At 50.5% G+C, this 66694-nt stretch overlaps 6 protein-coding genes across 21 annotated transcripts in view; 3 read left to right on the top strand and 3 right to left on the bottom strand.

Moving 5' to 3' along the window:
* HYOU1 (hypoxia up-regulated 1) overlaps nt 1-9942 on the bottom strand; it is a 12536-nt gene extending 2594 nt beyond the window's left edge. For 4 of the 9 annotated variants that reach the window (XM_032285249.1, XM_032285255.1, XM_032285254.1 and 1 more), the window contains exons 1-22: nt 9722-9902; nt 8783-8880; nt 8466-8559; nt 8209-8287; nt 7904-8058; nt 7703-7779; nt 7211-7392; nt 6886-7001; nt 5407-5599; nt 5066-5200; nt 4850-4932; nt 4579-4711; nt 4203-4390; nt 3775-3913; nt 2591-2651; nt 2383-2462; nt 1814-1999; nt 1508-1683; nt 1292-1379; nt 1068-1190; nt 765-898; nt 559-643 (exon numbers count right to left, since the gene is read on the bottom strand). In XM_032285249.1, the coding sequence (XP_032141140.1) occupies nt 559-643; nt 765-898; nt 1068-1190; nt 1292-1379; nt 1508-1683; nt 1814-1999; nt 2383-2462; nt 2591-2651; nt 3775-3913; nt 4203-4390; nt 4579-4711; nt 4850-4932; nt 5066-5200; nt 5407-5599; nt 6886-7001; nt 7211-7392; nt 7703-7779; nt 7904-8058; nt 8209-8287; nt 8466-8559; nt 8783-8873 (2598 nt within the window). In that variant the 5' untranslated portion in view covers nt 8874-8880; nt 9722-9902. Of the gene's footprint in view, nt 1-558; nt 644-764; nt 899-1067; nt 1191-1291; nt 1380-1507; nt 1684-1813; nt 2000-2382; nt 2463-2590; nt 2652-3774; nt 3914-4202; nt 4391-4578; nt 4712-4849; nt 4933-5065; nt 5201-5406; nt 5600-6885; nt 7002-7210; nt 7393-7702; nt 7780-7903; nt 8059-8208; nt 8288-8465; nt 8560-8782; nt 8881-9437 lie in introns of all 9 variants that reach the window. The other 5 variants (XM_032285250.1, XM_032285251.1, XM_032285257.1 and 2 more) reach the window with 5 other exon arrangements.
* Nucleotides 9943-17708: 7766 nt separating this feature from the next.
* Nucleotides 17709-30682, top strand: VPS11 (VPS11 core subunit of CORVET and HOPS complexes). The gene is made up of 16 exons (XM_032285247.1): nt 17709-18022; nt 19208-19356; nt 19454-19589; nt 19912-20075; nt 21564-21811; nt 22853-23054; nt 23455-23606; nt 25607-25793; nt 26557-26703; nt 26934-27122; nt 27227-27388; nt 27619-27758; nt 27849-28051; nt 28184-28355; nt 29812-30034; nt 30174-30682. Exons 1-16 carry the CDS (start codon nt 17836-17838, stop codon nt 30336-30338), a joined length of 2826 nt encoding a protein of 941 aa, XP_032141138.1. The 5' UTR covers nt 17709-17835; the 3' UTR covers nt 30339-30682.
* A 2837-nt stretch (nt 30683-33519) lies between these two features.
* HMBS (hydroxymethylbilane synthase) lies at nt 33520-42217 on the top strand. Of its 5 annotated transcripts, none has more exons than XM_032285245.1 (14): nt 33520-33723; nt 36740-36793; nt 37100-37172; nt 37544-37593; nt 37681-37736; nt 38144-38221; nt 38452-38529; nt 38653-38728; nt 39796-39909; nt 40819-40857; nt 41097-41220; nt 41454-41507; nt 41630-41716; nt 41805-42217. In XM_032285245.1, exons 1-13 carry the CDS (start codon nt 33691-33693, stop codon nt 41671-41673), a joined length of 873 nt encoding a protein of 290 aa, XP_032141136.1. In that variant the 5' UTR covers nt 33520-33690; the 3' UTR covers nt 41674-41716; nt 41805-42217. The 5 variants fall into 5 exon arrangements, with proteins under 5 accessions (XP_032141136.1, XP_032141132.1, XP_032141133.1 ...); XM_032285241.1 differs by having other exon boundaries at nt 33522-33723; nt 41097-41216; XM_032285242.1 differs by having other exon boundaries at nt 33522-33790; nt 41097-41216.
* A 330-nt stretch (nt 42218-42547) lies between these two features.
* LOC116556174 (histone H2AX) lies at nt 42548-44565 on the bottom strand. Its single transcript, XM_032285246.1, has one exon. The coding sequence runs from the start codon at nt 44038-44040 to the stop codon at nt 43609-43611; it is 432 nt and encodes a 143-aa protein (XP_032141137.1). The 5' UTR covers nt 44041-44565; the 3' UTR covers nt 42548-43608.
* A 988-nt stretch (nt 44566-45553) lies between these two features.
* Nucleotides 45554-51165, bottom strand: DPAGT1 (dolichyl-phosphate N-acetylglucosaminephosphotransferase 1). Of its 3 annotated transcripts, XM_032285238.1 has the most exons (9): nt 50222-51156; nt 49736-49856; nt 49349-49562; nt 48982-49128; nt 47470-47554; nt 46923-47111; nt 46526-46613; nt 46204-46359; nt 45554-46125 (listed from the first exon to the last, which is right to left on the bottom strand). In XM_032285238.1, the coding sequence occupies exons 1-9, from the start codon at nt 50380-50382 to the stop codon at nt 46060-46062; spliced, it is 1227 nt and encodes a 408-aa protein (XP_032141129.1). In that variant the 5' UTR covers nt 50383-51156; the 3' UTR covers nt 45554-46059. The 3 variants fall into 3 exon arrangements, with proteins under 3 accessions (XP_032141129.1, XP_032141128.1, XP_032141131.1); XM_032285237.1 differs by having other exon boundaries at nt 45554-46359; nt 50222-51165; XM_032285240.1 differs by lacking the exon at nt 49736-49856 and having other exon boundaries at nt 45554-46359; nt 50222-51164.
* A 4360-nt stretch (nt 51166-55525) lies between these two features.
* C2CD2L (C2CD2 like) lies at nt 55526-65896 on the top strand. Of its 2 annotated transcripts, none has more exons than XM_032285236.1 (14): nt 55526-57148; nt 59127-59222; nt 59582-59701; nt 59876-59977; nt 60079-60195; nt 60290-60401; nt 60548-60656; nt 61353-61417; nt 61506-61633; nt 61724-61898; nt 62645-62746; nt 62890-63023; nt 63111-63396; nt 64809-65896. In XM_032285236.1, exons 1-14 carry the CDS (start codon nt 56795-56797, stop codon nt 65018-65020), a joined length of 2112 nt encoding a protein of 703 aa, XP_032141127.1. In that variant the 5' UTR covers nt 55526-56794; the 3' UTR covers nt 65021-65896. The 2 variants fall into 2 exon arrangements, with proteins under 2 accessions (XP_032141127.1, XP_032141126.1); XM_032285235.1 differs by having other exon boundaries at nt 56530-57148; nt 59876-59986.
* The last annotated feature ends 798 nt before the right edge of the window (nt 65897-66694 follow it).

The following is a 66694-nucleotide window of genomic DNA, read 5'->3' as shown; positions in this document are numbered from 1 at the left end:
ACCTCAAGAGTAGCTGGGACTATAGGTGCATGTAACCATGCCCAGCTAATTTTTTGTATTTTTATAGAGATGGGCTTTCACTATGTTGGCCAGGATGGTCTTGATCTCTTGACTTTGTGATCCTCCCACCTCTGCCTCCCAAAGCGCTGGGATTACAGGTGTGAGCCACCGCACCTGGCCAAATACTCTTTTCTTGACTCTCCACTTCCGAGCTCTGGCTCAAGAACCCCCACATATCCAAAACAGTTTCTGCTTCATATGACAAGTCAGTTTCACAGAGCCAAACCCTGGGACCATGTTCTGAATCTAGCTCAAATCCCAGCTCCTCAAAGCAGCTTTCTCTATTCTCATGGTTTTTTGCTCCTCCAGTCTGATGACTCTGTGGCCATGGCCCTTGTTTGGGACTAATCAAATGTGGGCTCAAATACGGACATCTTTTGCCTTCAGATTAGGTGGTAAGCCAGGTGGTAGGGGCTGCTGTGGCTTCATCTCTCCGCCTCTCCCACAGTACCTGGGATGGCAGCTAAGTATCTGGTTAAGTATTTACAAAGTGATTACCCAGGTCTCATTGATGACTTTCTCTAATGTTGTCATCTCCACCTCAGTGAAGATCTGGTCCATCTCTGGAATGAGCCGGGCCCCCCTGGAAGCCAAAGAAGAGACCATTAGCCCCACAGGAAGAGGGGTTTTGGGTGTGGGAAACTGGTAGGAATGAGAACAAGTGGCCCTGGCAGGACTGCATAAAGGATTCAGGGGCTGCTTACTTGAGGAACATGCTGGAATGGTTGAGGAGGTTATCGAGGGCAGACAGCCGTTCAGGCCACTTCTTGCGCTCCTCCACCCGAAAAAACAGCCCTTGGCACAGCTTCCTCAGCTCAGCCAACTTCTCCTTCAACATCTGATGGATGTGGGATTGGGCAGAGGGGTGGAAGGGATGACAGCAGAGCCTGGAGTCAGCCCCATGTCCTTCTTTATGGGCTCAAGCCCCAGCTCTTCTCTCTCTCTCTGACCCTGGCAGAGGAAGGAGAGCTCCCATTCCACCTGCCATGTCCTGAGAGGCCCCTCACCGCTGTGGTGGCTCCAAAACCCTCATCCTCCAGCCAGGTGGATGTGGCACTGAGTTTCCCAGAGATCTCCTCACGCTGCTCCTCTGTGGACACTTCTTTGTACTCGGGCTGGTACATCTTGTCCTGAGGGGGGGACATGCAAACACATGCACCCACAAGCCCAGGGGCAAGGCCCACAGAGCCAGGTGTAAGCCTGAGGGAGCTGCTGCCTCCTGCCTACTGACCTGGGTCTCAAAGATGAATGCTTCCAAGCTGTTGGCAGCTTTCTCTCGTTCCTGCTTCTCTAAGTCTCGGAGTGTCAAGTCCTGAAGTCTATGGGAAAAAGGAGGGGAAGGGATGAGGGAGAGGGTGGGTGAGAACCTGGGACTCTGGGTCAAATAGCCTTCCCTCAACCTGCCCACCCCGCACACATGTATACACATATCAGCATCCTCACTTACTTCTGCACTGACCGAGCCAGCTTATCCTCTGGCAAGTCAGGCAGGTCCAGAACAACCAGCTCCACCCCGATCTCCTCTACCATTCGCTGCTTCCTGGCGGGCTTCTGCTTCTTCTCCCCTTCTGGGGCTGGAGGGATGCCCTCAGGCCCTGCTGCCTCTGCCTTCTCACTTGGCTTCTGGGTGGGAAGAGTCAGGGATGTCAGGAAAAGCCTTGGCCCTCCTACATTCTCCACGGGGCAGAAACAAGGCAGGCACCCATTCCCTTAGCCTCTGGGTCCACACTGGCTTCTCTCTGCCACAGCTCACCTGGGCCTCAGACTTGTCTCCATTTTCCTTTTCTGTGGCCTTTTCTCCCTCAGGGGCTGCATCTCCCTTAGGTTCAGGGGGTGGGGGCTGAGAGGCATCCTTCACTGGGGCCTCAGCTTCCTCCTTGAGCTCCACCTGTTCCCCGGGCTCATCCTTGCTCCCCTCTGCAGGGCTTTCCTCTTCCTCCTAGAAACACCACAGGCGCCCCAGGGAACAATCAGGAGCAAGGCCTCCAAGAAAGCCTGGCTCAGCACTGCCGACCTCCTGGGCTCTGCCTGGCAGGCATTCACCACTAAAGATACAGCATGGGGGTGGACAGGTGACCACTATATGGAAACGGTCAATGACCTGCTTGGACTGTGACAATCTAGCTGGACAAAGGAAGAGCATCTGGAATGAGCGGAATGGGCCTTGGGAGCACTGGTCAAGAAATAGCTCAGAGCTCAGAGGGTCCTGAGGAGTGAGTGGTTAATAGGGGCAGGGGCAGCCCATCCTCAGCCCCTTCCCCTGCTGCTACTACTTGTACCCCCCATTGTCCTCCATGCTCCCTGGCTCCATCCTGAGCTCACCTGGACAGTATCAGTACCATTCTCTTTGGCATCTGGTGTGGTACCGCCTCCAAACAGGCTAGAAATGGTGTTGCCAAGTTCTAGGGGGAGGAAAACCCAGACTCAAAAGGGGCCCACAGCAGTAACTCCCAAGGGCCATGCCCTGTCCACCTCCCAAACCATCATGCAAGTACATTCTCTCCCATACACACATGCATGCTCATCTTACTGGTGAGAGTAGATTCCTCTTCTGGGCTGTCCTCCACCAGCGTCTCAAATACGGACTCCACCTGAAAACGGTTTGAAAATGAAGACACACACAGGCTAACCCACCCTTTCCCTGCAAACATCCTGCCAAAGTGGGTGTCTGCTTATGCACACTCCATGCTGTTGTAGGCCTAGTCTGTCACTTGCCTTTTCTAAGGACTTGGAGGTGGTCACCCAGCTCCTTTGATTAGGAGCCCTCCATGAACAGGGACCTAGTTCATTTTTCCCCAAAAGCACCCCACTTAACAGTATGGGCCATTACATCCATATTACCCCCAGATTTGTTTTACAAAAATGGATTCCTGGCCAGCAGTGGCTCATGCCTATAATCCTAACTCTTTAGAAGGCCAAGGTGGGTGGATCACTTGAGGTCAGGGATTTGAGATCAGCCTGGCCAACATAGTGAAACTCCATCTCTATTCCAAATACAAAAACTAGTGGGGCGTGGTGGCAGGCACCTGTAATCCCACCTACTCAGGAGGCTGAGACAGGAGAATTGCTTGAAACCAGGAGGTGGAGATTGCAGTGAGTGAAGATGCCACTGTACTCCAGCCTGGACAACACAGTGAGATTCTGTCTCAAAAAAGAAATAATAATAAGTGGATTCCTGAGGCCAGGCACAGTGGTTCCCACCTGTAATCCCTGTACTTTGGGAGGCTGAGGCAGGAGGATCGCTTGATCCCAGGAGTTAGAGACCAGTCTGGGCAACATAGTGAGACACTGTCTCTATAAAAAGTACAAAAAAAATTAGCAGGATGTGCACATGCCTATCCCAGCTACTCAGGAGGCTGAGGTGGGAGGATCATTTAAGCCCAGGTGTTCAAGGCTGGAATGAGCTATGGCCATGCCACTATACTCCAGCCTAGATGACAGAGCCGAGACCATGTCTCCAAAAAAAAAAAAAAAAGAGTAGATTCTTCAAACCATTCAGTGGTTCCCTCTGAGAAATTTACAATTCCCACGAAGATTTATAGGCTATAAGAGGGTCTGCACCAGATCACTGATTAGCTCTGTTTATGGCCAACATTTTTCTGATTCCTAAATTTTTTATGGCTATCATGTCCTAACACCACGTGGAACCTGCTTTGGAAATGGTCGGCACAGCCTGAGCCCTGGCGTGCACACGGGGTCTTCTTCAGCTCTTACCCTGTCTAGACTGAGCACACCACTCTCATCCAGGTTGAAGTGAGCCTTGATGCCCTTGGACTCGTAGTCGGTATACTTCTTGAAGCTGTCACCCACCCCTTTTAGCTTCACTGTGGTCAGATTCTGGGAGCCGAATACCCTGGTTGGGGAGGAAAGAGGAGTTCTGGGGGACTCACCCCAGCCCACATCCCCCATCTAGACTACATGGCTTCCTGGCACGAGGTGTCAGAGGCACTCCCCAAGGGCACACTCAGAAGGATGGATACATTCTCCAGAGGAGCTGCTTACAACCTAACCCTAACTCCACAGCCTGCTTCCCTTGTTTCAGCCCTGCAGGCCCACATTCTCTCTCACCCCCTGTCCTCAGATTGTCTAGCAGCCACGCCTCCTGCTCCCTGAAAGTCCCATCTAGCACCCCCGCCTCTCACCGAAGATCTTCAGGCCCCAGGAAGCCCAGGTCACCGTAGTTGATGTGGAAGTTGAAATCATGGCTATAGCGGTTAAAGGTGATGACTTTGCGTTGAGGGTAGGGCCCCATCCGAGAGAAGAGTACCCGTTTATTGTGCTTCAGGCTGTGAACCCCAGGCTCCTCTTCCACCTCTCTCGTGAACTCCACCTACAAATCAGGCAGACAGAGGCACACTAGAGAACCCACGTAGGTTCTGGGCTAAGGCTAAGGATGGGGGTGGGGTGGGGATACCTCTTAGTAGACAGATGAAGGGATGAGCTACAGCAGACAGAAGGGGAGATCACACTTGGGAGAGGTAAAGGGAACTTGTCACCTGCTCCGTCAGGCTCACTCACCAGGATGGGGTAGACCACTGCATCTCGGACAACAAATGGCTTCACCTTGAAGGCTTTACTGAGCACAGCTGCCTGGTACACTGCCCCCATGGCGGCTGCTTCATCTGCATTGATGTTCTTCCCCAGCTCCTCCCTGTGAAAGTCCCAAGCCTCAGCATGGTCTAACCTGGAGCATGCAACTGGGACTTCCCTCCCCTCAGCCCTCCAGCTGCTCAACCCAAAACCCTGCCCCAGGCAGAACTCAGCCCAATACCCTAGCCCCCACACTCACTTGCCCACGGCCTTCAGCAATACCTCCTGAACTTTGGGGACCCGAGTGGCCCCACCCACCAGGATCACCTGCTCAATTTCATCCTGCAGTGGAGAAGAATGAGGTGGAACAGCACGCAGTTAATGCTCCTCCTCAGCACTGACTCATCCCTTGATGTCCCAAGGATTTCCTATGCCCTTCCCTATGGGGCATTCCCATCTTCCCCTACTCGCTCACCAGACTCATTTCAGCACTCTGGAGGGCCTGCTGTACAGGCCCAGGCACCCGCTCAAACAAGTCTGCACACAACTCCTCAAATTCCACACGAGTCACTTTTGCCTTGAAGTCCACATCATCCATCAAGCCTTCGATCTGGGGGAGGATAGGCACTGTCAGGGGGTTCTTGCCCAGGTCCTGCTCTCTTGGTGAGTAGGACAGAAACAAAAAGAACAGGTCTTTGGGAATATGGCAGAGGGAGGAACATGGGCCACGCCAGGCACAAGCAGCCCACTTCAGTGGCAGGATCCCCCACTCTCAACGTGGGACAAATACAGCCTCAACCAGCCACTTGTGGGTACCTGTGCCATGTGGTCAGCGTTGGCACTGAGGACAGTTTTGAGCCGATTAGCCTCACGCAGCAGCTTGGCCATGGCACGCGGGTTCTCCTGCACATCCTTTCCTCTCTGTCCCTTGCGCTGCTCATTGAAAAGCCCAGCCAGGTGTTCTCGAAGCCGGAGCTCCATCTCCAGGCCCCCCAGGGTACGGTCAAATCTGTTCAGAAAATGGAGCAAGGAAAAGAGTGAAGAACACAAGTCCCTATATCTGCATAGGGGCCTGACTCTCATCCCCACATGGCAGCTTTCCTTCATCTCAGGGGACCTTGTTCATCTCCAGTGCCCCATGCATGGACACACAGTCTGCCCTCAACACTCTATATCACAGCTGACACCTCGCAGTGACACTTCTTCCACTCATTCATTTAACAGTGTTTACTGAGCATCACTTATGTACTTCCCTCTGGGAATACAAAGTGGCAGAGGGGAGAGAAACACAGTTCCTGCTATGGAAAAGTTGAACAACCACATAAATATGAAATTATCACTACCCCACATGTTGTAAAGGTCAGGGGACAATGCTCACAGAACATGCATGGGGGACATTCAAGCTAATGAGGGAGGCTCAAGGACAGTCCCCTAAAAAGTGATGCTTGAACTGAAACCTGAAGGATGATTTCAGTGCAAGCATCACTTGAACTGAAGAGCTCAGAGTTCACTAGCTGGAGGGCAAAGAACGTTCTAGACAGAGGCAACAGTGTTCATAAAGACCCTGAAGTGGGAGAGTGCGTGGCAAGTTCCAGAGGAGGGCAAGCATCACTGGGGCTCAAAGAGCAAAAGGGTTCAGGGCTCAGACAGGCTGCAGAAGGCAGGGCTGAGACAGGAACAGGGAAAGTTCTGGAGCCCATGATAGGTTTTTAAAGAAACAGGTGACAATCAGGTTGAATTTTAAGAGGAACCCTCTGGCTGCAATATGAAGAAAGAACTGAAAGAAGACATCACCAGAAACAGGGGGATGTTTTTAATTGTGAAGATAAGAGGTGATGGTAACTTGGACTGGATGGTAATGGTCAAGACAGAAAAGGATGGCTTCGAGAAATAAGACAACAGGGTACATGTTCTCAGGGTCTCCTGAGGGCTATGTCACAGGCCATAAAAATAAAATTAAAAAAAAAAAGAAATAAGAAAACAAGAGGGTTAATTATTTAACTGGAAATGTCAAGAGAACAAAAACAAGATTGAATCTGACACCCTACATATTGCCTGCAGCTCCATGGAATTCCTCACAATGTCTAGAAAGTTCCATGTCTTCCAATTTTCCCAAACTGTCCTCCCCTGCTCCTCAGCTTCGCCTTACTCTTTGTGTGAGGTCCCCTACAATGACTCATGCCTCAATCAGGAGAGCATTCCTGCACTATGGAGGAAAGCAAAGCAATTGCTCCTCCAAGAAGAAATCCCTGACTTGAGGGTCTTCACAAGAAGCCCCCCCAAGCACCCACTTACCCTACTCCCCGGATCTGCAGCTGTGGCTGCATCCCAGCTTCCTTAGTCTTCACTGTCTGGTAGGTCACAATGGTACAGACGGTGCTGCCTGAGCCCATGTCATAGAACATGATATTCTGTAGAGATATCAAAGCAACGGTCACAGTAACCTTTCCAGACTCAGGGTGCCTGCTTACCTACCTGCTTCCAAGGGGCTAAGAGGAGGCTATAGGTGCATTTTGCCAAGGGCCAGCCCCACCATGCAAACAAGAAGCAAAAGGGGCCAAGGGGCCTCTATCCTTAGATTCAGGCACCCTGCAAGTCTGGTTAGGTCTCCCTGGCTCACCTGGGCAGTAGTGTTGATATCTTTCCGGCGGAAGACACCGTAGCTGAGGGCGGTGGCGGTGTTGTCATTGATGAGCTGCAGCACTTTGAGGCCAGCCATGCGAGCAGCATGCAGCACAGCTCGGCGCTCAGCCTGGTTGAAGAAGACTGGCACGGTGATCACTGCATCCTTGATGGGCTGCTCTACAGATGACAACAGAAAAGGCTCCTGCCAGCTCCACACCTTAGATGAGGGCTTCTAAACTTGTCACTAGTGACATTTTGGAGTAGGTAATTCTTTGTTGTGGGTGCTGTCCTGTGCATTGTAGGATGATTAGCAGCATCCCTGGCCTTTACCCACCAGATGTCAGTTGCACCCCTTAGAGGTGACAACCAAAAGCTATCTTCAAATGTTGCTAAATGTTTCCTGTTTGGCAAAACTGCCCCTGTTTGAGAATCACTGCCTTAGATCCTAGGGAGCCTGGCCACCACGGGCTACACCTGGACCACTCACCTGCAAAATCTTCAGCCAGAGAACGAGAGTAATTGAGAATCATGCCCAACACTTCCTCAGGTGAGAACTGCAGCTGCCTGAGGGGAGGGAAGGTAGTTTGAGCCATGGAAAACCAGGCATTAAGGTGGGACAATCAGGAACACACACCAATGAGGTGCCCAGCGGGGATGCTGAGACCACCTTCCTCAACAGAACACTCACGGGCTGATCTGGAAGTGTACAGTCTGCCTCTGTGGGTCGAAGGTCAGCTCATGCTCTGGGAAGCGGGCCTGATAAAGAGCTACATGGGGGTTATCTGCCTGTTTTCCCAGGAGGTGCTGGAAGTAACGCAGTGTAGCCTTTGGATTCTTGATGGCCTGACGGGTGAAGAAGGAGCAGAGTATGAGGCTCCCAAGTCCACCATCACCTACCTCTTACATCACAGAGACTAATCAAGAAACAGACTCTGGGGGCTGCCATCTCCTCTCCTCTGCCCACCACTCTGGGAAGGGGGACTGCTAGCTCACCATGCTTGCTGCACTGTCTCCAAAGAATCTTTCATTTTCTTTCAGGGTCACAATCACTGGGGTTTTCCTCCGGGATTCCCTGAGGAAAAGACATGTTGGGCCCAGGTAGCTGCAGCAGAAGGACTCAGAAGCCTTGACACTCACACACATATAACCACTCAGACGCCGACGTCTGCTGTGGGCACTAGGAAGAACACATTCACACTTGGAGCCCAGACTCCCTCGTTCCCCACCCTTAACACGGTGGCCACCCTCACTTGTTCAAGACAATTTCCATGGGCACTCCAGGTTTGACGATGGCCACCTTCATGGACTCACTGCCCAGGTCCACGGACATCACTGCCAGTGTATCTGAAGGAGTTAGAGGTTTGTCAATTAGCTCTCCCTTCCCCCACCTTCCTGAGGCCCCCTCTAATCAAAGCATAACCTTCTGTGGGAAAACTAAGATAGCAAAAGCCAAAAACCCTGGACCTAACAAGGCAAGAGACTTCTGACCGAGAGCCCCATGCCCGCTTCCCACCACGCATCGTTCAGTCATCATTTATCCTTTTGCTCCCTCTACTGGGGTACATACCACTCAGTGCCAACAGGTCTGCCAAGAGCACAGCCACCAAGGCCCAACAGACTCGCCTCCTCTGCCTCTGCCTCCTGACTATGGCTGCCATTGTGCCCCTGGGGGAGGGGAAGAAAGAAAACACTTGAAACTGGATGCCCGCAGAGAAGACAGAACCACATCCCAGAATGGAGAAGCTCTAAGATTCATACCTACCCCATTCTCACCCAGGGCAAAGACGCCTACTTCTCCCCATCTCCCTCCTGATGGGTACCAACCACTCTAATCATCCCAGCAGCGCCCACACAAAGGCCCAAGCGAAAGAGCATGGGTCCTCGGCTCTGCCACATCCTTAAACAGAGAAGCTAAAAGGACAAGAGGAAGGAGACTCGAGCCTTGCGTACACCACACAGGCAGCGAGTGGAGCACCGTGGCACTGTGGCTGTGGCCAGACACCTGGGGTGCGGCCAGGGATCCCCGCCCAGGGCTCAACCACCTCCCCACACCTGGAGCTCCCCCGCCGGTGCCAGGCTGGGCCTGGATGGGAACAGAGAGGTAATGACGTTGGGGAGGGCTGGGATGGAAGAAAGGCCAGTCTCCTCCTCGGCATCCCTGCGGGTTGTCCTGCCCCCACCCCTTCCCCAGCCCACTCCCTGGCCCCACTGTGCACACAGACTCTGTGCCACGGGCCGTAAGGTTCACTGCCCGGCGGGTATCCGGTACCCGGTGTTCACCTCAGCTTCACCTGACGAGGGCGGCGGCTCCTACTCCCGGAAACGAATCCCGGCCTGCCCCAGCGCGTGACGGCAGACCCGGGGCCGAGCTGCTGGGCCCTCGGTGCGAGGCCGAGCGCCCGGCGTCCGCGAGGCCCTCCCTCGCGCTCCCGACCCGCCCCCAGAGCTCGCACGCTGTGGTCCCTAGGAAGGGTGGCCGGCCCGCAGCTCCGAACACCCCCGCTACCTCTTGCCTCCGCTGCTGAGACCCCAGCTCTGGGACAGACGCGGCACGGACGTACCCACGAGGTCAGCAGTGCCCCCAGCCCGCGCCCTTCACAACTCCCCGCGGTTTGCAAACTGTTACATTAGCCACCAACCTCTCGGCGGCGTCTGGCGCACCAGCCGGCCCCGGACGCGGCGCGCGCTCATTGGAGCCTCCGCCGCCCGGCCCTGCGCCGCGCGCCCGGCCCCGCCCCCACCTCCCGGCGCGCGTGCCCATTGGACCACGTCCCAGGCCCCGCCCCCTCCCCCTCGCCAGCCTTGTCCTGGAGGTGGCAGAGAGGACCAGCCACCGGTTGGGAAGAAACTGCCGGCGTCGGCCGGGGATTGGACCACGTCACGGGGCCAAGTGTGTTCCACTCCTACCTCCCCAAAGCCGGCCCCTGGGCGACCGCGGGACCTTTTCCGGCGCTGGACCTATATGCCAGGGTTCGAGAGCGACCCGCGCCTGGAGCCGGTCGAGCGCATTGCAGTCCCGCACTAGGGGTTCTTCTTCCGGTCACCTGGAGAGCCCGGCCGAGGAATGGGAATCATTGGCGTCCAGTCCGCAGCCCCGCGGAGGAGGCGCTTGCCTGCCGGTTGGTATTGAGCCGCCCTAGGCTTTGGATAGACATCGAAGAAAGGCTGTGTTTCGGGCTGAGTCCGCCGCAACCCCCTCTTTTATTGAGGAAACTGAAACCAGAAAAAAAGATATTTGCTGACGGGTCAGAAATAGATGCATTCGTCGCAGAATTTAGCCCGTATTTCTTAGGTTAAGCCCCACTGATTTGTATAAGAAAGAATATTTCAAACTTAAGTAGTACACACACAAGACATATTTGTGACGCTATAGTCACAAATAAAAGCATGTGTACACTTCTATTTCTGTTCTATTAAATCTTGTGAACATCTTCTCTTTAGCTGTTTCTGTCGCAGAATGACAGAAGCACCTCGCTGTCTTCTTTTTTAACTTACAGTTCGGTAGAAATGTGCTCATAGAAATGTGGCTCACGCCTGTAATCCCAGCACTTTGGGAGGCCGAGGCAGGCGGATCACTTGAGGTCAGGAGTTCGAGACCAGCCTGACCAACAAGGTGAAACCCTCGTCTCACACCAAAACTACAAACATTAGCCAGTCGTGGTGGCGGGCGCCTGCAATCCCAGCTATTCAGGAGGCTGAGGCCGGAGAATTTCTTGGAACCCGGGAGGCGGAGGTTACAGTGAGACTAGGTCAGGCCACTCCACTCCAGCCTGGACTACAAGAGTGAGACTCTGTCTCAAAAAAGAAAAAAGAAAAGAAAAGAAAAACGTGTGCAGTCCTTGGAGAGTGCACTTTCCCTAAGTGTGGATGGAAATAAGTCATCTGTTTTCTCTCCTACTAAATTGATGCCTGGCCACCCTTCTCAGAAAGGCCCACTTGAAGGCCCTGGCGGTCAGGGCCAGGGCTGTCAATCCTCAGCTTGTTTAAGGAGCTCTTAGCTCTTCCTTTCTCTACATTTTTCATGATGCTTAGGTGGAGAGTGTCATGTGTCTATCCTTAGAAGGAAATATTATTGGCAGTCCCAGAGAGAGTCTATTCTTCTTTTTAAGAATAGTTATGCTGGGCGCGGTGGCTCAAGCCTGTAATCCCAGCACTTTGGGAGGCCGAGGCGGGTGGATCACGAGGTCAAGAGATCGAGACCATCCTGGTCAACATGGTGAAACCCCGTCTCTACTAAAAATACAAAAAAAAAAATTAGCTGGGCATGGTGGTGCGTGCCTGTAATCCCAGCTACTAAGGAGGCTGAGGCAGGAGAATTGCCTGAACCCAGGAGGCGGAGGTTGCGGTGAGCCGAGATCGCGCCATTACACTCCAGCCTGGGTAACATGAGTGAAACTCCGTCTCAAAAAAAAAAACAAAAAACAAAAAACAAAAACAAAAACAAAAAAAAAAAGAATAGTTATGAGGCCAGGCGCGGTGGCTAACGCCTGTAATCCAAGCACTTTGGGAGGCCGAGGCGGGCAGATCACATGAGGTCAGGAGTTCAAGACCAGCCTGGCCAACATGGGGAAACCCCGTCTCTATAAAAAAATTTAAAAAGGAAAAAAAAAAAAACCTTTAGGGGGCCAGGCATAGTGGCTCATGCTTGTAATTCTAGCATTTTGGGAGGCTAAGGCAGGCAGATTGCCTGAGCTTAGGGAGTTTAAGACCAGCTTGGGCAACATGGTAAAACCCCCCATCTCTACCAGAATACAAAAAAATTAGCCAGACGTGGTGGTGCGTGCCTGTAATCCCAGCTACTCAGGAGGCTGAGGCAGGAGAATTGCTTGAACCTGGGTGGTAGAGGCTGCAGTGAACTGAGATTGCACACTGCATTCCAGGCTGGGTGACAGAGTGAGACCCTGTCTCAAAAAAAAAAAAGAAAAAAGAAAAGAAAAGCTTCTGAATCTCCTAAGAAAGCTCCAACCATGAATACCTCTGGTGGGAGCACAGTTCTGCCACAGCTACAGTTCTCAACCTGGGTATTAGTCCTCCTGGGAAGTGAAGCAGGTGGAAGTGCTCTGATGAGTCAGCTGTTTTGTTCTGGGACCAGAGGGGAGAATAGTATTTCACAAGAACAAGCTGGAAAACATTGGGAAATTCTAATGTAAAACATCTGATTTAGATTGACCTAGGCAGGTGAACTCATTGGTTCTTGTCCAGAATAACTTGTGAACATTTGAGGACTATATCCCTTCCCCAACACTGCAGAAACCCAAGGGAAGAAAGTTGCCATCTTGCAGAACGTGTACCAAACTGACAAAAGTGTAAAATTGACACATTGGTGAGGGCATATGTGTGCATAACCATGCAAATTACATGATAGGCTGAGGGCAATGTTGATCAGAAAGAACATCCTACACCAGAATAATTTTTAGAAATTAGTTGTCACCTAGCAACCTCATTCTTATGTTTATATCTAACAAATACAGGCTGGGCACAGTGGCTCATGCCTGTAATCCCAGCACTTTGAGAGTCCAAGGTGGGCGGATCACCCAAGGTTGAGTTCAAGACCAGCCTGGCCAACATGTCGAAACCCTGTCTCTACTAAAAGTAAAAAAAACTAGCCTGGTGTGGTGGTGTGTGCCTGTAATTCTAGCTACTGGGGAGGCTGAAGCAGGAGAATTGCTTGAACCCGAACCCAAGAGGCAGAGGTGGTAGTGAGCTGAGATCCTGCCACTGCACTCTAGCCTGGGCGACAGAGTGAGACTCCGTCTCCAAAACAAAACAAATGCATACGTGTGTTCACCAAGAGGCTGTTGGTAACAGCTTTATTTATAACAGCCCCGGGCTGAAAACTATCCAAATGACCATCAACAATTGGATAGATAAATGAATCACAGATTAACATGGAATTCTATACAGCAATAAGAATGGGTGGACTATTGTATACATAGGACAACTTAGATGAATTCTACAAACAATACTGAGTAAAAGAAGCCCAAGTACACACTGCATGATTTAACTTACATCGAATTTAAAAGCTGGCAAAACTAAGCTACAGGGATAAAAGTCAGGATGCTGCTGTCCTTTAGATATAGGGTCATGCTCTGTTGCCCAAGTTGGAGAGTTTAGAAGAGGACATAAGGCAGGCTTCTGGAGATGCTAGCTATGTTTCCCCTGTTTTTTTTAGTTTTGTTTTGTTTTGTTTTTGAGACAGAGTCTGATTCTGTCACCTAGGCTTGAGTGCAGTGGCACAATCTCAGCTTATGACAGCCTCCGCCTCAGCCTCCCCAGTATCTGGGACTGTAGGTGTTCAACACCACGCCCAGCTAATTTTTATATTTTTAGTAGAGACAGGGTTTCACCATGTTGGCCAGGTTGGTCTCAAACTCCTGACTTCAGGTGATCTGCCTGCTTCAGCCTCCCAAAATACTGGGATTACATGCGTGAGTCACCGCACCTGGCCACTAGCTGTGTTCTCCTTGCTGGATACAATGGGAGTGTCCAGTTAGTTTGTGGAATTTCAGTGGGCTGTACCATACAACTTTTTTGCATGTTGTTACACTTCAATAAAATATTTAAAAATTACTTTGTCTTATACACTGAGCATTTCTCAATAACAACAAAAAAATTACTTTTTCTGTCATGCAAAAGACTATAGGGTTTGTTGTTGTTATTGTTTTGAGACAGGGTCTCACTCCATTGCCCAGGCTCGAATGCAGTGGTGTGATCACAGCTCACTGCAGCCCCCACCTCCTGGGCTTAAGCTTTTCTCCTTCCTCAGCATCCCAAGTAGCTGGTACTATAGGTGTACACTACTAGTTATTTCTTTAATTTTAGTAGAGATGAGGTCTGGCTATGTTGCCCAGGCTGGTCTTGAACTCCAGGCCTCAAGTAAAATTCTCCCACCTTGGCCCCCAAAAGTGCTGGATTACAGGCATGAGCCTCTGTGCCTGGCCTCAGGAGACTCTAGATTTTACTTTGCTGTAACCCTAGGCAGGAGAGGGCCCATTTTCAGCAGATGAATCAAAATGAGTTTTTTCCTACTTCTATAACAATATTTTTAGAATTACAAAAGAAATATGTGGCCAGGGCTGGGCACAGTGGCTCATGCCTGTAAAACTTGGGAGGCCCAGGTGGGTGGATCATTTGAGGTCAGGAGTTCAAGACCAGCCTGGCTAACATGGTGAAACTCCATCTCTACTAAAAATACAAAAAGTAGCCAGGTGGTAGTGGTGTGCATCTGTAATCTCAGCTACTCGGGAGACTGAGGCAAGAGAATCACTTGAACCTAGGGGGCAGAGGTTGCAGTGAGCCAAAATCGCACCACAGCACTCCAGCCCTGGCAACAGAGTATGATCCTGACTCCCCCATCCCCAAAAAGAAGGAAATATGTGGCCAGGCACTGCTGGGCACAGTGGCTCACGCCTGTAAACACAGCACTTTGAGAGGCTGAGGCGGGTGGATCACAAGGTGGATGGTTCGAGACCAGCCTGACCAATATGGTGAAACCCCCATCTCCACTTAAACACACACACACACACAAATGAGTTGGGCGTGGTGGCGTGTGCCTATAATCTTAGCTACTTGGGAGGCTGAGACAGGAGAACTGCTTGAACCTGGGAGACGAAGATTGTGGTGAGCTGAGATCATGCTACTGCTACTGTACTTCAGCCTGGGCGACAGAGTGAGTCTCCATCTCAAAAAAAAAAAAAAAAAAAAAAAAAGGCTAGGTGTCCATGGCTCACACCTGTAACCCCAGCACTTTGGGAAACCAAGGTGGGCAGATTGAGACCATCATGACCAACATGGTGAAACCCTATCTCTACTAAAAATACAAAAATTAGCTAGGTGTGGTGGCGCATGCCTCTAGTCCCAAGCTACTCAGGAGGCTGAGGCAGGAGAATCTCTTGAACCTGGGAGGTGGAGGTTGCAGTGAGCCGAGATTGGCGCCACTGCACTCCAGCCTGGCGACACAGTGAGACTCCGTCTCCAAAAAAAAAAAGAAAGAAATATGTGGCCAGGCACAGTGGGTCACACCTGTAATCCTAGCACTTTGGGAGGCTGAGACGTGTGGATTGCTTGAGCACAACAGTTTGAGACCAGCCTGGGTAACATAGTGAAACACTCTCTACTAAAAATACAACAACAATAAAAAAATTAACTGAGCATGGTGGTGTGAGCCTATACTCCCCGCTACTGGGGAGGCTGAGATGGGAGAATCACCTGAGCTTAGGAGGTGGAGACTGCAACAAGCAGTGATTGTGCCACTGCACTCTAGCCTAGGTGACAGAGAACCCTAACCCTGACCCTAACCCTAACTCCATTTCTCATCAGGGATAATGATACTTCTTCTGCAGATGGTTGCTATGAAGATTCCGTGAGAAGTGAAGGTACTTTATTAACTATAATTTACTACATGAAATTAGGGGCTTCTTACTATCTGTTCTTTTTATGCTTGTCCCTAGAGTGGTGGTTGAGGACCATGTCTCGTTCATTTACATTCTGGACATTTGGTACAATTCCTGGACTAGGAGTGCTCAATACATATTTGTCAAAAGGAGGACAGAAAAGAATGTAGTAAGTCTGAAGAGGTGCTGTGGGTCTCTCTGGCAGGCCAATCTCAGCCTTTGTATGCCTCATCAATAAGAGGATCCAGTGGGCACAGGTAGAGCCACATTCAGCCCTCAGAGCTAGCTCATGCTTGTAATCCCAGCACTTTAAGAGGCTGAGGCAGAAGGATCCCTTGAGGCCAGGAGTTCAAGAGCAGCGTGGGCAACAGGCTTCAAAAAAGAAGCAACGTAAAAACAGAGATGTGAACAGGAGATAGAGTGCATCTTTGTTGCTTGGGTGCTCCCCCTGCTGTCCAATGGCAGAGGCTCGACATCTTCCTCTGAGGGCTCGTCTCTACCAAAAATACAAAAATTAGCTGGGCATGGTGGCAGGCCCCTGTAGTCCCAGCTACTTGGGAGGCTGAGGCATGAGAATCACTTTAACCCAGGAGGTGATGGTTGCAGTGAGCCGAGATTGCACCACTGCACTCCAGCCTGGGGCATAGAGAGAGATTCTGTCTCAAAATGAATGAATAAATAAATAAATAAAATAAAAAGAAGAAGTTGGGGGAGTGCAAAAAATAAACTTCACAAATACCCCAGGGTCACTTTCTCATATGACCCTACTATGGTAAAATGATGCTATGTCACTTCTGTACGTAGCTCCTCATGACACACAAACAGTAAACCTACAGTTGTCCAGGAGGATAGCTCTTGCTTGCATTCAAAGTTGGTTTAACCAGAGTTGGGAGTGGAGAGTGGCCATGTAATATCTTGGACACCTGCCATTCATTGTTAAAAGACTCAGCTCTCAGCCAAGCGTGGTGGCTCATGCCTGTAACCCCAGCATTTTGGGAGGTCGAGGTGGGCAGATCATGAGGTCAAGAGATCGAGACCATCCTGGCTAACATGGTGAAACCTGTCTCTACTAAAAATACAAAAATTAGCTGGGCGTGATGGCACGCATCTGTAGTCCCAGCTACTTGAGAGGCTGAGGCAGGAGAATCACTTGAACCTGGGTGGCAGAGATTGCAGTGAGCAGAGATTGTGCCATTGCACTCCAGCCTGGCGACAGAGAGAGACTCCGTCTCAAAACAAAACAAAAACAAAACAACCCACCCAGCTCTCAAAGTTGCCACTTCCAGGTTTTTGCCCAGTTTATGTCCCATACCCTGCCACTATGGAAAGGGGGAGAAAGCCCAGCGTCTTGGGAGTTCCTGCCCCATCAGTACTTCACAGTTTCCTTTTTTTTTCAAGACAAGGTCTCCGGTGTCGCCCAGGCTGGAGTGCAGTGGCACAACCACAGCTCACTACAGCTTCCACCTCTGGGGCTCAACTGATCCTCCCATCTCAGCCTCCCAAGTAGCTGGGACCACAGGTGTGCACCACCATGTCTGGCTCATTTTTGTATTTTTTGTAGAGATGAGGTTGCATCATGTTGCCCGGGCTGGTCTCAAACACCTTGGGCTCAAGCGATCCCCCCACCTCAGCCTCCTAAAATGCTGGAATTACAGACAGGCATGAACCATCGCGCCCAGCTCGTTTCCTGAGGAAACGTTTTGAGCGTCTGTTAGGTGTCATGCGCGCTGACAGGGGGAAACAAAAACGAATATGAGACACTGTGTTTCACAATCTGTCTGGTGGCATACACAAACTTCTAATTTTATTTCTCTTCTCATACAACCGAAAAACTGGTTTAACATGCACTATTTCATTTATGCCCCAAAACATCAAACGTCAAAACATCATTCACTTAGGCACAGCTGGTTACAGTTCATAAGGCGCAGGACATCGCTCATCTTGATCCCCCAGTACACGCGCATTTTAGGAAGAAACTGATCCTCAAAGAGATGAAAGGTCTGTTCTCAAGCATTTTTGCCAGCGAAGTTACAGTTAGATCCAGCAAACTCGCACACTGCAGAGCTAGAACTACCACTCGCGGCCCCGCCCACTCTCCCAGCTGCGGGAAGCTGTCACCCGGACTCTAGAGCGCCCGGGCCCGCGAGCTGCCGGAAGCTGTCGACCACGTGATTTGCTGGTTCGGCTCACGTGACATAGCTCTCGGAGGTGGGGTCCCTTGGCCAAAATGGCAGCCTACCTGCAGTGGCGGCGCTTTGTCTTTTTCGACAAGGAGCTGGTGAAGGAGCCGCTGGGCAATGATGGGGCTGCTCCCGGGGCCGCACCTGCTTCTGGATCCGCTGCTTCCAAGTTCCTTTGCCTCCCTCCTGGCATCACTGTCTGCGACTCAGGCCGAGGGAGCCTGGTCTTTGGAGATATCCTTCATTTGGAGCTGTCTTTTCCCTCCCGGGATCCCGAAGAGATACAGTTAGGATGAAATCTGTTTGTCAGAGGGGTCCGTGCTGCGCGCCTCTTTCCTTTAGCTGGTCGTCCAGAGTTTTTTATGGTTTACGGGAAGAAGGAAGGAAGTCCGTTTCCTAACTTACCAACTGAGCAATCCTGGGCAAGTCGTTTAACCTCTCTGGGTTTTAGTTTCCTTATCTGTAGCAGGAGTGTACATGCCAATTTGACAAGGTTGAGATCAATTTTTAAAAAAATGCAAGTTGGCTTTAAAAGATTAATATGTAAGATGACATGATCTCCCCTGCCCGTTATCACTGGTGAGGAGGTAAATGAGGCTAACAGTTTGCTGCTTTCGTCTTCATGTTGCTGCTACTAAACTCTGGCCTCTTACACTTTTTTTTTTTCTGAGACAGAGTCTCGCTCTGTCACCCACGCTGGAGCACAGTGGCGTGATCTCCGTTCACTGCACCCTCTGCCTCCCAGGTTCAAGCGATTCTCGTGCCTAAGCCTCCCGAGCAGCTGGGATTACAGGTGCCTGCCACCACGCCTGGCTATTTTTGGTATTTTTAGTGATGGGGGTTTTGCCATGTTGGCCAGGCTGGTCTTGAACTCCTGACCTCAGGTGATCCGCCTGCCTTGGCCTCCCAAAGTGTTGGGATAACAGGCGTGAGCCACCGCACCCGGCCTCACGCTTGTTATTTATTTATTTATTTATATTTTTTTGATACGGAGTCTCACCCTGTCGCCCGGGCTGTAGTACAGTGGCGTGACATCGGCTCACTGCAACTTCCGCCTCTTCGGTTCAAGCGATTCTCCTGTCTCAGCCTTCCGAGTAGCTGGGATTACAGGCATGTGCCACCACATCCAGCTAATTTTTGTATTTTTAGTAGAGATGGGGTTTCACCATGTTGGCCAGGATGGTCTCCATCTCTTGACCTTGTGTTCTGCCAGCCTCGGCCTCCCAAAGTACTGGGATTACAGGCATGTGCCACTGCTCCTGGCCTGGCCTCACTCTTTTTAAGATAGGAAGTTCCATGAGATGATATGTGGGAAAATCCATGAAAATTTTAGAGTTATATGCATGTAATTGTTACCTGAATTCTGGTCTGAATATAAGTATCTCTCCTTGGAAAGGAGGCTCCTTCACTACCCTGCACATATGGAAGGCCAGATCTGGTTCTTGCCACGTTCCCTACAGCTTACAGGCTTCCAGGCCTATAAACTACGGGTGACACACCTGTACCAACTGAAGCAACACAATATTCTGGCATCTGTTGGAGAAGATGAAGAGGGCATCAACCCTTTGGTGAGTCCCAGTAAAGAAATGGGAAAGATCTAGAAGCTTGGGAATGATTTTTTGTTGGAGGGTGACTAGCATTTACACTTCTGAGGTCTGTCCACAGGTTAAGATCTGGAACCTGGAGAAGAGAGATGGCGGCAATCCACTCTGCACTCGAATCTTCCCTGCTATTCCAGGAACAGAGCCAACTGTTGTATCTTGTTTGACTGTCCATGAAAATCTCAACTTTATGGCCATTGGTAAACAGAAGGCAAAGCTAACACTCCTAGATTCATTATAGATTTTCTTCAAAGTTGCTTCTGCATCTCATCTTTAATGTTTTTGCGAGACCACTTTGTATTGAACAGAGGTCTTTGAGATATTAAAGTTTGGAAGGGGAAGGCTTTTAATTTTGTTCTTTGAAAATGAGTCAGCGAGTACCAATATTCAGGTTAACCCTTAGAAAGGTTGGGTATACAGAGAAAACTTGTCACTTCTGAGTGCCTCAAGTGGTCTTTTTTCCCCCTCTCCCCTTCCTGATCTTTTCAGCCTCACTGAAGTAATTTTCTTGTTCTCCCACAGGTTTCACAGATGGCAGTGTTACTTTGAACAAAGGAGACATCACCCGGGACCGGCATAGCAAGACCCAGATTTTGCACAAGGGCAACTATCCTGTTACTGGATTGGCCTTTCGCCAAGCAGGAAAGACCACTCACTTGTTTGTTGTGACAACAGAGAATGTGCAGGTATGACCAAGGCCTCAACTCTTAGGAGCAGGCAGGAAGGGCTTTTCCATTGCTCAGGGGGATAGGGTAAGGAACTGACAGGGAAGGTGGGATTGTTAAATATTAATCATATCATTTGAATCATTTTCCTAGCTTTGTATTTTATTTCTTTGCCTAGGAAACCGGGAAGAGTTAGACTCTGGGCTTGTACTAAAAAGATGTCACTTTTATTTCCTTTTTTTTTTTTTTGAGATGGAGTCTCACTGTGTAGCTCAGGCTGGAGTGCAGTGGCGAGATCTTGACGCACTGCAGCCTCCATATCCCAGGACATAGGCCACCGTGCCTGGCCATGAATTTTATTTCTAACTACCTTTTTTTTTTTTTTTTTCTTGAGACAGGGTCTCGTTGTGTCACCCAGGCTGGAGTGCAGTGGCACTGTCTCAGCTCACTGCAACCTCTGCCTCCTGAGCTCAAGCGATCCTCCTGCCTCAGCATCCTGAGTAGCTGGGATTACAGGCACATACCACCATGCCTGGCTAATTTTTGTATTTTTTGTGGATACGGGGTTTCACCATGTTGCCCAGGTTGGTCGTGAATTCCTGGGCCTAAGCAATCTACCTGTCTCAGACTCCCAAAGTGCTGGGATTACAGACATGAGCCACTGCACCAGCCTATTTCTTTTCCTTTTTTTTTTTTTTTTTTTGAGACGGAGTCTTGCTCTGTTGCCAGGCTGGAGTGCAGTGGTGCAATCTCAGCTCACTGCAACCTCTGCCTCCTGGGCTCAAGCCATTCTTCTGCCTCAGCCTCCTGAGTAGCTGGGACCATAGGCACGTGCCACCACACCCGGCTAATTTTTGTATTTTTAGTAGAGACAGGGTTTCACCATGGCCAGGATTGTCTTGATCTCTTGACCTTGTGATCCGCCCGCCTCAGCCTCCCCAAGTGCTAGGATTACAGGCTTGAGCCACCACGCCTGGCCTGCACCAGCCTATTTCTAACTAACCTTTAAAATGACATATTGGACAAGTATCTTTATCTTTCTTGTTCCTGGGGCCCCAGATTTACAATAGTCTACTCTGTCAGGAATACTCTTTTTTTTTTTCTTTAAAAAAGACTGGGTTTCACTATGTTGGTCAGGCTGGTCTTGAACTCCTGACCTCAGGCGATCTGCCTGCCTTGGCCTCCAAAGTGCTTGGATTACAGGCGTGAGCCACCACACCCAGCTCAGGAATACTCTTGATAAAACAGTAGAAGATTATTGCATTTCTCTTACTTGAAGAATTTCTGTACTAGGTAGCGATAATATAAACAGAGAAAGAAAATGTGGTCCCTGGTTATATATTTAGTAGATGGGTGATGGTTAATGAAGAAGGCCGCAGCCAAGAGAAAGTTTTAGAATGCTAAGAGGGAAAAAAGAGAGAGAGCCAGTATGGAAATGGGAATACCTTTGTAAAGCCTTAGTGCTACCTCCTCAAAGGAGCCTGTTAACCCCTTTCTTACTTCTGGCAGTCCTATATAGTTTCTGGAAAAGACTACCCTCGTGTGGAGTTGGACACCCATGGGTGTGGCCTGCGCTGCTCAGCCCTAAGTGACCCTTCTCAGGACCTGCAGTTCATTGTGGCCGGGGATGAGTGTGTCTACTTGTACCAGCCTGATGAACGTGGGCCCTGCTTCGCCTTTGAGGGCCATAAGCTCATTGCCCACTGGTTTAGGGGCTACCTTGTCATTGTCTCCCGTGACCGAAAGGTTTCTCCCAAGTAAGTACTCCAGCGAGAAGGGACAGGGAGAGGGCTGGACTTGTTCCCTTGAATCTGCCTGATTTTAAAATCCTAATGCCTGGATCCTGCCAATCTCCTGCTTTGGTGTTACATAGATGACACTTCCTTTTTTTTTTTGAGATGGAGTCTCGCTCTGTCACCCAGGCTGGAGTGCAGTGGCATGATCTCGGATTACTGCAACCTCCACCTCCTGGGTTCAAGTTATTCTTCTGCCTCAGGCTCTTAAGTAGCTGGGATTACAGGCATGTGCCACCATGCCCAGCTACTTTTTGTATTTTTAGTAGAGGCAGGATTTCACCATGTTGGTCGGGCTGGTCTTAAACTCCTGACCTCAACTGATCTGCCCACCTTGGTCTCCCAAAGTGCTGGGATTACAGGCATAAGCCACTGCGCCCAGCCGGCAACACGTATATCTAGAGTCATTTATGACATTTTTACTGAAAAATGGTGTTTTTGCTGCAGATGTTTGCTACATAGCCTTAGTATACTAGAATGCTCCAGGAAATTTGGACCTTTTTTTTTTTTTTTTAACTCTTTTGTCAAAATAAGTTGGGCAGAGGAACAAAGAATTCAGTAGTGAAGAAATTAGAACATGCTGGGAAATGTAGGACACAGGTTTTTTGTTTTGTTTTGGTTTTTTAAGGGGTAGGTTGGGTGTTCTGCATGATGGAAGAACTCCCTGTTAGATGCTGGTTTGTTTTGCTTTCGTTCAGCTGCAGGCACAATGTTTTACATATACCATGTATTAGATGATTATTTTCTAAATGAATGGATATCTGAATGTACTTAATTTTCTAATCTGTTGCTTGGGTTAATTATAGGATCCTAAAGGGTAAGATCAGGTCTGTATGTTCTCTTTCTACAGCTACTGGCACAATGCTGCATGTTATGGGATGAGAGGGATCAAAGAGGTGACTTGTGCTGGGTGGAATGGGCACCAAAGTTATCATGGGAAAGGAACTCAAGGGGAGATAAAACCGAGATGGTCCAAATAACTGGTGATTTTTCTTTCCTATACAGGTCAGAGTTTACCAGCAGGGACTCACAGAGCTCCGACAAGCAGATTCTAAACATCTATGACCTGTGCAATAAGTTCATAGCCTATAGCGCTGTCTTTGAGGATGTAGTGGATGTGCTTGCTGAGTGGGGCTCCCTGTATGTGCTGACGCGGGATGGGCGGGTCCACGCACTGCAGGAGAAGGACACACAGACCAAACTGGAGGCAAGGCCACCAGCCTTCCAGAGCTGGCCATAGGCACTTAGAAGCAGCTACAGGAGTAGGTTCCCCAAGTCATATTGGCCAGGGTGTTTCCCTCCCTGTGGGTCCCAACCTTACTCAGCTTCCTTAGGGTAGGATTATAAGGAAAATGGCCTGAAATGGAGCTTTAGAGGGAAGTAATGGCTGGGAGCCTGAGCCCACTCTAAGGGTTCACATTGTTTCCTGAGAACCTTAAGAAATAAGGTGATACTGATCTTGGGGGTATCTGGGAGCTCTTGCTTCATCTAGGATCTAGGCAGATCAGAAATGCAGGACTTTCTGTTTTGTGTGTTGTGGGCATATTTTTGGAAAGTGTCTTCTCAGGACCGCTTCTACCAACTTTCTAATCTCTTTTCCCTTCTAGATGCTGTTTAAGAAGAACCTATTTGAGATGGCAATTAACCTGGCCAAGAGCCAACATCTGGACAGTGATGGGCTGGCCCAGATTTTCATGCAGTATGGAGACCATCTCTACAGCAAGGGCAACCACGATGGGGCTGTCCAGCAGTATATCCGGTCAGTCTGGAGGCACTTTGGGATATGGCTGTGAATGCAGGGACAAACAGCTAGATAGCTAAAGCCCATCCATGCTCCAGGTAGGGGCTAGAACTCTACCAGGAACTGTTTTTGTTTTTGATTTTTTTTTTAATTTGAAAAAAATTTTTTTTTTTTTTGAGATGGAGTCTCGCTCTGTCACCCAGGCCTGGAGTGCAATGGTGCGATCTTGGCTCACTGCAACTTCCACCTCTCGGGTTCAAGTGATTCTCCCGTCTCAACCTCCTGAGTAGCTGGGATTACAGGCACACGCCACCACACCTGACTAATTTTTTGTATTTTTAGTAGAGACGGGGTTTCATTGTGTTCTCTGTGCTGGTCTCAAACTCCTGAGCTCAGATAATCCACCCGGCTCAGCTTCCCAAAGTGCTAGGATTACAGGCATGAGCCACTGTGCGTGGCCTTTTAAAATTTTATTTGCAGGAACTATGATGCCTTAAATGAGAGGACAAGATTCCTTGTTAAAAAGGCAATTTTAGGGTCAAATATTATATGACCAGTATGCAGCTGAGCTGATGATTACCTCTTCTTTTAAACCTTAGTTTGGCTTTTTTAAATATTCATTTTGACTTGGTTCTTTAAGGGGGAAAAGGTATTCATCTCTTGCTTCCATAATTCCTTCCCTCAGTACTAATACTTTGAATTTTCTGCCTTGAGAAGGGGTTTTAGAAACCTGTCTAAGACTGGGGTGCAGTGGCATGTGCCTGTGATCCTGTCCCTTGGGAGACCAAGGTGGGAGGATTACTTGAGACCAGGTGTTCAAGACCAGTCTAAGCAACATAGCAAGACCCCATCTCTAACAATAAATAAATAAATAAAATTTAAAAATATGGCCAGGCGCAGTGGCTCATGCTTGTAATCCCAGCACTTTGGGAGATGGGGTGGGTGGATCACTTGAGGTCAGGAGTTCAAGACTAGCCTGGCCAGCATGGCAAAACCCTGTCTCCACTAAAAATGATAATAGTAATAATAATAATAATAATAATAGGCCGGGCATGGTGGCTCATGCCTGTAATCTCAGCACTTTGGGAGGCCGAGGCAGGTGGATCACCTGAGGCCATGAGTTCAAGACCATCCTGCCCAACATCATGAAACCCTGTCTCTACTAAAAACACAAAAATTAGCCAGGTATGGTGGCGGGCACCTGTAATCCCAGCTACCCAGGAAGCTGAGGCAGGAGAAGCACTTGAACCTGGGAGGGAGAGGCTGTAGTGAGCCAAGATTGCGCCATTGCACTCCAGCCTGGGCAACAGAGTGAGACTCCATCTCAAACAAACAAAAATAATAATAATAATAATAATAGTAATAAAAAATAAATTAATTAAACTAAAAAATAATAGGAAAAATAACTAAAAATACAAAACAAAACAACAACAAATAATAATATAAAAAGAGACCTGTCTAGGCCAGGTGTGGTGGCTCACACCTGTAATCCCAGCACTTTGGAAGTTTGAGGGGGGTGGATCATGAGGTCAGGAGATCGAGACCATTCTGGCCAACATGGTGAAACCCCGTCTCTACTAAAAATACAAAAATTGGCTGGGTGTGGTGGTGCGTGCCTGTAATCCCAGCAACTTGGGAGGCTGAGGCACGAGAATCACTTGAACCCAGGAGGTGGAGGTTGCAGTGAGCCAAGATTGCACCACTGCACTCCAGCCTGGCAACAGACTCTGTCTCAAAAAAAAAAAAAAAACCTGTCTAGCCTCTTCCCCTTCTCTTTAGAATTCCTATTTTTAGCCAAATTTAAGAACCAGTGCTCTGGAGCCTTGCTACTCAGTGTGGTCCACAGTCTAGTAGCACTGATATTACCTGGGACTTTGTGGGAATGTAGAATCTCAGGCCCCACTCCAGACCCACTGAAATAGAATTTGCATTTTGAGAAGATCTGCAAGTGATTCCTGTGTACATGAGTTGGAGAAGTACACTGATTCAGATGCTATCTGGTGCACATGTCTCCCTAGAACCATTGGAAAGTTGGAGCCATCCTATGTGATCCGCAAGTTTCTAGATGCCCAGCGCATTCATAACCTGACTGCCTATCTGCAGACCCTGCACCGACAATCCCTGGCCAATGCTGACCATACCACCCTGCTCCTCAACTGCTATACCAAGCTCAAGGACAGCTCGAAGCTGGAGGAGTTCATCAAGGTGCAAGATAGTGTTGGTGGGGGAGTCCTGGAGGCACCACTGGGCATGAGGTGTCTCCAATGGGACTTGTTCTGCTTCAGCAAGACACAGGGAGAGGAAAGGGCTGACCTTATTTGGGCATCAGCATGCTTTACCCTATAAATGGGGAAGAAGAGTGGCCGTTTCTGTTAGTTCTGTGCCATCTCCCCTCGTTTCATGATTCTAGAACTTCCCCCGGTATCTAAACTCTGGGTAGTGGCACTGGGGAAGCCCTGTCCCTAGCAGTATCTCTCTAATGGTAGGGGCAGAGGAAATCTTTAGTCAGAAACTCTCACAGGTGGGCCAGGCGCAGTGGCTCAAACCTGTAACCCCAGCACTTTGGAAGGCTGAGGCGGGTGGATCATGAGGTCATGAGATCAAGACCATCCTGGCCAACATGGTGAAACCCCATCTCTACTAACAAATACAAAAATTAGCTGGGCATGGTGACGCGCACCTGTAGTCTCAGCTATTCGGGAGGCTGAGACAGGAGAATTGCTTGAATCCAGGAGGCAGAGGTTGCAATGAGCCGAGATCGTGCCACTGTCCTCCAGCCTAGTGACAGAGTGAGACTCCGTCTCAAAAAAAAAAGAAACTTCCCACAGGTTGTCTAGCATAATATTTTCAAAGCATGATATCACTTTATTATACCATCTTAGGAATCTGTCTGAAAGTCAGATGACTTTCCTCTCCCTTCTCTAGTCACCTCTAGTCTGAGACATTTTGTCTCATGTCTCCCTGGCAGACAAAGAGTGAGAGCGAAGTCCACTTTGACGTGGAGACAGCCATCAAGGTTCTCCGGCAGGCTGGCTACTACTCCCATGCCCTGTATCTGGCAGAGAACCATGCACACCATGAGTGGTACCTGAAGATCCAGCTAGAGGACATTAAGGTAGGTGAGACTCTGTCTTTTTTTCCCCAACAGACAGGGTCTCACTATGTTGCCCAGGCTGGACTTGAATTCCTGGGCTCAGGTGATCCTCCCACTCCATCCTCCTGAGTAGAGATGAGACTCTAAACTTGGGCACAGCCCTGTTTTTGAAGACATCCCCAGAATAATGAAAGTGCTTCCTGGTGGCTGAAGCAGGGGTATGCACTACTTTGCCCTTTTCCTTTCCACAGAATTATCAGGAAGCCCTTCGGTACATTGGCAAGCTGCCTTTTGAGCAGGCAGAGAGCAACATGAAGCGCTATGGCAAGATCCTCATGCACCACATACCAGAGCAGACAACTCAGTTGCTGAAGGGACTTTGTACTGATTATCGGTCCAGCCTTGAAGGCCGCTGCGATAGGGAGACCCCAGGATGCAGGGTGAGGCTGCAAGGAAGAGCTTCAGACAGTGGGGATCACCTTAGGGGCTTCCTGTATACCTTGCCCACTCATTCAGCCTCCTCTTTCCTCCCTTGCCATCCTAGGCCAACTCTGAGGAGTTCATCCCCATCTTTGCCAATAACCCACGAGAGCTGAAAGCCTTCCTAGAGCACATGAGCGAAGTGCAGCCAGACTCACCCCAGGGCATCTACGATACACTCCTTGAGCTGCGACTGCAGAACTGGGCCCATGAGAAGGATCCACAGGTAAGGCCTGGTCAGGGTTGTGGGAGAAAAGACAGTTCATGTCATCTGCATTCTTCATTTTTGGTAGCTGCCTTTTGCTGCATTCCTTAGACCAGTAACACCTTACCTTGGAGGTCAGCGGTCCTCTGTGAAGAGGAAATTGACTGAGGGAAAGAGTTGACTGGCCTTGTCCCAAGAGATCTTGTGATTTTCCCTTTTTGTCCAGCAGCTCTGCCCTCCTTCCTCTCTAGGTCAAAGAGAAGCTTCACTCAGAGGCCGTTTCCCTGCTGAAGAGTGGTCGCTTCTGCGACGTCTTTGACAAGGCCCTGGTCCTATGCCAGATGCACGACTTTCAAGATGGTGTCCTTTACCTCTATGAGCAGGGGAAGCTGTAAGAGTTTGGGGAATTTCAGGGAAAGGGGAAGAATCCAAGTCATTTTCCAGACACAGCCACTGAGGTCTGCCCTCGCCCCGGCTGCAGGTTCCAGCAGATCATGCACTACCACATGCAGCACGAGCAGTACCGGCAGGTCATCACCGTATGTGAGCGCCACGGGGAGCAGGACCCCTCCTTGTGGGAGCAGGCCCTCAGCTACTTTGCTCGCAAGGAGGAGGACTGCAAGGAGTACGTGGCAGCTGTCCTCAAGCATATCGAGAACAAGAACCTCATGCCACCTCTTCTAGGTACTTGGGAAGACAGAATGGGTGGGTGACAAGCTGCTGACCGCTGGGCTGTGTAGCAGGGGCCCTTCAACTCTGTTCAGAGTGTGCTACATGCGGTTCATTGTCTTGTTTCCTCTTGGACCCCAATCTCAGTGGTGCAGACCCTGGCCCACAACTCCACAGCCACACTGTCCGTCATCAGGGACTATCTGGTCCAAAAACTACAGAAACAGAGCCAGCAGATTGCACAGGATGAGCTGCGGGTGCGGCGGTACCGGGAGGAGACCACCCGCATCCGCCAGGAGATCCAGGAGCTCAAGGCCAGGTACCCGGGGCATGGCTATGTGGAGGAGTCCAGGGTATAACTTGCTCTTCAAAGGGTGTTACTAAGTACTTTCCATAGAGGATTCTGTGGAGCGCTTTTGAGCATTTTGATTCTTCAAGATGTGTTTTAATGGAGGAATTCCAAAAAGTGGTTTATTACGTAGATCATTATACTGGGCTTTGAAGGATATTATTTTGTAGCAGGTACTTTTCATTCTTTATATGCCCGTGTTTTACCTTTTCTAAACACATCCATGTTGTTGTTGGAAGCCATTCTATTTGTTTTCTTTTTTGAGACAGGATCTTACTCTTGTCACTGAGGCTGGAGTGCAGAGGCACGATCACAGCTCACTACAGCCTTGACCTCCCTGGGCTCAAGTGATCCTCTCACCTCAGCCTCCCAAGTAGCTGGGATTACAGGCGTGCACCACCCCACGCCTAGCCTATTTTTGTATTTTTAGTAGAAATGGGGTTTACAATGTTGGCCAGGCTAGTCTTGAACTCCTGGCCTCAAGTCATCTCCTTCCTCGACCTCCCAAAATGCTTGGATTACAGGCATGAGCCACTGTGCCCAGCCATAATTGCAACTCTTAAATCTTACCTGCCCTTAATATTCTGTAAAATATTTATGAGAGAACAACAATTTTTTCATTCTATAAATACTGAGCCTCTGATATCCCAAGCACTGTTCTGAACAGCACAGACAAAAAGCCCTGCCTTCATGGAACTTTATGTTTTAAAAGAGACAGACAGCAAACATGTTAAATAGGCAAACTTTTTTTTTTGAGATGGAGTCTTGCTCTGTCTCCAGAGTGCAATGGCGTGATCTCGGCCCATGGCAACCTTCACCTCCCAGGTTCAATTGATTCTCCTGCCTCAGCCTCCCGAGTAGCTGGGATTACAGGTGCCCGCCAACATGCCCGGCTAATTTTTTATTTTTGTAGTGACAGGGTTTCACCATGTTGGCTAGGCTGGTCTCGAACTCCTGATCTCATGTGATCCACCCACCTTGGCCTCCCAAAGTGCTGGGATTACAGGTGTGAGCCACTGTGCCTGGCCAAATAGGCAAACTTTTGTAGTATGTTAGGTGGTGATTGAAGAAGGGGAGTTGGGGAAGGAGTGTGTTAACAAGTTTAGAGAAGGTGGCTTGGAAAGGCCTCACTGAAAGGGTCACATCTGAGTACAGACCTGAAAGAGAATTTAGTGGCAGCTGTGAAAATGGAAAGAGAGGAAACAATCCCTGGGCTGAGTTGGCCTTGTTGGGAGCATGCTGAGACTCACTGCAGATCCAGGGCTGTTGTAGTCATTTGACTCCCTCAAGGCGGTAAGAAGAGCAGGGCAGGGCCTGGCGACCTTACCAGGGACCTTGCCGCATCCACTTCAGCTGCCTTTCTCATCCTTGACTCTTGACCTTGCCCTCACTTTTGCCACTCATCTCTGGTCTTTCTTGCCTGTAGTCCTAAGATTTTCCAAAAGACCAAGTGCAGCATCTGTAACAGTGCCTTGGAGTTGCCCTCAGTTCACTTCCTGTGTGGCCACTCCTTCCACCAACACTGCTTTGAGAGTTACTCTGAAAGTGATGCTGATTGCCCCACCTGCCTCCCTGAAAATCGGAAGGTCATGGATATGATTCGGGCCCAGGAACAGAAACGAGATCTCCATGATCAATTCCAGCATCAGGTGAGAATGAGTGGGCTAGATGGGCCAGGGGATTCCCACCAGTGTCACAGTCACTGGAGGGCTGGTTTCCTTATCTCCTCCTCATTTAAGAAATAAGCACTTTGGTTCTGATTCTTACTCCTTCCCTCCTCTACTGCAGCTCAAGTGCTCCAATGACAGCTTCTCCGTGATTGCTGACTACTTTGGCAGAGGTGTTTTCAACAAATTGACTCTGCTGACCGACCCTCCCACAGCCAGACTGACCCCTAGCCTAGAGGCTGGGCTGCAGCGTGACCTCCTCATGCACTCCAGGAGGGGCACTTAAACAGCTTGGAGGAAGGCGTGGGCAACAGTGGAGTACCGAAAGGACAGATACAAGGGGACCTGGGCAGGCGTTACACAGAAGGCTGGCTGACATGCCCAGGGCTCTGCTCTCATCTAATGTCACAGCCCTCAGAACTAAAGGAGACTTCTTTCCCTGCCTTCTTATTTAGCTAGCCTGCCATTCCTCCTCTTGACTAGCAGTTTAGATCATTCCAGATCAGTGGGGGAGGGCACCTCAGCAACCTCTGAGTGTGGACAATAGCTGCTTTATTCTCTAAGAGCACCAGGCTGTGCTTGGGTCCTTGCTCTCAGAGTCTATAAATAAAAGAATATAATGATTTGGGAGCTTATGGATTTTTTTCTGGGGACTTCCTGGTGATTCTTAACTGCATGATGGACTTCCTTTCCTCTGCACTCCTAGAGTTCCACTTCCCTCCTATGGTGGGTGGTCTTGAAGATCAGTCTTGTTCCGGTAATGGGTGGGGCCTGTGGCATCGAGTACAGTTCAGTTTACTGAAGAACCTCAGCAAAGAACCTAATGACTGAGCTCCAGGAGCACTCTGGACTGAGACCCCCAAAACAGCTCTTGCCGGTCTCTGTGACTCTAGTGTGGGCAAAATACTCAAGCAGGAGGCAGATTCTGGTAGGAAGCTTTGGTCTTAACCTACGTTAATAATGGGTAGGTTGGTGTCTTACTGTACTTAGTACCAGATGATAAACAGGATAAAAGGTCCTTTCTGGAAACATCTTTCCCTCTTTGAAATTGTCCGCTAAAGTTTATGTTGCCAGGTGTCCCTGTGTAATTTGGGTGGCGCTGGCTGTCAGAAAATTGCTCCTATTGTTTTTTTCCCCACAACCTCACCTAATTTCATCTCCTGTGTTGTTTAATTGGAGGATATAAGTTTGATATTGTGGTTTAGGTGGTATTTAGGATTGGCATGGGCTGGGCATGGTGGTTCATGCCTGTAATCCCAACACTTTGCAGGGCTGAGGTGAGAGGATCGCTTGAGCCCAGGAGTTCAAGACCAGCCCAGGCAACATAGTTGAGACCCTGTCTGTGCAAGAAATAAAAATAAATTAGCCCAGCCTGGTGGCACTTGCCTATCGTCCCAGCTACTCAGGAGGCTGAGAAGAGGTGGGAAGATCGCTTCAGCCCAGGAAGTTGAGGCTACAGTGAGCCTTGATCACGCCACTGCACTCCAACCTGGGTGACAGAGACCCTGTATCCAAAAGGAAAAAACACTGGCAGTATTGTAGCTGCTGAGTAGACTTTGGATCCGCTGACCTGGGTTCAAATCCTAGCTGTGCTGGTTGCCTTAGGGTACATCTTACCTTCTCAACCTGTTTTTTCGTTTTTAAATATATTTTTTATTTTCAGTGGATTTGAGGGGAACAGGTGGTGTTTGGTTATGTGAATAAGTTCTTTAACAGTGATTTCTGACATTTGCTGCCCATCACCCAAGCAGTGTACACCGTCCCAAATGTGTAGTCTCTTATCCCTCATCCGACTCCCACCCTTTCCCCCTCAACCTCTTTCTTCATCTGTACATTAAGAGTTGTAACACCTACCCTGTATAGCTATCATGAAAGCCTAAAGAGCAAATAGGTATTAGTTTTTTATACAGTGCTCAGCACATGGGTGATTTTTTTTTCCCCTTAAGACATGGTCTCAGCTGAGCACAGTGGCTCATGCCTGTAATCCCAGCACTTTGAGAGGCTGAGGTGGGTGGATTGCCTGAGGTCAGGAGTTCGAGACCATCCTGACCAAAATGGTGAAACCTCATCTCTACTAACAATACAAAAACTAGCCAGGAGTGGTGGCGGGTGCCTGTAATCCTAGCTACTCAGGAGGCTGAGGTGGGAGAATCGCTTGAACCTGGGAGTTGGAGGTTGCAGTGAGCCAAGATTGCACCATTGCAGCCTGGACAACAAGAATGAAACATCGTCTCAAAAAAAAAAAAAAAAAAAAAAAGGTCTCACTCTGTCATTCAGGCTAGAGTGCAGTGGCACCATCACAGCTCACAGCTGCCTCGGCCTCCTGGGCCCAAGCAGTCTTCCCACCTCAGCCTCCCGAGTAGCTGGGACTACAGGCATGTGCCGCTACATCTGGCTCTTTTTGTATTTTTTGTAGAGATGAGGTTTTCACCATGTTGCCCAGGTTGGTCTCAAACTCCTGGGCTGAAGCAATCCTCATGCCTTGGCCTCCCAAAGTGCTGGGATTATAGGTGTAAGCCATTACACCCAGCTAGGTGATTATTAATAATCATGACTGTTAATTAAGTTCATGGGAAAGCACTTTTCCTATTAAGCCCTGTTCTCACTAACATGTATGTAGTGTTTGTGTTGCCACTCCAGTTACTTTTAGGCATGATCTTTAATCTCTCTGAACCAGTTTCCTCATTTTAAGAACTGAAATGCTGGCTGGGCCAGTGGCTCACACCTGTAATCCCAGTACTTTGGGATGCCAAGGTGAGATGATCACTTTAGTCCAGGAGTTTGAGACCAGTCTGAGCAACACAGTGAGACCACCTCCCTGCTGTCTCTACAAAACATTTAAAAATTAGCCCGACGTGGTGGTGCCCACCTATAGTCCTAGCTGCCTGGGAGGCTGAGGTGGGAGGCTAGCTGGAGCCTGGGAGGTCAAGGCTGCAGTGACCCATGATCATGTCATTGCACTCCAGTCTGGGGACACAGTGAAACCCTGTATAAAAAAAAACAGAGGCCTGTAATCCCAGCACTTTTGGAGGCCGAGGCGGGCGGATCACCTGAGGTCAGGAGGTCCAGAACGGCTTGGCCAACGTGGTAAAACCCCGTCTCTACTAAAAATATAGAATTAACCGGGTGTGGTGGTGCATGCCTGTAATCCCAGCTACTCAGGAGGCTGAGATAGGACAGTCGCTTGAACCCGGGAGGCGGAGGTTGCGGTGAGGCGAGATCGCGCCACTGCACTCCAGCCTGGGCAACAAGAGTGAAACTCTGTCTCAAAACAACAACAACAAAACAACAACAGGAAAATGCAGCCTACTTCAGGGTTGTGGCAAAGCTAAGTTTGAACAGAGCAAAGGAATCGCCATAGAAGCTGTACCACTTGCTCATGCCACAGCTGTGGAACGGAGAGGTTGAATGTGAAGGTCTACTCTGCCGCAAAGTTCCAATTCCCGCCCAGAGGGAGGCACCTCCCCTTAAAGGGAGGGCGCCGGAAGTGACGCGAAGCCCTGCGGAGACCAGGAGTCCGACTGTAGGACGAGCTCGGGGCCCACGTGTTCCCGGTGCTCGCTGGCCGGAGCCCCCGGCTTCCCAGGGCCGGGGGACCTTAGCGGCACTCGCACATAGCCTACTTCCCGAGCGGAGCCATGTCTGGTAACGGCAACGCGGCTGCAACAGCGGTGAGTGCTGAGCCGGTGACCAGCACACTTTGGGCTTCTGGACGAGCCTTGCAGCGATTGGCCTCAGGTTGCCATCCTCCGTCGTCTATTGGTCGGAACGGCTATCCATTTTTTTTGTCCGAATAGTTTTTAAAGGGCCAGTTGCCCTTCGGAAGGAATGGGGAAATCAGAGAACGGTGGTACTAGGTTAAGAGTGAAAGGATTGTCTGGAACAGAACAGCGTTCCTGCGGGCATCTGGGTGGGATTCCTGTCAGGCCTGGGATGCATGGCTCTAGATTTAGTGACCCAGACCACAAATGTTCGTCTACACAGACGGGGCCCTTTCACTTGAGGCTGGGCCGAGTCGGATGCAGATGCGGCATCTTTGGGAAGACACGTTCCACTTTTGATTCAGAGGAGAGAGCATAAGCCAAGCCTCCGAACTGCAAACAAACGTCTTGGAAGTGTGCCTTCTCTCTTTTTCTATTGTAGTGGTCTCCCAGCTACAGCCAACTCTCCAATCCCCAGCTGAGATACACCCACTGAATTACTACTGTGGGTTGGAGGCCACCGTGGGCCTTCCCATTACTAGCCTGCCTGCCAAGCTCTGGACTTGTGCACAGGCAAACTGCAGAGTTGTTGGAAGTCACTGCCAGCCTGAGATAAGAAAGAGATGGGGAGCTGCTTATCTCCCCCTGTCCAGCCAATTGGTGAGGGGTGGGATTCTTTGCTCGTGCAGTCATTCCAGAGTCCTGGACTAGGAATAGGAAGATCTGAATTGTAGCCCCAACTCTCTACCCTTTATTAGCTGTGTGACACTGGGCAAGTCATCTCACCCCTCGGTGCCACTATTTGCTTCTGTAACATGGTGCCAAAGGTGCCTGTCTTGTCTACTTGATAGGATTGTTGAGAAGACAACAATATGCAAAAGCAATAGCTTCAACATAGAAGTGCTCAGTGTTTTATTTTTTAATGAAATGGTTTGACTTGAATATGCTGTGCACATTCAATGATTTTAAGGAATTATTTGAACCTGGTAGTTCTGGGACCTCAGATTCCTTCCTGTAGGCTCCCTGTGTCCCAGAATTTTGGTGGCCACGTTTAGTATTTCAAGCCTAGCCTAATTTGCAAAGGGTATCCCAGGGTTGATTTATTGGAGTGACCACATGGAGTAGACCAGAGTCTAAGGGCAACAAGCTGTCACCTGCTGCAGCAATAGAGGCCCCAGATGTCTGGGTGCAAAAGAACTCCACAGCACCCTGGCCAATATGGTGAAACCCCATCTCTACTAAAAATATAAAAATTAGGCCAGGCATGGTGGCTCACGCCTGTAATCCTTGCACTTTGTGAGGTCGAGGCAGGTGAATTGCCTGAGCTCAGGAGTTCAAGAACAGCCTGGGGAACACAATGAAACCCTGTTTCTACCAAAAATACAAAAAATTAGCTGGGCGTGGTGGCATACGCCTGTAATCCCAGGTACTCGGGAGGCTGAGACAGGTGAATCGCTTGAACTTGGGAGGTAGAGATTGCAGCGAGCTGAGTTCGCACCATTGCACTCCAGCCTGGGCAACAGGCAAGACTCAGTCTCAAAAAAATAAAAATAAAAATAAAAATTGGCCGGGAGTGGTGGCTGACGCCTGTAATCCAAGCACTTTGGAGGCTAAGGCGGGTGGATCACCTGAGGTCAGGAGTTCAAGACCAGCCTGACCAACATGGTGAAACCCCATCTTGAAAAAAAAAAGGAAAAAATAAATAAATAAAAATTAGCCAGGTATAGTGGCATGCGTCTCTAGTCCCAGCTTCTTGGGAGGCTGAGTCAGGAGAATTGCTTGAACCTGTGAAGTGGTGGTTGCAGTTAGCTGAGATTGTGCCACTGCACTCCAGCCTGGGCAACAGAGCAAGACTCTGTCTCAAAAAAAAAAAAACAAAAAGGGTGGGGGGAGAAAAATAAACAAATGAATAAATAAAAAGGAACTCCATAGGATGAACATCCCAGATCAGGGAATGTCAACAGTATCAGTATCTACGGTGGCCACTGTCTGATGTAGAAAGAAATGGGACCTCCGTCTTAGACTGAAGAATTCAGTTCTACCTACTTGGCAGTGAATACTTTTGTCCAAGGTACTCTGGCAGGAGGAAGAGGCGTGTCCTTTTGAGTTCTTGGCTTGGGCTCTGGCCTCCCAATATTTCCTTCTTGGTGAAACCAGGGCAGCACTCTAGGTGAATGAATGTTAGGCAGTGTGGCCTCATATGGAATATCTGAGGCAGAAGAAACCTGAGTCCAAACCTCTTCACTTTATAGATGAACAAACAGATCCTGTTGGGACAATGTACCCAAGGTCACCCAGCCAAGAGGCTGAGCAGGACTGTACATCAGATCTGTTTACTTCAGACCTAATGTATGCAGTCCAGCCAGATTAAGGAACCCTTAATACTGTCCGCTTTCCCCGTTCTGAAATCTTCATCTTCTTGAGTTATTTTGCAGCCAGACATCTGGGTCTCTTGCTGGAGAAGGTGGCAGCTTGCTGTTTTTAGACTCTAGTCTACTCCATGTGGCATCTTGATGGCACTGAAATTTTGTCAAGTGCCTCGTCTGTTGTAGATAATGAATCTGTCCTCCAGTGACTCAGCACTGGTTCCCCAGTGTGGTCCTGGCTCCCCTGCCCCTGCCAGCTGCAGGCCCCACCCTCCCTGTGGCCAGGCTGATGGTCCTTATCTCTTTACCCACCTGCTGTGCACCACACTCCCACTGACAACTGCCTTGGCTTCAGGGCTCAGTGTCCTGGTTACTGCAGTGACAGCAACAACAGATCCTACTGTTGCCTCCCTCTGGTCTCTGCTTCTGTGGGTCCCTGAGGAAGGCAGAAGAAACTGAGGAAGGTTAAAGGGACCAGCCTTGGAGTATTTTCCCACTCTGAGACTCAGTTGGCTACAGGCTGAGTTCTTTTCTTCCAAGCCAGTGATTCTGGTTCTTGGACAAGGTGGTGAGGAACACAAGGAACAGAGGGAACTGTGACCTGGGAACTTTTTCTGCAGGAAGAAAACAGCCCAAAGATGAGAGTGATTCGTGTGGGTACCCGCAAGAGCCAGGTAAGTGCAGGAGCCCGGGTGGAGGAGGTTTGCTGGAACAGCTGTGATGCTCACAGCATCACAAATTGGGGGACTCAAAGGGTTGGTTCCTAGCATGGAGGAGGTGGCGTGGCTGGGCGGAGGAATGGCAGATTACATTCTATGGCAAGATCATCCCTGGGCTGGGAAAATTGTTGGAGTGCAGATGACTCCCAAGCCCCTTCTCATTCCCAGATGGAAATTCCAGTCCCTTCAGCATCTGCCTAAGCTATGAGAGTCTGAGCAGTGGCTGGGAAGGGCAGGACTAATTGAAATCTCTACCCCCAGCTTGCGCGCATACAGACAGACAGTGTGGTGGCAACACTGAAAGCCCTGTACCCTGGCCTGCAGTTTGAAATCAGTGAGTTTTCTGGAAAGGAGTGGAAGCTAATGGGAAGCCCAGTATCCCAAGAGGGGAGAAAACAGCATTTCTGGCTTTGCCTATGACTAAAGCTTGTCCCACTGCCCTGAGAATCCCTCTTGGCTGCTCCCAGCTCCAAAGGTGCTTTCCTCTGAATACCCCTAGCTCTGACTACCTGTGTTAGCCTGGCATTTAACATCTTGAGCTTTGGGTCTTTTTTATGAGTGTTTCTGGTCTTCTGCTCGATTGTACATACTTAGAGGGCAGGGATCAGGGCTTACATGCCTCTGTCCCTATCATGAATTGTAACACAGTGCTGGCCTCAGTAAATGTTGATCAATGAGCACCTGATTGATTGACTCTCTCCTCAGTTGCTATGTCCACCACAGGGGACAAGATCCTTGATACTGCACTCTCTAAGGTAACATCATCTTCCCCCCAGTAGTGGTGTCCCCACTCTTCTTTCCTTCCCTCAAGGGATTCACCCAGGCTCCTTCTTGCCCAACAGATTGGAGAGAAGAGCTTGTTTACCAAGGAGCTTGAACATGCCCTGGAGAGGAATGAGTAAGTAAAGATAGGAGTGTGGTGCCACCTGCCCCCCACCCTGGTCTCTTGCTGGGACCCTAGTATGTTAGGTCTATTGCAGGGACCCCGATGTCAGCTAGGCTGCTGGGCTTAAACCCTTAGAGAGGCTGAAGGTGGCTCATAGGTGGGTTTTTTCAGCCTTCAGAAAAGGAGAGTGTCTTGGTTGTGAGCCATCTGGCTGCCTGGACTGCAAGAATGGCTGGGGGAGGGAGGGTAGGAGGCAGGGTGAGAGGAGAGCAGGTTTCAGGCTCCTGAGGTCTTGGGAAGGCATGCTTCCTGAACTGCCCTAGGCTCCACCACTGAAGTAGACCCAGGGATGGGCGGAGAAGGGGTGAAGGCTGGCTGCTCATACACTTTCTCTTTGCTCCCGTCTCCCATCTTTGTAGAGTGGACCTGGTTGTTCACTCCCTGAAGGACCTACCCACTGTGCTTCCTCCTGGCTTCACCATAGGAGCCATCTGCAAGTAAGAGTCTTGCAAGTAAGGGGGCCTGGGCAGTGGTAGGCATCATGTGAACCTTTGCCTTTCCCTTTGGGACCTGACCCTCTGCTTCGGGCTTATCTCCTCTGCCCTGAGGAGTGTTGATTGGTGGCAGAAAACTCAGGAAATACCAGTGAGTTGGCAATCGAGAGAGAGTAGAGGTGATCTAAACTGAAATGTCTTCCCTCATTTTATGCCCTTCCCTCATCCCCCAGGCGGGAAAACCCCCATGATGCTGTTGTCTTTCACCCAAAATTTGTTGGGAAGACCCTAGAAACTTTGCCAGAAAAGAGGTAAGTGGGGCCTGGATAGGCAGCTCGGTGGGATGTGCCCAAAGATGGAGGGATGGGAGGAGGAGAGGAAAGAAACAGTGACACCCTAGTGTTAAAATCTCATTGTAACCTCTCTCTTGGCAGTGTGGTGGGAACCAGCTCCCTGCGGAGAGCGGCCCAGCTGCAGAGAAAGTTCCCACATCTGGAGTTCAGGAGCATCGTATCCTTTTAGAAGAGGGATGGGGGCAGCAGCCAAGGGAAAAAACAAGGTCTAGAGGACTCTGGGAGTCCTGAGAGTGGGAAGGGGCTTCCAGCTAGCAGCACACGGGGTCAGTGGTCTGTCTTTCCTTCCATCCACTCATCTGTCCACTCATTTATAGTCTAATGTTTTCTTAGCCCCAGGCAAGTGCTTGGAATGCAAGGCATTGGGGATAATGGTGAGCAACATAAACATTGCCCCTGCATATGAAGAGTTTACTTTTTATTTAGGGATAATGCAGTTATACTGAACAGTGACTGCTTCTGAAGGGATAGAGAGTACCTCTTTATTTTTTTAGACAGAGTCTTGCTCTGTCGCCCAGGCTGGAATGCAGTGGCGTGATCTCTGCAACCTCTGCTTCCTGGGTTCAAGCAGGCCTCCTGCCTCAGCCTCCCAAGTAGCTGGGATTATAGGCACCTGCCACCATGCCTGGCTAAGTTTTGGATTTTTAGTAGAGACGGGGTTTCACCATGTTGGTCAGACTGGTATCAAACTCCTGACCTCCGGTGATCCACCAGCCTCTGCCTCCCAAAGTGCTGGGATTACAGGCTAGAGCCACCACGCCCGGCCGGTACTTCCATTTTTATATGCTCTTATGTTGTTTTGACTTTTACAATGAATATGTAGTACATTTCATAAAACTAAATTTAAAAATAGTATGTGCTAAGTGAAGTTGTGAATTTTTTGGAAACTTCTAGTTGGAACATCTAAACACAGAAATCTGGGGGTCAGGGAAGGTTTCTCAGAGGTCTTGTAAACTTGGGCAAGTTATTTAGCCTTCCTATGTCATTTTCCTCATCTATAAAGTGGGGGTAATAATACTACCTTCCTCGCAGGGCTGTTGTGAAGATGAAATGAGCTGACATATGGAGAGCACATTTAGAGCAGTGTCTGGCATGTAGTAAGTATGATATAAGTGTTAGCTGATGAATGAAAGTCAGCCAGCTAGAGAGGTTAAGACTCAGGCAGAGGGAACGTCATGAAGCCCCAGATTGCCCGACACTATGGTCCTTAGCAACTCTCCACAGCGGGGAAACCTCAACACCCGTCTTCGGAAGCTGGACGAGCAGCAGGAGTTCAGTGCAATCATCCTGGCAACAGCTGGCCTGCAGCGCATGGGCTGGCACAACCGGGTGGGGCAGGTAGGGGCTGCCCCTATCCTCTCCCCAGTTTGTCTGCGTCTCCTTTCTGCCTTACATCATACCCAGTTTAGGATTTTTAGACTTTATGACTGTGTGAAAGCCGTACACATTCAGTAGAAACTGTACTTTGAGTACCCAGCCATTCTGTTTTTTACTTTCAGTATAGTATTCAATCAATTACATGAGATTCAACACTTTATTGTAAAATAGGCTTTGTGTCAGATGATTTTGCCTGACTATAATAGGCTACTTGTTAAGTGTTCTAAAAACATATAAGGTAGGCTAGGTGTAGTAAATGCATTTTCAGCTTATGTTTGCAACTAACAATGGGTTTATCATGATGTAACCCCACTGTAAGTTGAGGACCATCTGTCTTCACTTCTTGACCATCCCACCTCTAACACCACAAGCTAGGAAGATTGCAAATCAGAGGCCAGACTCTAGGCATTCATGGAGAAAATTTACAAAAAAAAATAAATAAATAAAAAATAATAAAAAAGGGCCGGGCGCGGTGGCTCACGCCTGTAATCCCAGCACTTTGGGAGGCCGAGGCGGGTGGATCACGAGGTCAAGAGATCGAGACCATCCTGGTCAACATGGTGAAACCCCGTCTCTACTAAAAAATACAAAAAATTAGCTGGGCATGGTGGCGTGTGCTTGTAATCCCAGCTACTCAGGAGGCTGAGGCAGGAGAATTGCCTGAATCCAGGAGGCGGAGGTTGCGGTGAGCCGAGATCGCGCCATTGCACTCCAGCCTGGGTAACAAGAAAGAAACTCCGTCTCAAAAAAAAAAAAAAAAAAAAAAAAGGACAGACTCACACTCAGGTCTACCGAGGCTTTCTAGATTACAGGGAACCCCCCAACTCACTGCCATGTCCACCCTTCTGACTACCTGTTCTGCCTCCACAGATCTTGCACCCTGAGGAATGCATGTATGCTGTGGGCCAGGTATACTTGACCAGGGAAGCCACATGTTGACATACCCCTTCCCTTTGTTCTCAGCCAAGAAGTTGGTCTCACAACCTTCTGCATCTGCTTCCTCAGAATAGTATTCTCAGGGAGGGGCAGGCCTTGGGATTCTACCAGTCCGGAAGACCCTGGGGAGCAAGTAGATAGAGGTGTTCCCATGCTTGGTGCCATTGGTTGGGGAAAATCAGGCCTGATGTCCTAGGGTGTTTTTCCATCAGGGGGCCTTGGGTGTGGAAGTCCGAGCCAAGGACCAGGACATCTTGGATTTGGTGGGTGTGCTGCATGATCCCGAAACTCTGCTTCGCTGCATCGCTGAAAGAGCCTTCCTGAGGCACCTGGTAGGTAGGACCTGTGCTCCACCTGTGGAGGGCTGGGGACTTGGAGAGCTGGGAATGGTGGTGGGGAGATTTCTCACATGAATGCTTTGTATATAGTGCTAACTCATTCTTGTTGAATGTTGTGTATGGAGAGGACCAGGTATGGGCCCACAGTTGCCTTTTCAGTGGTGTCCTCAGGTCTGTGGTCACAGGGTGGTATTAAGAGCCCTTGGAGCTCATAGCAACTTCTCATTGCAGGAAGGAGGCTGCAGTGTGCCAGTAGCTGTGCATACAGCTATGAAGGATGGGCAAGTAAGCAGGGGAAAATGGGTGGAAAGGCAGGGAAGGGAGGACTGTGGCATTTCTTCCTGTGCATCCAGGCTTCTAAGCAGTCCCCTCTCATACTGTATTGAGGCAACTGTTTTCTTCCCCAGCTGTACCTGACTGGAGGAGTCTGGAGTCTAGATGGCTCAGATAGCATACAGGACACCATGCAGGCTACAATCCATGTCCCTGCCCAGGTACCAAAGCTGAAGGGTGAGGGGGGTAATAAACAAGAGTGCATGTAATCTCTCTTGTTCTCACCAAATCCCACCTCCACTCATACAGCATGAAGATGGCCCTGAGGATGACCCACAGCTAGTAGGCATCACTGCTCGGAACATTCCGCGAGGACCCCAGTTGGCTGCCCAGAACTTGGGCATCAGCCTGGCCAACCTGTTGCTGAGCAAAGGAGCCAAAAACATCCTGGATGTTGCACGGCAGCTTAATGATGCCCATTAACTGGTCTGTGCGGCATGCCTGGGTTGCTGCTGTCCAGTACCTATTCTCATGCTAGCTGAGAAGCAATTACCCCAGGAGACTGAACAGCAGGGTCCAAGCCTTCCAGGGATTTGCCACACCATGAGGACTTGATGACTGCCTTGCCTCCTCAGTATGTGGGGGCTTCATCTCTTTAGAGAAATCCAAGCCACAGCCTTTGAATGTAACCAACTCTACTAATAAACCAGCTCTGAAGGTGCTTTTTGTTTTTCTTTTGTGGGGTGGGCAGGAAGATATGAACAAACACAAAGCCCTTTCACCCTTACTTCTGAGGCTGGGACTTTTGCCCAAAGTTCTCCTGGAACATCCTTTCTGCTTCTGCCTCAATAGTTTTCATTTCACACAGAATAAATTGTCTCCCAGAAACACTGAGAAACAGAGCCATAGTCTTAAATTCCTATGGTTTGTCCCTTCTCTAGTTAACAGTAGAGCCTATTTTATTGCATGGTCCCTCCCACCCCCACTATCTCGGGAAGGTATACAAAGTCACTAATTCTACACCCTCTTGCAAAATGAAAACAAACGCTCCATTTAAAAAAGAAACAATCCTTTAATAAAATTAGTCCATCTAAAACTCCCCAATGCCTCAGGTTCTAGTCTTGGAAGGGTTAGCTGCAAAATTCCAGTTCGGAAGCCAACAGAGGCTCAGTCCAGAAAGGGATTAACCAACTTGTGCTGGTATCTAGGTGCTTGGATTGCCGAGTCGAGTTTGCTGGAAGGGAAATGGGGCAGCGTGGGGAGGCCTGACAGGCCTGGCTGCCAGTTGGCTTCTGCGAAAACGACTCTTGCTGTCCACATAGCCAGCCGTGAAGCCGAACTGCAGACCTCTACCCTCCCCCAAATGTCCTCCTAGGAGGCAGTCACTCGGGAGGAAGATGTGCCTGTTACCAAGTGTTTCGTCCCGGCCCCAGGGCAGACCTATGAATGAAGATGGAGATCTGACGTGAAAAGCCTGAGTCCTGGCCGCAGAGGGGGCGCCAGACGGAAATCAGCGAGCGTATCTCTCCCTCCAAAGCCTCCAGGCCAGCGGCCACGTCTGGAAGTCCTGGGCTAAGCACCACGACGGGGGAGGACCAGATGCCCCGGCTGCAGCTGCCGAGGGACTCACTCACCTTCAGGGCCGCCGGCCTCTCGGCCTGGGCTGCCCACCTCGGCCCTGCGTCAGAGAGGAAGGCTAAGTCTTCCAGAAGGTGCTGCGGCCTCCCCGCAGCCCCTCAGCGACTCAGGATGGGGCGGCTGAGTCACGAGCGCCGAGGCGGGCAGGTGCTGCGTCGCCGGTCTCCCCCCGGCAGGCTCGGGTCCTCCGCACCACGGCGGTCACCGAAGAGCGCCCCAGCCCTACCGGAGACCGGCCGGCGGACTTGGCAGGGCCCGAGGCCGACGCGGCAGGGGGTGCGGGCCAGGAGCGGGGGCGGACGGGGACTCCAGGCCGGGCGGCGGGCGAGGGGAGGGGAAGGGAGGCGAGAGCCGCGGCCCGCTTGCTCCGCAGTTTGAAGTGGCTCAGCTCTTTCCGTGAGGGCGGTGGTGGCCCTTAAAAGGGCCTTTGTGGTGGCATGGGGAGGCCTGGCGGCCGGCCGCGACGCGGGCCCTCTTAGTACTCCTGTGAGGCCTGGGTGGCCTTCTTGCCGCCCGAGGGCGCCTTCGGCCCCACGGTGGCGCTGGTCTTCTTGGGCAGCAGCACGGCCTGGATGTTGGGCAGAACGCCTCCCTGGGCGATCGTTACGCCGCCCAGCAGTTTGTTGAGCTCCTCGTCGTTGCGGATGGCCAGCTGCAGGTGGCGGGGGATGATCCGCGTCTTCTTGTTGTCGCGGGCCGCATTGCCCGCCAGCTCCAGGATCTCAGCGGTGAGGTACTCCAACACTGCCGCCAGGTACACTGGCGCGCCGGCGCCAACGCGCTCGGCGTAGTGGCCCTTCCGCAGCAGCCGGTGTACGCGGCCCACGGGGAACTGGAGGCCGGCACGCGACGAGCGCGACTTGGCTTTGGCGCGGGCCTTGCCGCCAGTCTTGCCGCGGCCCGACATGCTAGCGAGGTAGACCGGTGAAGCGCAACGGCTCAGAGACAGCACGACAAACACCCTCCGCAGTCCAACTACTGTCGTGCGCGCGCGCGCCGAGAGGCCGTCTTTATAACCCCCAGGACACACCTCCGCACCCTCCTGATTGGCTATTTTCTCCAGTACCCTCCTCCGATTGGTTGCGATTAACCCTTGGGTGTCGCGCCTCTACTGAGGTAGCGCGCCCGTTGATTGGTCGAATTTGAAAACCTTTTGCCCGGGGAGAAAAGGCGAGAAGGAGGGGTAGCGCGGAGACGGCCAACCACCCGCGAATGTAGCCAATCCTTGTAAAGCGCGCGAGATTTAAACGGTACAGTCAGAAACCAGAAGCTGAAGACAAAAGGGGTGAAGTCTGAGGACACCTAGAAAGCTTCTGGGAAATTGTGCTGGCGTAGGAATTTTAAAGGACAGGGGTCAATACTACAGCTACCGCTGCCTCCTTTTCCATGCCAGGTCACCCTTCTCCTACCTGGCAAAGGGAGAATGGGAAAGGGAAGAAATGAGACCCCTTAATGTTTTTTCTTTTTTTTTTAATAGACGGGGTCTCGCTGTGTCACCCAGGCGGGAGTGCAGTGGTGTGATCTCGGCTCACTGCAGCCTCGAACTCCTGGGCTCAAGGGATCTTCCCTGGTCAACCTCCCTAATAGCTCTTACTCTAAGCGCCCCCCACCACAGTTGGCTAATTATTTTATTTTTGTAGAGACAGTCTCATTTTGTTGCCCAGGCTGTCTTGAATTCCTGGGCTCAAGCAATCCTCCTGCCTCGGCCTCCTAAAGTGTTGGGATTACAGGTGTGAGCCACAGCACCCAGTGACTCTCTGAAAGTTTGATCCCATTCCAGGAAACGGGATAACGTCAATCTTGTGGCCCTCCATGCCACCTGAAGTATCAGGATTTCTTTTTTTCTTTTTTTTTTTTTGAGACAGAGTCTGGCTCTGTTGCCCAGGCTGGAGTCAGTGGCACATCTTGGCTCACTGCAACATCCGCCTCCCAGGCTCAAGCAATTCTCCTGCCTCAGCCTCCAGAGTAGTTGGGACTACAGGCGCACACCACCACATCTGGCTAATTTTTGTATTTTTCGTAGACACGGGGTTTCACCATATTAGCCAGGCTGGTCTCAAACTCCTGACCTCGTGATCCATCTGCCTCAGCCTCCCAAAGTGCTGGGATTACAGGCATGAGCCACCATGCCCAGCCAGGATTTCAATATTTATTCAACGTGTTCTGTTTGGTCTCAGTTCTGTTCATGTCTTGCTAGAAGAAGAAAGGAGAGAGGAGGCCACTATTTGAACCCTCCTCCGTGGCTAATTAAGGTGGAGTCAACCTGAGATCTGTTTCTGGCTCTGCTGTTTACTGCTATCAGAACCACTCTGAGTATCATATTATGCAAGGGAGAGAGATAGGCATCCTGTTGGAGGAAGTACTCTCACCAACCCTCTCAATCTATCCAAAAATGCCCATATAGGAAATAGACCTACAGGAACAATAAGAAAAAGACAACACTTTATTGTCTCCATTGGGAGCATGTGGCCCCCTGCTCAGCTCTTACTAATCAGAACACTTAATTTACAATCAAATGACATGTCACCTTGGAGCCTGTGTCCCTAGCCCTGGCCTAAGTTCTATCCCAAAGACCAGCAGTTCCTTGAAAGTCAGGACTCTGAAATTTGAGTGTGGATAACTGCAAAAAAAAAAAGAAAAAAAAAAAAACTGCTGCATCCCACCCTATGAGGCTGCAAAGATGGGATGGAGAGGGAGAGAGTGGCAAGTTGCAGGAGGCCATAGGCAAAGTCCAATCAGTCGTCAGTAGAGGACAAGAAACGCCCAGGATGCCAGTGATCACAGGGAAAGGAAAATGCTGAGAACAAAATCTGGAGGAGCATGAAAAGTGAGACGCCTTGGCCAGGAGGCAGTCTTGGTCCAGGGAGAGGTCAGCCTGAGTGAGGAATCCTAGAGACTGTGAGGTAAAGGACAATGATCAAGGGACTCAGACATCATAGAAGAGTCGGACGAGCTGGTATCGAATGGAGAAGGTGACGGCACTGCCCAGGATCTGCAAGGAGAAATAGGCTGGAGTAAGAATCATGAAGAAAGGGGGACAAGGAGAAGTAAACCCTATCCCCATCCTCACCTGCAACAGCAGCAGGAGCAATGTGAGGTTTCTCTCATGTATGGGCCCAAAGATTTTAAGTAGCAAGTTGATGAGGGTCATGTTGTTACATTCAGTGAATTCACCATCCTCAGTCTCACTTTGGTGGATTGTCACCAGCCGGAGGCTATCTGCCACCTGAAGGGGCCAGAGGTGAAGAGAACTTCAGCTAATACCTATGCTTCAGGAATGTGGCTCTGTTTAATGCTTCCAAGTTCCCCTTGGATCTGATGTAGGCCTAAGTTCCCCATTCCTCAAGGTCAGGATGGCAACCTAGGGCCTTACCTCCTTGTTACCCTGTTACCTTTAAAATAAAGGTGCCCAAGAAAGAGAGGCTCTTGGTCTTGAACTTGGAATAGCTCATCTCCAGTTTGCCTGTCTTGATATTGAGTCTGCAGGGGGAAGATAGCTTCATGTGACTGGGCCACTATTTGAACCCTCCTCCCTGTAGCTAATTAATAGGAAAAGTATTGAAGGTGGAGTCAACCTGAGATCTATTTCTGATAGCTGCTTACTGCTATCAGAACCACTGTGAGTATCAGATTATGCAAGTAAATGTGCTTTGTAAGTTATAAAGGGCTACTCACATGGAAATAGTCCTTGTTTGGGCCTACTCCCTTTGCACAGCAAATGTATAGGCTTGCATTAGATATCCCAAGTGAAAAGGCTATGATGTCCATTTCAAGCCCCAAAGTGGCTACCTGGGTATGCGGTGGCGAGGGCAGGGGATGATATGCAGGAGCTGAGGCAGTGAGTAGAGGAAGTTGAACACCTGGGGCATGAAGAATAGTAGCATGGTCTTGCTGAAGTGTCCCAAGATTCCCACCACGGCAAAGGTCATGCCAGCAAAGTAACAGAAGGTATCTCCCACAAACACCCGTGATGGGTACCTGTGTGGGGGAGAGGATCTGAGCCAGTGGCAAGAGGCACTACCAACCCTTTCTCTCACATCACACCCTGTGGGCACTGGACTGGCCCTGACCCTAGTTCTGACTCAGAGGAGACTCCAGTTGCGCAGCAATTCTGCAGGATCCAAGGCCCTGAATTCATCTGTTCCTGGGGCCTCCACGCACTCATCCCAAACTACTGCTGGGTAGAGAGAAATTTCAGAATATGATCAACTGAAGATGCGGAAAACTCCACAGAGGTATGCACAGATTTAGCCTCTCCACCACAAGGTGGGTTATGATAAGGACCATCTTTACCATGTGTTCAGGTAGTTGCCCCCCTAATCCAAGGCCTACTTACCAGTTGTGGTAGAGCAATCCCAAAGTGGTGAAAAAAAAGGGTATCATGAAGTAGAGGGAAAAGACATGATCATCTCGACAATCACCTTTGGAAGCAAGGAAGAAAGAAGGAAAAGTTAATACCCACTTCCCCTGAATACCTTGATCCTATTTTTGTCTAAGTTCTGTTTATAGCTGTATCATCTACCTCACCCAAGTCACTTTCAAGAACTCAATACCCCTTTTATGTCACCCAAGACAACTCCCAATATTCTACCTCTCTCATGAAGCCTTCCTAAACCAGTTACTGTCTTAAATTTGGTTTAGACCATTCTGACATAAGTTTGGATACCAACTTAACTTCTTAGCTGTATGACGTTGATCTTGATCATCACATATTTAACTTCTCTAAGCCTGTTTTCCCATCTGTAAAATAGGGCTGATTATAACATCTGCCACATAGAACCATTATAAGATTTAAATAAGACAGTGTTTAAAAAGTACTTAGCTTTAATAAGCACTTGTTGATGTTCATCAGCCAAAGACCACTAGAAACGCATCTATAGTTCAAAGCTAGGTTTAATGACTTGTAAAAAGGGAGATTTCAGAAACCACGTGCCACTGAGAACCACAGAATGTCTCAGTAAGACAGTGTTAGGAGGGGCTTGTAGTAGGATTTGTTTTGAGTATTTTGGGAGAGGATGAAAGAAAGTAGAGTTTTGCTCTAGACTGTTAAAAAGCAGAAGTAATTCTATGATCAAGCATTTTAATGTTTAAGAAGTGGCAGGAACTGGCTGGGCACAGGAGCTCAAAAGTGTAATCCCAGCACTTTGGGAGGCCAAGGCTGGCAGATCAGTTGAGCCCAGGAGTTCAAGACCAGCCTAGGTAACATGGTGAAACCCTGTCTCTACAAAAAATACAAAAATTTGTCAGGTGTGGTGGCACATGCCTGTAGTCCCAGCTACTCGAGAAGCTGAGGCAGGAGGATCATTTGAGTCGGAGGATACAGTGAGCTAAGATCACGCCACCACTCTCTAGCCTGGGCAACAGAGGGGGAGACCTTGTTTCAAAAAAAAAAAAAAAAGTGGTAGGAACTGAGTTGTTACTGGAAAGCAGCAGCAGCAGTTGCTAATGTTAGCCGAGAGAAGGGATCTTGGCCATTTTGTGGGTTGCTCAGTGATCTTGTGATTTCGTCTGTACTCAAACACGATTATAGAGGGAGAGGTCTAGTTTTGGTCTCACTCCATTATGGTCACAGAGTGACCATGTGTAATGTTGGGGTTCTGTGAAACTTTATATTCAATGGGAGAAGATCATAATCAAGCTATTAGTGTCAATCCAGCTATAAATGATGGGGCTGCTATTTTTCTTTCTCACTTTTAATAAATCTACATTGTTATTTGCAAAGTAAGTAGCTTCCTTTATCTTTTATAATTACTAAACATATTTTTTTTTTCTGAGTTTCCCAAAGCTATATTTCAGGCCACACCTTTAACACTAAGACTTCTGTCGCCCCACCCTCAATTCCACCTACCTTCCAACTCTACAAGGTTGAAGACAATGATGGAAGCAGAAATGACTAGTGACTGGCCAGCCTCTAGGCCGTTAATTCCTGCTAGGATATTGATGGCATTGGTACAGAACACTGCCAGCAGCCCCATGTAGACATAGTACAGGATTCCTGGGGGGAGACATGGTAGGAAAAGAAGTAGTGCCACCTAGGGGAAGAGGATTTAAGAATTTGAGAAAAGTGGTGAGGACAGAGGGTAAGATGAAGGGTCACCGAAAAGGATCTGGGCAGGCACAAAGACAGAAAAGGAACACTTGGAGGAGAATGTGGAGCACCAGGAAGGGTGCCCTGAAGTAGGTGCCATAGGAGCAGCAGTGGCAGGACTACTTACCCAAGTCCAGATGCAGGCCAAGAATCGGGCGGAAGGGCTTGGGCACCACGATGGTCGTGTTGCCAAAGTTGGTGAAATAGACCATGAGGAGAGGTAGTGAGGCAGCTGTGGGTAGCAGCAGCTTATGGCGCCAGCGCAGATTCAGTACATCATCCGCAAAGCCCAGGAAGATCATGCAGCAGATGGCAAGGAGGGCACCTATCAGGGCCACAAACTGGGGGAGGCTCGGGCGGTCCATGACTCAAGCCTGCTCCCATTCCACCTTTTAAGAATTCCTGTCTTTTCTGATCATTTCTTAGCCCCTCCCCCCAAGCCCAAATAACCCCAATTCTCTCAGGTACCTCCCAGATCCCAGCCACAAGCAACCACCCCCATGAACCCACTTACTTCATGGTGGGGGAATGCCTCACACTGCTCCTTCACAAAACAGTTCAGGAAGGGGAAAGGAATGAAGCAGAAGAGGATGATAAGGAAAACTGCACCGCTGATCACTCCCTGGGATTCTGGGCTGTGGCCCAGCAGCAAGGAGGCGAGGGGAGGCGGGGAGGAAAGGGGGCGTGGTCACTCACTAGTGCAGATATTACCATAACCCAAAGTGATCTTCTCATTCCCAGTTCTTTACTTTGGGAAGTGGTGAGGGGGGCGGAAGGGGGAGAGCACCACTCTTAGAGTCCCTAAACACTCAAGGGTCCCTACCCATCCCTTCCCCAATGCAGTAAGTTCTGCCCATCACCTCTCTGAGTCCCAGGCTGTCTGGGTTAGTTCTGAGTCTCCACGAATGGTCTAGCACCCTGGTCCCCGCCCCCACCCTGGCTACTCCTTCCTTAGCCCTTAGCCCTTGCCTCCTGCCCGGACCCGTATACGGCTGCTCACATCTGCTGTCGGCTGGATTTGTTGAGGTCCTGACCACAGAGGCGCGCAGCGATGAAGTGGCCCCGGAAGGCCGGGATGAGGGTGACTGTGGCCACAAATCCCAGCAACGAGACGATCAAATTCACCAGCAGCGGCATGGGCAATTCCGGTAAGGCCCACATGGTGACCGGTCAGGGGCCCGGCTCCGCTGCCTCCTCAGGTAACGGGCAAGCTGAGCAGCAGTCCTGAGGCCTCAGCGGTATGGAGTGGCCGCTCCCCACAGGCAGGCTTTTCCCACACCAATCTGAGCAAAACCCAACAACTCTGACTTGAGCCGCCTTCGGGACCCCCGAAAACCTCGCTAAAGCAACCTAGGTTCTGCCTCGCTGCACCTGCCTACCTACTGTTTCCGCCCGGATCTTATTCGCTGAACAACTATCACTGCGGAAGGCGGCGGCCGCCATTTTTAATATGGGCACTAGAGTGTGGAGGTGGGGGTGGAAGAGAAGTATGATTCTATAATTTCATCCTTTGTTCGAGAGTGGAATCATCGCGAGAGTATTGGAAAAGCAATTAAAGAAAGGCAGCCAAGAACAGATGCTTCCCTAACATTATGTTAAAGATACTTCCAGAGCCGAAATGCCAGTTGCCCTGTTCCAAGATGAATGCCTCCTTGTACCACGTGTCTGACACCGCTCACATTCGGGTTGACGTCAGTTTTAGCTCCGTCCGCCTTCGTAGGTCAAGTCTAAAGGGCCAGTACCCCGCCCTTAATCTGGGAGGCCTCCGGCTCCAGGAAGACGGCTATTGAAAGGCAGGGGGTGGGGAGCAGGTTCGAGGATGTGGAGCTGCGCCTGTTCCTTGCAGGAAACTTGTTGCCAAGGTAATCGGAAGCCAAGGTAAACACAGCTCAGTTCCCGGAAACGCAGCTAAGATTTGGAAGGATGGTGTAAACTCTAAAGCGTAGATCCTTGAAAAGCCCCTCCCAGGCCGGGCGCGGTGGCTCACGCCTATAATCCCAGCACTTTGGGAGGCCGAGGCGGGTGGATCGCGAGGTCAAGATATCGAGACCATCTGGTCAACGTGGTGAAACGCCGTCTCTACTAAAAATACAAAAATTAGCTGGGCATGGTGGCGCATGCCTGTAGTCCCAGCTACTCGGGAGGCTAAGGCAGGAGAATTGCTTGAACCCAGGAGGCAGAGGTTGCGGTGAGCCGAGATCGCGCCATTGCACTCCAGCCTGGGTAATAAGAGCGAAACTCCGCCTCAAAAAAAGAAAAAAGGAAAAGCCCCTCCCACTCTGTTTTTCTTGTCTTCGATGCTGGTATTTTTTTCTCAACATCTCACTCACTTTCTGCCCCAACTGTAGCAGTTAGTTGCCCGGCAACCGAGCTCAGCACTTCAGTGAGGGATTGTGAGTACCCTCAGGTCTTGGGTAACTCGAGACTTCTGCTTGGTCCTGGATCACTGCATTGTACCAAGCTCCCATAAGGAGGAGATGGAGATTTCAAGGCTCTGGAAAGAGCTGAGGAGGCAGAGAAATCAGACTCACAACTGGCTTCCTGTAAGCCTGAGGAACTCACAGTCAGTTTTTTTCCTGCAGATCACTATGCATTTTGCTTGGCCTGTGCCCCTGCAAACAATTCACCAGTATCTTTTTTTTTTTTTTTTTTTTTTTTTTTGAGACGGAGTTACGCTCTTATTACCCAGGCTGGAGTGCAATGGCGCCGTCTTGGTTCACTGCAACCTGTGCCTCCCGGGTTCAAGAGATTCTCCTGCCTCAGCCTCCCGAGTGGCTGCGATTACAGGCATACGCCACCACGCCCAGCTAACTTTGTATTTTTGATAGAGACGGGGTTTCTCCATGTTGGTCAGTCTGGTCTTGAACTCCTGACCTCAGGTGATCTGCACACCTTGGCCCCCCAAAGCGTTGGGATTACAATCGTGAGTCACCCAGTCCAGCCAATTCACCAGCATCTTTATCACCTTTCATTCCTGCACAGGCTCTTAGGCAGCACATGATTTCTGTTGTCAGACATGAAATCACCACTAGTGAGTTAGGGAAAGGACTCCAATAGCTGAGCACTTTGTCCACTCTTCCCTCTACAGCATGTTCCAGAAGTCAGGGTCATGTTGACGTTTTTTAAGCTGAAAATAGTTTCTTCTTTCCCTAAAAACCAGATGTGAGGCTGGGTGTAGTGGCTCACGTCTGTAATCCCAGCATTCCCAGCACTTTGGGAGGCCAAGGTGGGTAGCTTACTTGAGGTCAGGAGTTCAAGACCACCCTGGCCAACATGGTGAAACCCTGTCTCTACTGAACATACAAAAATTAGCTGGATGTGGTGGCACATGCCTGTAATCCCAGCTGCTCAGGAGGCTGAGGTGGGAGGATAGCTTGAACCCGGGATGTGGAGGTTGCAGTGAGCAGAGATCATGTCACTGCACCCCAGCCTGGGCAACAGAGGGAAACTCTGTCTCAAAATAAACACAAAAACAAAAAACCCAGATGTGAATTGGCTTTTCTACTTGAAAATGGCTCGAATTAACAATAACAAAAACGCAGATATGTATAAAACACATAAATTTCTGTAATTTCCTTGCTAGTATTCTACTAAATTTTGAGTACTTAACACTGCTATTATTTTTCTGTGTGTGTGTTCTGTCTATGCACACGTGCCCCTCTTAAACTAGAAACTCCCAGGAGGCAAGTGTTTTCCACAGGGTGTTCCCATGGGGCTGGGAACACAGATATCTGTGTACGAGGAAGGCATCATCACACATAATGAGGCTGAGTCTGAAAGAAGCACTGAGGGCAATCGGTGCCTATGGAGGGGGCAATCAGTTGTGACCAGGGTAAGTGGTCTTGAGGAAGAGAAGTATCATTTCAGTAGATTATAAGAGTAGAAGTGCCTTTCAAACACGGCGACAGTGAGACGCCAGAAGCAGGTGGAAAGGAGGAGCTTGTGGGATCCCAGAGGAGGCAGCATTCAGTTATCTTGTTGATGATGAGTATGCTGAGACTCCCTGGAGGTCTGAGAGCCAGTCTGTATCTATTTCCTTTTTTAATAGGAAGCCAAGCCTAATACATCTTCCTTCCCGGTCTGCTATTGGGAAGCTTTGTCTCTTTCTTCTCCAGAGATCATTAGCTCTCGCTACCACCACCCTCCTGGGGAGGGCAGGAGGACATAATCAAGGGAAGAGACATTAAGGATTAATCACCCACATACACATGTGGCCATCAGAAAATGGTTACTAAGATACTTGTCATATAATCTGAGTATTTTTGTTCCCATGATGGTAAAAGCCCAGTTGATTATCAGACTAATCAGAAGGAGAAACAAACACGTGACTTTTGGCGTCACCTGAAATTGTGTGCCTTTCCTCATAAAAATTCAAAGCAATTGCCGGAATGCTGAAGCAGGCCCTAGGATTCACAAACCAGCTGACTTGTCAGCAGCCATGGACTGAGCAGTGTTTGAGATGTGCATCTCTTCTAAGAAGCACTGAGTGCCTCCCAATGAGCAAGGCCAATCCACTAAATCTGATTGCTAGACAAAGTCTGTTCCAAAAATGTTTCATAGTGCTCAAAAGACAATGAGACCCCTCTGGATAGTCTGGGGCTGTGACATCTGCAGGACCCTATCTGTGGCTCTGTCCAGGCAGCTGAATCACTCTTTTTCCCCTTTTCCTCCTACCTCTCCCCTTTTAGTCTAGAAAAAACAGTTGTTAACTAAAAGCAAGCCCTAGGATTTGACATTCCACTGGCATGACATGAATGATGTTTCAAAAGATAGAAATTCTCAAAGTATATTTGAGGATTTTCTGTTAGACTTCTTAAAATTACAAAGTTTGGGCTGGGCGCAGTGGCTCACGCCTGTAATCCCAGCACTTTGGGAGGCCGGGGCGGGCAGATCACCTGAGGTTGGGAGTTTGAGACCAGCCTGGCCAATATGGTGAAACCCCATCTCAAAACAAAAAATTACAAAGTTTGTTAATCCCTACTATGTGCATAGGAAGCTCTTCAGTACTGTGGAGGATGAACTGATATAAATGCAATTGCTTGTCCCCAAGGAGCCTACTTCAGCATATTTAGAGCATCTTGGTTGAATTTGAGGGAAGAGAGATGACTAAGGCATGGTTCCCACCCCTAGGCAGCTTCCTGATGAATGGAAGATGCAGACATATAAACAATCAGCTAGACTCTACGGCAGAATGAAGTAAGTGCTAGAGGTCTAAGTAATGGATGAAAGAGGGAGGACTAGGCTGAGTGTGGTGGCTCACGCCTATAATCCCAGGATTTTGGAAGGCCGAGGCAGGAGGATCACCTGAGGTTTGGAGTTTGAGACAAGCCTGGCCAACATGGTGAAACCCCATCTCTACTAAAAATAACAAAAATTAGCCAGGTGTGTTGGTGCATGCCTGTAGTCTCAGCTACTTGGGAAGCTGAGGCAGGAGAATTGCTTGAACCCGGGAGGTGGAGGTTGCCATGAGCTGAGATTGCACCACTGTACTCCAGCCTTGGCAACAGTGACTCTCTGTAAAAAAAAAGAGGAGTAACTAGGGAGACTCATGTAAGACTGAATTGTGAAGCAGTATCTGGCAGCATAGGACCAAGCACTCAGTGGAGGAGTTGAGGGAATAAATAAAAGAAGTCAGAGAACGGAGATTATTGGGAGATCTGAGGGTTCCTGAAGGATTCTTCTGGGAAGAGGGTCTTCATAGAGAAACTTTCTAGCTGGACAACTTCCTGCATAACCTGCTCCCTTAACCCTAGCTGCTCTGCCCGACAGCTTCCTCCTGCATCCCTGGATTCTGGCCCTGAGTTCTCCCCTCCCTTGATTTCATGTCTTCTCCCTTTGAGATTAGAAACCCAGATTCTAGGAATTTCCACTGTTATGGCAGTCCAGTGATAATGCATGGGCAGGGCCATAGGAGGTTACCTCATTCATGCCCACCTTTCCCCATCATTCCTTATAGGGAAATCCAGGGAGCCCCAGGCTACCCCACCACCTCCTGTGGCTCAGACAAACCTGTTGCTGACCTGTCAGGTTCTGTCTAGCCCTGCAGCCCTACACTTTAGAAGTCATTGTTTATTTCTCTTATTGTCATGTGCTCATTCCTCAGAAAATGACTTGGACTGGGGAGAAAGACACTTAACCCCTTTCCATCCACCTCTTTAAGAAAGGGACTGTGTGCCAAAGACACTCCCATATGTGTGAAGAAGGGGCTCTTGGGAGAATGTGAATTCCCCAGGATTCCTTTGAATACCTTTGTTGGCATTTCCTTCCCCTGTCCTCACCAAGCACTGAAGAGCCCCAGTCCTGCAGAGGTTGAATCAATTCCTTGCCTCTAGGAAAAGATGGCTCCTGAGGTCAGAGGTTGGGCAGTGTACCTACAACACCAGTTCTTGGGATATCACATACTTGTAATGCCAAGGTCTTGTGTCTGAATCTATTGATAGTCCAGTGCTACACTGCCAGCTCCCCTGTCATTACCACCCCCTCTACACGTGCTCCATAGGCAGGAGCTGTTACTATGGAAATACATTATTTTTAAAAACAGACACACAGCCTGGGCTTGGGAATCTCCGGAACAAACCTACACGAGCAAGGAGGTTAATGGGGCTGTTTCTGGGTCCAAGCTCCAAGAGGAAGGAGGGTGATGGTGGTGGAGGGAATTCAATATTCCCTGTTCTATTCTCAACCTCTCCCAGCTTCAGGTTCTGCTTTCTCTCTGTTGACATCAGCTGGACCTCTGCCAGACACTTTTGTCTGGGAGGGATGCTCTGCACCTCCTTACCCTGGGCCTAGCTTTCCCCGGGAAATGAGAAGCTAGAAGTCGCTGAGTCTGGGGGTGTTGGGAGAAGGGGGCGGTGATTTCCAAAGGGGTCACCTCCTTCTTAACCTCACAGGCGCCTGACCTGTAGAAATCTAACAATAACAGGGGAAAGCAAAGGCAGCATCTTAGGTAAGTGAAGTTACTCTTGCCGTGAGCTGAGAGCTGTGTGGGAGCACCGCGATCGCAGGATGGGGCGAGATGATCAAAGATCCCGCCTATTTTCAACCCCGGAACCTCCTCGGCTCGCAGCTAGCCCTCCCGCCCTCCTCAAGCGAGGGAACGCCAGGCTGGCCTGGCCCCACCCGGCCCGGGTGCGGCTCCTTTAAGGGCGGGTGGGGGCGGGGCACCAGCGATGTTGTCAGTGTCAGCTCTGCGCACGCAGCCCTCCCGGAGCCGGTGCCGGCCCGCGAGCCCCCGCGTCCCTGCAGACCAGTCCCCTCCTGGGTCTGGCGGGCCCCGCACCGTAGGAGGAATCGGGCACTGGCCAGCGACTAACTGGGGTCCGGCTGCAGACCAAGCTAGGAGGGACACCGGCCACGGAGACAGAGACCCCGACGTCGCGACCCCCGAGGACCTCCTCTCCTCGCTCTGTGGCACCCACTAGTCCTGGGCACTCAGCCGCGGAGAGCCCCCGACCCCGCGCCCCCAGCCCCGGGGGAGCCCGCCCTCGTCCCGCGGCCAGCCCGGGCCATGCTCCCCCGGGGCGGCGACTGAGCCCCAGCCGGGACGGGACCGGGACCGGAGCCCGCGCGGAGCATGGATCCGGGCTGGGGGCAGCGGGACGTGGGCTGGGCGGCCCTGCTGATCCTCTTCGCCGCCTCGCTGCTCACGGTGTTCGCCTGGCTGCTGCAGTATGCCCGAGGCTTGTGGCTGGCGCGGGCCCGGAGGGACAGGGGCCGGGGACCCGCCTTAGCCGGGGAACCCGTGGGTTCCCTGCGGGAGCTGGGCGTGTGGCGCTCGTTGCTGCGGCTGCGGGCGACTCGGGCTGGCGCCCCCGAGGAGCCTGGAGTCCGAGGCCTCCTGGCGTCACTCTTCGCCTTCAAGTCTTTCCGGGAGAACTGGCAGCGGGCTTGGGTGCGAGCGCTGAACGAACAGGCCTGCAGGGACGGGGTGAGTTGGACCAAGCGCCTGGGTGGTCCCTTCAGCTTTTCCTTTCAGAGTAGAGACTTACTGCTCATGTTAGGAGGGCGGATGGGGGTGGGCATCAACTGAGGAACCCCATGGCTTCTCTTCCCCTCCCGGAACAGAGAAAAGGGTGCCTTTGAGGCTGGAGGTTGTAGAAATCCAACTGGGTCCCCAAACCTCCATTTCTGTGGGCAAAGTACTCTTTGGCTCCAAACCCATGCACAAGTTGCTGTTCTCATAGCAACGCTAATCCCTGTGCCTGAGGGCACTTCCGCCTTGCCTGGGTGCTGGTTGTGTTGGGGCGTGGGAGACAGATGCACCTGCAGAAGGAATTTGTCTGCTTCTCATGCCATCACACCCATTTAACATTTCATGCCCCAAATCCCTGGTGTGGTCAGGCAGATCCCCAAGGAGCCTGAATCACCCCCCTACCCCACAGTAATTTCACTGCCACAGTCAAATACATCCTTCATGCTGGCCTACGGTTCCTTGCGGGGTGGGGGAGTGTTCAGGTGGAGAGCAGATTGACAGTACCTTTACCAGTAGATGAGCTTGGAGCTGTCCCTTGAGGGTCAGTCATAAACCAGCCCAGTCTACTTCCTCCCATTGCACCATGGGCATCTGGCCTCCCAGGAAGTGGGGCAGGAAGCGTGGTCATGAGACGGAGATAATGTGGGAGGTAGAAGTCTCTCTTTTCTGGAGCTTCCTCCCATCCTGGCCCAGCAATCCATCTTTGCTCTCACAGTCCATCAGCTCCTTGCTCAGAGGGTTCTCTATTCCAGCCACCATCAGTTTGGAGCCTTTACTTTGCTAGTTCCCTAGATGCCTGGAAACAGAAATGGCCACAAGAAATTGCTCTATTTCCTCTGCCCAGCTGGCCAACTGAAAGCCAGATGGCATCTGTCAGTTTATACCTTGAAGCCACCTCTTCATCCAACTCTCCCTGTACCTTGTCCCTGGGTCAGAAGCAACTCCCCAGGATAGCTGACTCAGCTGGACATTGGCCTCCCTTGCAGGGGGTGGGGAGATTGAGGTTTCAAGCATCCATCTCCCTATCTTCCTTGGTCTAGTCTTTGAATGAGACAGCTACCAGAGCAAAGAAGTTGGCTTCCCCTGGTTTGCCAGGCAAACGAACCCTGTGGATTTGTTTTCTCCATCTCAAGACCCCAGGAAGAGTTGCCAGCCCATTCTGTGCCCCTTCCTCAATTCTGTGTCTGCACTACTGTCCTGGTGGGGCTGGAGTAGGTTGCTTCCATTACTGTGGAAGAATTAGGGAGCAGCTCTTTTGAGATCTAAGCAGCTTTCTGCTCTCTAATACCATCCTGCTATCTGCCTTGAGGAATTAGCCAGGCCCCTGGACTCTTGAGTCCTCTGAGCTTGTATCTCTTCCCAGTCCCCCTGGTACAGATCCCCAAGGCATGCTAGTCTTCATCTCCAAGAATACGAAGAGTCATACGCTTGAGCTTCCATATCCCATTTATTTGGAAGAAGGCTCAGCTTCATTTCTCCAGCTCTTATCTTGGACAAGTTGACTCTACCACCTTTAACCGTGACTTACCGCTTCCCACTCTGCCCAACTAGTATATGTAGGTGGCAACTAGCACCTTAACTTTTTTTATGTACAACTTTTTTAGGGGGTAGGGTGGGAGATAAAAGGGATGGTGGGGAGAAGAAGGAAGCTCCTGGTATTCCAGGAGGAAGCCGGGGTCTTCAGCCAAGGTGATCTAGTCTCTGAGGTGGACTAGCTCCCCATTGCTCAGTGGCTCCCAGCAGCCGCAGGTCCTTGGAGAGGCAGGCTTTGAGGGAACTACCTCCTGTCCTAAAGCCCTGAGCCAAGGAGGGGCCAGAAGCCAGCCTGCAGCTGAGGCCTCCGCAGTGGCAGAGTCCAGCCAGCAACTGAGCAGGCCAGCTCTATGGGGGGCAGCTCCAGAGACCTGATCCTGTGCCCACATTACTCTCTCAGAGCTCCATCCAAATCGCCTTTGAGGAGGTGCCCCAACTTCCACCCAGAGCCAGCGTCAGTCATGTGACCTGCGTAGACCAATCCGAGCATACCATGGTAAGGGTCTGATGGGCACTGCCCTCTTTGGGGTCCAAGAAGGACTGACCCCAAGGGTTCCCTTTAGTCCAGAGGGTCTTAACCTGGAGTTTGTTAATGCTTTATGGATCTAAGGATTGGCTTCAGAAGTCTGAGAATACCATTGAAGTTATGTGCAAAATGTTAGATGTGTGTATCTGCATTTTTCTGGGGAGAGGAGTCTTTGGCATTATCTGATTCTTTTAGGGATTTATGATCCTGAAAACATGAAGTCCCTAGGAAAGTGGAAGGTGGGAAGGGTCTCTGCTGGACTATTATAGGGCAGGACAAAGCAGGGTGAGCACCCTTCCCCCACATCTGACCCACCTCGCCGGTCTCAGGTGCTGCGTTGCCAGCTCTCTGCTGACGAGGTGCGGTTCCCAGTCTCTGTGACCCAGCAGTCCCCCGCTGCCATCTCCATGGAGACCTACCACGTCACTCTGACACTGCCACCAACACAGGTAGAAGGGGATGTGGGAAACTGAGTTGGGCAGGGGGCGGTTCCATTAGCTCAGCTTCTTCCATTTGTTTCCTCTCTGGGATGGAATTCAGGAAGGGTGGGTCCTCAGGAATTAGGAGTCCTTGGGGAAGGGAAATGGGACAAGTCAGCCCAGTCACTTTGTTCCTGTCTGTAGTTGGAAGTCAACCTGGAGGAAATCCCTGGTGAGGGGCTGCTCATATCCTGGGTCTTCACTGATCATCCAGATCTCAGCCTGACGGTGCTTCCCAAGCTGCAGGCCAGGGAGGTAAGGAGGAAGGGCTGATAGAGAAGAGGCAAAACAGGGAGGGGAGGCACAGCTGGGGTATCCACCTCCCTGTTCTCTTCTCCTCTCTGCAGAGAGGTGAGGAACAAGTAGAGCTCTCAACAATTGAGGAGCTGATCAAGGATGCCATAGTCAGCACCCAGCCAGCCATGATGGTCAACCTCAGGGCTTGCTCTGCCCCCGGAGGCCTGGTGAGTTGGCACCCAAAGCAAAAGATTTGCATGCACCTTGTTCCCAGGGTGCTATGTCAGGATTCTTGCTCTTTGGACCTTCTTCTGGTCTTAGGTACCCAGTGAGAAGACACCCATGATGCCCCAGACCCAACCAACCATTCCCAGACCTACCCGGTTATTCCTGCGGCAGCTTCGGGCATCTCACTTGGGAAATGAGCTGGAAGGTGAGAGCTAGAAGTGGCTGTGGGACTGCCAAGGCTATGGTTGGCTGCAGGTGCTCTCTGCTCCTCTGCCAAGGGTACAGCCTCTTTATTCTACAGTGACTTCCCATCTTTGATCTGAGTGTCTTCTAACTTCTGGTTCTTCACAGGCACCGAGGAACTGTGCTGTGTTGCTGAACTTGACAACCCCATGCAGCAGAAGTGGACCAAGCCTGCAAGGGCTGGACCCGAGGTGGAGTGGACAGAAGACCTGGCACTGTAAGGAGTAACCCTGCCCCGACCCCATGCTCCAGAACAGAGAGGATCAAACCCTTCCAGCACAGTCCTTGCAAGAATCAGCTCTGTTTTCCATAGCCTTTGGTGTGAGCCCCTATTGCATGCCAGGCCCTGGTGTGGGTCTTAGGGATTCAGACATGACCAAGATACAGCTCCCATCTCAGGGTCAACGACAAGCTTGAGGCAGAGACAGTTGGACATAAAGGAGATGGTACAACCTCGCCAGTTGAGGTTTATATAATGTGCTGTTGGAGTGCCTAGTGGGGGAGGGATTAATTCCCGTGAGAGAATAAGGATCAGAGTAGGCTTCATGGAGGAGATGGCATTTAAACCACACCTAGAACAAGAGTAGGATTTCATCAGAGTGTAAAAGTATTCTCAGCAGAGGGAAGAGCTCGAGCAAATGAAAATGGGTGGTTTGCAATTGAGAGACTGGCAGGACAGGAGGAGCAGGGCCAGGGAGGATTTGAATGAGCAGCTGAGGAGCATGGTTTTCACTCGGGCCCTGTCCCTTTCTCTTGGGACAAGAGAGAGTTTGGAGGGTAGGAGAGTCTTATTGGAGCACTTGTACCATTTTATTTATGTACACAGCTCTCTGCCTCTGGCCTGTGATCCACTCAAGGGTGGGTTCAGCTTGCAAATCTTCCCCTTCCTACCCCATCTCCTCTTGTCTCACAGGGATCTGGGCCCCCAGAGCCGGGAGCTGACCCTCAAAGTGCTGAGGAGCAGCAGCTGTGGAGACAGTGAGTGTGGGGCAGAAGGGATACCCCTGGGTGGGTGCAGAGTGGTGCCTGGCCGTGGCCCAGCTCACAGTGCCATCTCTTTCCCCAGCCGAACTCCTAGGCCAGGCCACACTGCCTGTGGGCTCCCCCTCCAGACCGCTGTCTCGAAAACAGGTGTGCCCACTCACCCCAGGGCCAGGGAAAGCCCTGGGACCAGCAGCCACCATGGCAGTGGAGGTGAGAAGCTGAGCCCTGGGAGAGGTGGGAGGACACAGGGGATGGGCAGTCTCTGAGGCCCTGCCTCTTCTCTCTTCCACCCGTGGGCAGCTTCAGTACGAGGAGGGCTCTCCCCGGAACCTGGGTACTCCCACCTCCTCCACTCCACGCCCCAGCATCACACCTACCAAGAAGATTGAGCTTGATCGGACCATCATGCCCGATGGCACCATTGTCACCACAGTCACCACCGTCCAGTCCCGGCCCCGTATAGATGGCAAATTAGGTAAAGAGAAGGAGCCTGGGAGTCCAGCTCTAGCCAGGGGCCGGGGACTGCAGACCCAAGGCGGGACAGTGAAAGAGGAGAGAAAGTCTTAATTCCAACTTCCTCTGTCTTCAGATATTCCATTGCAATCCTACCACATCATCCTGCCAATCTTTGTCTCTCTCAAATTTTCCCCTACCTCCTGCCATTTCCACAACAATTCCTCTCACTCTGCCACTCTTCTGGATCCTCCTGCCCCTCCTCACACAGGACTCTTGCACTCCCACCTTCCATCTTTCCCTCTGGCTTTTCACAGGTCTCTTTCCTTCCCTGTCCTTAGCCCCAGCTGACCATAATTGTCCATCCCTCTGCCCTCAGCCTTCCAGCACCCCCTGGGGTCCTCCAACAAACCCAGAGGCCTCTGTGGCATTTCTGCCCCACTCAGTGGGCCCCCATGACACTTCTGCCATCATAGGGGCCCCATGGAATTGCCCCTACCTCAGGGCACCCCAGTACCCCCCCATTCCCTCTATATTTTCATAGCATCTCTCCACACCCTCAGCAGGTCCCAGCACTTTCCTACACTCCCATTGGCTCCTGGGGTGTCTTTTAGTCCCCTGGTATCTTCTTAATCACCCTTGTGATTAATCACCCGTTAATCATTCTTCCCCTCTGAGTCACCCAAAGTCTGCATCTCAACAAAGACAGTAGGGGTGGGGGCCACTCTGAAGCATCTCCCAGCTCACTGACCCTCCCCCACCCACCAGACTCCCCCTCCCGCTCCCCGTCCAAGGTGGAGGTGACTGAGAAGACGACAACTGTGCTGAGTGAGAGCAGTGGCCCCAGCAATACCTCCCACAGCAGCAGCCGTGAGTGGGGAATGGGGTGCATGAGTGTGGGTTGGCCCTGGTGCCCCAGCATCAACAAGTACTCTGGGTGGGACAGGAGGAGTTTGAATGCAAGAAAGAGCCAGAGAGAAGTCAGGTTATCCATCCTCTGCACCCCCCCGCAGGGGACAGCCATCTTTCCAACGGCTTGGACCCTGTAGCAGAGACAGCGATTCGCCAGCTGACGGAGCCCAGTGGGCGGGCGGCCAAGAAGACACCCACCAAGCGCAGCACTCTCATCATCTCTGGTGTTTCCAAGGTAACAGGGCTCTGGGGAGAGGAGCTGGGATGGGGAGAAAGCCCTAATGGGTCACTCCTGCCCATGAAAACTTGTCCCTCCTGCCAGGTGCCCATTGCTCAGGACGAGTTGGCACTATCCCTGGGCTATGCGGCATCCCTGGAAGCCTCAATGCAGGATGATGCAGGGACCAGCGGAGGTCCCTCTTCACCTCCCTCAGACCCACCAGCCATGTCCCCAGGACCCCTAGATGCCCTCTCCAGTCCCACGAGTATCCAGGAAGCAGACGAGACAACCCGTTCGGATATTTCTGAGAGACCATCTGTGGATGATGTTGAGTCGGAAACGGGGTCCACTGGTGCCCTGGAGACCCGCAGCCTCAAGGATCACAAAGGTAGGGGGACACTGGCAGGGTGCTCGCATTTCTTTTTTTCTTCTTCTTATTCTCTATTATTGACACAAATGCTAGAGCACATCTCTTCTTTTATACACATATCATGACCTGGGGTACCTTAAGCCAGCGTGCCTTCTCCTTCCTCCCCTAAGAGATAGCTGGAGTAGCCAGCCTAATTCAGCCAAGCTAGCCTGGGGGGGGACCTTGTTGCCTTGGTTCCTGGCCTGGATCTGACAGGCTTGTGATAGGAAGGGATGCCAAATTATTTCCCTTTACTTCTATTTTTCTTTCTTCCTGAGTCTAAGTGCCAGTTTTCCTGCCCTTTAAAAAAAAATTATATAAATTTATTCCCAAGCTGGGCATGGTGGCTCATGCCAGCACTTTGGGAGGCCGAGGTGGGTGGATTACTTGAGTCCAGGAGTTTGAGACCAGCCTGGGCAACATGACGAGACCCCGTCTCTACTAAAAATACAAATAAATTGGCTGGGCATGGTGGCACACACTTGTAATCTCAGCTACTCAGGGGGCTGAGGTGGGAGGATTCCTTGGGCCTGGGAGGTTGAGGCTGCAGTGAGCCGTGATTGTGCCACTGCACTCCAACCTGGGTGACAGAGTGAGACCCTGTCTCAAGAGGAAAAATTCTTCCCTTTCATTCTGCACCCTTTCCCCCATGAGTATAAGAAATCCTATCCCAGGCCAACACTAGGATTGTCCCTCTGGCAGCAAGACAGGCTGTGACCAGCGGTGGTAGTTCTTCTAACTTTAAAAGATGAGAGGCTTACCCTAAAACATTTTAATTCCTCCACCAGTGAGTCTGTCAACCACGGATCTATCTATTTTTTAAGCCTGCATCACTTCTTGAGATAATGAGGTTTCTACCTCCAAAGCCTGCTGGGTGAGCACCTTGCTCATTATACTCGTTCTGAATTTACCTCTTTGAAGTTTCCAGACGCATCACTTCCTGCTCATACCCTGGAATTCGGTTAACAAGTCAGTGTTAACCCACTTTTCCCCCCATGATTTATAGGCTTGTGGGAGTACACTCTGGCAGCTTTTGTCTTCCTATAAGAAAGAGGCCCAATCCCAGTCTGTCCACACAAAGCAGCCGGCCCCGTGACATTTCGTTTGCGGGCGGAGTTAGGAGTGCACACAGATCCCCACAAGTACCACGACCTTTGCCTCAGGAAGGATAAAGCACATGTTTGTTTCTGCTTTCGCTTTCTTTTTTCTTTTTTTCACGAAGCCTTATGGAGGAGTATGTTTCTGCTTTCTTTCCTGAGGAAGTTTGGCTTCTGGGCCACGGAACTGATCCTGTTCCACATCCTCCATGCCTCCACTCTCGGCCGTGCCTCTGACCCGCGTCTCACCCTACCCCGTGCCCCTCTGCCTCAGCTTCCCCTCTTCCCCTGCAGTGAGTTTCCTGCGCAGCGGCACCAAGCTCATCTTCCGCCGGAGGCCTCGGCAGAAGGAAGCTGGCCTGAGCCAATCACACGATGACCTCTCCAACGCGACAGCCACGCCCAGTGTCCGAAAGAAGGCCGGCAGCTTTTCTCGCCGCCTTATCAAGCGCTTTTCCTTCAAATCCAAACCCAAGGCCAATGGCAACCCCAGCCCCCAGCTCTGAGGACCCTCCTCACCTCCTGCGCAAGGAAAGGGCACGAATTCTCAGCCCATTCCCCGCCTCCCCTTCCATTCCCCTTCCTGGATCCCAAGCGCCTGGGCCAGGAAAGCCCTCTGGGCTCCAGGAAGCCCTGTCCACCCTGGGCCGTGGGGCCGATTGGAAGGATACTTGCAACGGGAAGCCCATGAGAGGTGGATACCCGTTGCCGAGGACATGGACGAGGGACTGGTGGCTGGGGGGAGAGGAGGGCCCTGTCCGGCATGTGTAGGCATTCCCCAGAAGCCTTTGCCTCCTGCTGAGCTTGGTCACTGAGCAGAGTCCCAGGGTGCTCAGCTCTTCAGCTGACCCTTCCTCCCTTATTTATTCTCTTTTCTATTTATATGTGTGGCTTAGGACCCTCCGTGAACAGATGCTAGAGGGCATCTCTCCCAGGTGACCCTTCTTTTCTGTCCTAGGAGGGTGGGTGATTCCCTTTGGGATGGGGCTCCCACACCTCCCTCAGGTCCCCACTCAGACCAGCACCAGTGTCTGCCTCTGAGAATGTTGGCAGCTCACAGAGAGCAGGGCCGGCTCGGGATGGGGGGCAGGTACTCCCCACCTCCCTGCCTCCCCTCCTGCTCCTCATTCCTCCCTCCCCGTTTATTACCGTTTTTTTGTACTTGATGCCTTCTCTGTGAGCAGTGGCTCTGTGGGAAGGAGGGAGCCTGGAGCCTGGTGGGAAGCCTTCCCCAGAGAGATGGCTTTAGGGGCTTTATTTAAAGACTGATGATGAAGCCATGCGAGGCTGCACTTCTGTGTGTTGGGAGACGATGATGATGTCCATTGCTGTGTGATGGCTTGGAATTTAATTTATTAAAGTCAAATTGAAGTTTATAAACTAGATAACTGGTTATCCTTTGAAAGGCAGTGGGCAACTAGGCTGTGACAGAGATGGAGTGGGAGGATGAGAGACAGGGGCCCAGATAATGAGGTTGGGTAGATGACATACATTGTGGATCTGCTGAGAAGTCCCTGCAGAGAAGAAGGGATGGAAGAGGCAGGAGGCTCGAGTGTGAAGCTGTAGCAAAAAAGTCAATAGACTAGTACAGGTAAGTCTTCATTCCCCCTTCTGGAACAGGCTTCTCCTAGGATATAATGGAGTTCAGCGCTTGGACTCTGTAACTAGACTGCCTGCCTTGGTTTGAGTCCCAGCTCCTCTAATTACCTGTGTGATCTTGGGCAAGTTAGGTAACCTCTGAGTGCCTCAGTTTTCTCATCTGTAAAATGGAACTTCAATCATCATAGCTATCATTTGGTTGTGGGTGAGAAGTAAATGAAGTGCTGAGTAAGTGTTTACTGTTGCCCCAGAAGAAACAGTGGGAGGGGGAAGTCTTAGAAGTGTTTCAACATAAAAAAAAATTCTCTCGTTCTGAAATGTGGGCACATTTCAGGGATTTGTAGATCCTAGCAAACTCTATGTCACTGGTGATCTTATACAGAACTTGAACCAGGTAAGCTGCTACAGGATATTGGACAGAATGCAAGACCAGGAAGCAAGAAAACTGAGTCTGCCACAAACAAACCAAGTGATCTTGAGCAGGCAACTTCTCCTTTGTGGACCTGAACTTCCTCATCTTGAAAATAAGGGTGACCTGGATAATCATTCAGGTCATATCCCACCTTGACATTCTATGACTA

Source organism: Sapajus apella, unplaced genomic scaffold, assembly GCF_009761245.1.
Source record: "Sapajus apella isolate SASKATOON/1434 unplaced genomic scaffold, GSC_monkey_1.0 scaffold16, whole genome shotgun sequence".
In the NCBI taxonomy this organism is placed as follows: domain Eukaryota; kingdom Metazoa; phylum Chordata; class Mammalia; order Primates; family Cebidae; genus Sapajus; species Sapajus apella.
Note: the sequence above shows the minus strand (reverse complement) of the source record. Positions and strands in the feature narration are given on the sequence as shown.

Bases quoted from the DNA above. Each gene is read 5' to 3' on its own strand.
- VPS11 (XM_032285247.1), top strand. From the start codon at position 17,836: ATGGCAGCCTACCTGCAGTGGCGGCGCTTTGTCTTTTTCGACAAGGAG. The intron at 23,055-23,454 runs GCAAGGCCACCA...TTTCCCTTCTAG, and splicing joins ACACACAGACCAAACTGGAG to ATGCTGTTTAAGAAGAACCT. The intron at 27,759-27,848 runs GTAAGAGTTTGG...CCCCGGCTGCAG, and splicing joins CTCTATGAGCAGGGGAAGCT to GTTCCAGCAGATCATGCACT.
- HMBS (XM_032285241.1), top strand. From the start codon at position 33,691: ATGTCTGGTAACGGCAACGCGGCTGCAACAGCG. The intron at 38,729-39,795 runs GTATCCTTTTAG...AACTCTCCACAG, and splicing joins ATCTGGAGTTCAGGAGCATC to CGGGGAAACCTCAACACCCG. The intron at 41,717-41,804 runs GTACCAAAGCTG...CCACTCATACAG, and splicing joins CAATCCATGTCCCTGCCCAG to CATGAAGATGGCCCTGAGGA.
- LOC116556174 (XM_032285246.1), bottom strand. From the start codon at position 44,040: ATGTCGGGCCGCGGCAAGACTGGCGGCAAGGCCCGCGCCAAAGCCAAG.
- DPAGT1 (XM_032285237.1), bottom strand. From the start codon at position 50,382: ATGTGGGCCTTACCGGAATTGCCCATGCCGCTGCTGGTGAATTTGATC. The intron at 49,857-50,221 runs GTGAGCAGCCGT...GCTGGGCCACAG, and splicing joins AAATCCAGCCGACAGCAGAT to CCCAGAATCCCAGGGAGTGA. The intron at 46,360-46,525 runs GTAACAGGGTAA...TGGCCCCTTCAG, and splicing joins TGGGCACCTTTATTTTAAAG to GTGGCAGATAGCCTCCGGCT.
- C2CD2L (XM_032285235.1), top strand. From the start codon at position 56,795: ATGGATCCGGGCTGGGGGCAGCGGGACGTGGGCTGGGCGGCCCTGCTG. The intron at 57,149-59,126 runs GTGAGTTGGACC...TTACTCTCTCAG, and splicing joins AACAGGCCTGCAGGGACGGG to AGCTCCATCCAAATCGCCTT. The intron at 60,402-60,547 runs GTGAGAGCTAGA...GGTTCTTCACAG, and splicing joins CTTGGGAAATGAGCTGGAAG to GCACCGAGGAACTGTGCTGT.